Source organism: Juglans microcarpa x Juglans regia, chromosome 4S (assembly GCF_004785595.1).
Source record: "Juglans microcarpa x Juglans regia isolate MS1-56 chromosome 4S, Jm3101_v1.0, whole genome shotgun sequence".
Classification (NCBI taxonomy): domain Eukaryota; kingdom Viridiplantae; phylum Streptophyta; class Magnoliopsida; order Fagales; family Juglandaceae; genus Juglans; species Juglans microcarpa x Juglans regia.
In genome coordinates this window covers 12,580,458-12,652,546 of record NC_054601.1, presented here as the reverse complement: position 1 = coordinate 12,652,546, position 72,089 = coordinate 12,580,458, and the positions used below count along the sequence as shown (strand labels likewise).

Sequence of the window (72,089 nt, the reverse complement as noted above, 5' to 3'; positions counted from 1 at the left end):
GAGGATCTCCCCCATCATATCTGATTCTGACAATGTTCCCATTCCCCCCGGGGGTCCGTCTATAATGGCACTCGTTATTCATCCTGAACCAACGACGCCCAAGAAGATGGCGACGATACTGAATCTTCCCCGCATCGTTTCACCGGTTCAAGGTGTTGTTGCCGAAGCCGCTCCCATGGTCTATGTTGTCTCCTCCGACGACGTCGAAGTGGCGGGGACTGTTGTTTTGGCCGGAGAGGTGACAACACCTGGGGTTCCTGACAAGGGAAAGGCAAGGAGGTCATTGATGAGGTTCCTGTGGACCTTTGGATGATGGCTTCGACGGGCCACACCGACCGCATCAGCGAGATGGAGAGTAGGCTCAAGAGGCTATTCACAGGGGTAAAAATATTTACTTGCACACTCATCAGTTTCTTTGTTTGTTTCCTTTCTTGATCTTGATTCGGACTTGTGTGGTAGGGGTTGGAGCGTCTGGTGGACTTCATCGTGGATGGCCAAAAAGAGCTGATGAGCGAGAACCCGTCACTTCGCTCACTTGCGCAGTTGGCCTTAGATTGTGCGGCGAAGGAGAGGAAGCAAAAGGAAGTTTGCGCTCTTCGCATTGAGGCCTCACTTGCTTCCTAGGCAAATGAGCTATTGCAATAATCTCTCGACAATTGTCAGCTAGAGCTTGAGCAGCTGCAAGCCGAAAATCGAGAGCTGCGCCAGCGGCATGAATCTGACAGCCGAACAAACAAGTGGTTGACGAAGTGGTTCTAGGGTGCCAACGAGTCTCTAACAGAGAAGAGGGAAGCCCTAGAGGGGGAAAGGAAGCGAATAAGAGACTTAGAGGCCGACCAGAGTGAGGCCAGATGGGTCTTAGAAACTTGTGAAGCCACCATCCGTAGTCTGCAATAAGAGTTGTCATATGCCTGTGGTGTTCTCGATGACGCATGGTGCTTCGGCTATATTGACAGCTTAGAGTGGATGAAGACTCACATTCTTCAGAACCCTCGGTGCGACCTCAGGGTTCTATGTGTGGGTGATCTTCCTCCGCATAAGGAGTCTCTAGATCGGGGTGCTCTTCTCAGGAAGGATTTGATTCCAAGTGCCCTCGGTGGTAGCCTTGCTAGGAACAATCCCGCCGGCTGAAGGTGGACTTTCCTCAGTTGCAAGCCGCACGGCTCTTTTTGAGCATATTTTCTTACTCTTCTCTGTTGTTGTGGCCCAAAACCTCATCTTCTGCTTCTCATTCTCTCCCTTTTGCTTATCGAGTTCTCCTCGTTCTCGCTCTTTTGCTTATTGAGCTCGTCTTCAAGTCCGTTCATATCCACCATCTTCACCTCCTCCAATAGTTTTCTATACCTCTTCTTAACTGGCATGTGGTTTTCAGTGGCTTTTAGGCGGTCCCTATCACCATAAGACTCAATTAGTTGCCTCATTACATCCCTGTTGATTTTTTAGAGGTAACCTTGGGCGTTATCGACACATTGTAGTGACAAAGATCTCTGTCTACCTCTTCCACGGAATATGATCTAATCAGGCTTGATTGTGATGAGTCGTCTTACGTTGTATCAGGCTCCTGGTTGCTCTACGGCTTTATGTTGTCACTTGTTCTTTGTAACTCTGCAGCTTTATGTTGTAACTTGCCCTTTGTAAGTCTGCGGCTTTATGTTGTGACTTGCTCTTTCTAACTCCGTGGCTTTATGTTGTAACTTATTTTGATTAATGATATCGCCTTACATGTTCCTACACCCGGCCATTCGTCTGGGGGATTTGCCGCAGGGAATTACAGGATTTCTAACTACCCCACCAGTCGTCCATTCATTCATCCGTGTTATGTCTGTTTGCCCTTGTCGGGTAGTCGTCCTCTCGGGACTTCCATGCGATTTTACTTGACGATGCCTTGCCAACTTTCTGTCGTATGTGTTGGCTTTAGTCGCATTCCATTGCCGTTAGTCATTTTATGTTGCACCTGGCTTTCCATACCTCTGCGGCCATGTTTTGCGACTGTCGATGATTAATAATATTACATTTTGTTGACCATACCCTGCTATGTCTCTTCATGCATTCTTCTTCTGCTGTTTCATTCTTCTTTCTTTGGTGGCCGGCCTGGGGGGTTTGGCCACGAGGATTTTCCATACAAGGCTTTACGGTCCACCCTGCCAATGTCCAGCTTACGCTTGATGACCCAGCTGGCCGACAGCTTTCCCGTTTGTGCCGCTTTCGCCAACCTTTATTCTATAGTCGTTCTTCGGGGGCCTTAGCGACTTTGTTTAATGAGGCCGATGTTCTCTGCATTCTCCTTTACCCCACCTGATTGTTTTATTCTTCCACTTTACCCTGCCTTTATTAGGTAGTCTTCTAGTTGGGCTGATCTCGCTCTTCGCCGCAAGGAGACAAGGCGACCTTGAGCCTGGCTTGCCTCCCTTGGTCCGTGAGGATGTAAGTTGTCCGAGCAATTTAGAACTGTATCCATCTTCCTCTATTAGTATGAATTTATTCTTCAGGTAGCCATGAGACTGATCCTGCTCTCCAGCCGCGGGGAGACAAGATGGCCTGAGGCTCAGCTTGCCTCCTTGGTCCACGGGGAGAAAAGTTGTCTAGGTAGTTTGGAATTGTACCCATCTTCTTCCGTTAGCATGAATTTATTCTTCGGGTAGCCGTGGGACTAGTCCCGCTCTCTGCTGCAGGGAGACAAGACTGCCTCGGGCTTGGCTTGCCTCCTTGGTCTGCGGAGAGGTAAGCTGTCTGGACAGTTTGGAACTATATCTGTCTTCCTCCATTAGCATTATGTATTTGATTCCTGGTCGGAAGATAAGGATATTATCATTATTTTGCTTTTAAGGGTAGGAGTTAATTTCTCAAACCTACGCCCCCTGGCATATGTTGTATTGTGCTTGTCATTTTTTGCCATGTCACTACTGTCCGTGTTGCTGGTGTTCATGCTTTTCACTCCATTATTTGGGTGATCTATAGACTCGGCCCATTCTCCGACGAGGAGAGGTCAGAATGCCTCATGCCAAACTGTCTCTTTGTCCCCTAGGGAGGTAATTCAGACAGCAATGTGGCTGGTTCACTCTTTCACTACGGTGGGGGTCGGGGTAAGTTTTCGGACAACCTCGGGATTGAACCTGCTTTCATTTGAGGGAGGGACAAGGCGACCTTTAGCTCATCCTGTCTCATTATTCCCCGCAAGAGATAGGTTGTTTGGGCAGTCTGTATCTGAACCTACTCCCGCCCATTGACATTACAGGAAAGGGTAAGTTTGGGTCAGAATGGCGCTAATCTCACACTTCGTTATAGCAGGGGCCAAGGTAAGTTATTCGGGTAACCATGAGGTTGATCCCGCTCTCCAGTGCGGGAGGGATAAGGCAACCTTTAGGCCTACCTTTCCTATGGTATCCCACAGGGAGGTAAGTCGTTCAGACAATCTGTTGCTAAACCCGCTCCCGCTCGTTGATGCTCTTACGAGGAAGGTAAAACTTTTCTTCAAGCAACTGAAGACTGACCCGCACTCCACCGCAGGAGGGATAAGGCAACCTTTAGGCCTACCTTTCCCTCTGGTGCCCTACGAGAGAGATAATTTGGACAGCGAAGTGGCTGGTCTGCTCCTTCACCATGATGGGGGTCTGGGTAAGTTATTCAAGCCACTAGGAGGGCTAGTCTCACTCTCCAAAACGAGGAGGTTGAACCGCTTGCTCACCTATCATCCTTCGTGGGGAGGTAAGTTGTTCAGGCAATTTGGGACTGGACTCGCTCTCGCTCGTTGATATCGCAAAGAAGGGTAAGTTTGAGTTAGGCTGATGCTGATCTCACATTTCATCAAAGCGGAGGTCAGGATAATTCGTTTGGGTAACCGTGGGGCAGATTCCGCTCTCCACTGCAGGAGGGACAAGGCAACCTTTAGGCCTATATTTCCCTATGTTATCCAGCATAAAGGTAAGTCGTTCGGGCAATCTGTCACTGGACTTGCTCTCTCCTGTTGGCCAAGGGCCAAAGGCGACCAGCACGCCTCAACGTGGGGAGGTAAGTTGTTAATGGAGACTTTGTTAGTTTTGCATATGTAGACCTCAATGATGGAGTTGACTTCGTTGGTGGAGACTAAGTCAATTTTGTTAGTGGAAAGTTCATTGGTGGGTTACGTTATGTTCCTAAAATTTGCCATTGAAATACAACAGTTCTTTCATTAGGGTCTGTAATGTGTGCATGGAAATATATAAATTTACGATAATGAATTAGCTTAGCAATAGAATTTTCGTAGATGTTCGGTGTTCCAGGGATGTGGCAACTCGTTCCCTTGAGATTCTCCAAGACAGTAGAAACTCTGGCAGTTTGCGGCGATGACCAGGTAGGGGCCATCCCATTGAGGGCCTAACTTTCCTTCGTCTCGTGGCGTTGTTCCTGTCTCTTTGAGTACGAGATCCTCGACCTTAAACATTCTTGGGCGCACACACTTATTTAAGCATCTCTCGGCCATTCTTTTGTTGGTCTCGGTTCTTATTTCTGCTTGTAGTCTAACTTCTTTCAACAAATCAAACTATTCCTCTAGCCGCCTATCGTTGGATTCTTGTTCGAAGTGCTAAACTCTGTAGGTGGGAATTTCGATCTCTATTGGTGGTCATCGCCTCATGGCCATAAGTGAGGGTAAAAGGAGTTTCCCCAGTCGATGTTTTCACTATGACCCGGTAGGCCCAAAGGATGGCGGGGAGTTCTTCTGTCCATGCCCCTTTTCGGTCGTCGAGTTGCTTCTTGAGCATTCCTATCAGTGTATTGTTAGTCGCCTCAACTTGCCCGTTAGATTGGGGGTGTCCTAGGGATGAGTATCGGAACTCGATCTCCAATTCTCGACACTAATTGCAGTAGTGATCGGAATCGAATTGCCTCCCGTTATCTGATATGATGGTACACGGGGTGCCACACCTGCAAACTACCGTCCTCCATAGGAACCATGTGATGTTGTTTGCCATGATAGTTGCTAAGGCCTCGGCCTTGACCCACTTGGTGAAGTAGTCCACAGCTACCACTACAAACTTTACTCCTCCTTTGCCCGGGGGGAGCGGGTCGACCAAGTCAATTACCCATTAGGCGATGTGATAGACATTAGTTCTTCCAGTGGGCAATGGGACATCCTGGCGTATTCTTGGCACTTCTGATATTTCCACGCATATTCCTTGGTGTCCCGTAGGGCCCGAGACCAGTAATACCCCTCCCTCATTACCTTTCCAGCAAGTGTCTTTCCCCTTGAGTGATTCTCACAAATCCCTTCATATATTTCTACCAACACGTATTGCACTTCTTTCAGAGAGATGCACCTCAAGAGAGGCACCGAGTGGCCCTTTTGATATAGAATTCCCTCGATTAGAGTGTAGAGCGCTGCTCTATTTCTAATCTTATTGGCCTCATGTCTGTCCTCTAGCACCTCATTGGTTTCCTAATACCTAAATATGTCCTCAGCACAATCTGGGGCTCCGGATAGTATTTTCATTTCCTCAATCCCTACAACAGGTACTTCCGTGGTTCAGATCACTGTCTATTCTGGCAGGGGGAGTCATCTTGTCCAAATGTCGCGCATTCCAGCTTGTCCGCTTTCTGATTTTTCTGCGCTCAGCACTTGCTGAATCTAGAAATACTTAAAATGGGGGTGCTCGACCTCTACTAGTGCTAAGTATTTTTTCAAGTTTTCGCTTTTTACAGCAAACTCCCATCGCACTTGATTGACCACTACTTGAGACTCTGCCCGTACTTCGATTTTGATGGCACCTAAAGACTTGGCCCCTATTAGCCATGAAAGAAGCGCTTCATATTCTGTCTCGTTGTTCGTCGTTTTAAATGCCAATTTGATGGCGTAATCGTACTCATCTCCCTCAGATGTGACGATGTGCACTCCCACCCCCTCCAGCCTGACAAGATGAGCCATCAACGAATACTTGTCAGGGCTTCATAGGAGGTGCATCATCGTTCTTTGCCGAGAAACTCAGCGATAAAGTCTGCTAGCACTTGTCCTTTGATGGTGCTCCACTGTGCATAGTCGATGTCAAATTTGCTCAACTCCGCTGCGTAGTTCATGAGCCTGCCTGAGGCGTTCGGTCATTGGAGTACCTTTTACAGGGGGTTTTCGTGAAGACCCTTACCGAGTGAGCTTGAAAGTACGGGCGCAGATTGCGCGTGGTTACTACCAGTGCAAAGGCCAACTGTTCTATGCAAGGGTATCTAGCTTCGGCCCCCCGATATGCTCGGCTAGTGTAGTAGAACGGCCTCTAACCGGCCTCTGTACCCCATTCACCTTGCGGACCAACGCTGAGGAGGCAACTTGGGGGAGAACTGCCAGGTATAGGGTCAGCGTTTCCCCACATCGGGGTTGGCTGAGGAGCAGTGGGCTTGTGAGGTACTTCTTGAGGGCTTCAAATGCCAGGTCACACTCGCCATCCCATGCATGTGCTTTCTGTAGGACCTTGAAGAAAGGCAGGTATTTGTTGGTGGATCTTGACATGAACCTGTTGAGAGCTTCCACCCGCCTAGCCAGCCTTTGTCCCTCATTTATGTTTCGAGGTGGGGCCACGTTGAGGATGGTCTCCACCTTCTTGGGGTTGGCTTCAATTCCACCCTCGGATACCATGAATCCTAAGAACTTTCCTAATCCGACACCTGCCGGGTTCAACTTCATTTGGTATTGTCGTAGTATTGTGAAAGTTTCCCTTCAATCGTTCTGGTGTTGCTCCGTGGTTCCACTCTTAACCAGCAGGTCGTTGTTCACATAAAAATATATCTACAAGTGCACAGAATCGTAACAAGTAGTAAAGTGTTTAAAAAAACGGATATCGAACTCATAGGGAATAATTATGCTATTGAATATTGAAATTGACTAAATAAATTACTATTTGGAAAATCGAAATTTGAAGAATGGATTATCTAAATTAAATTGAAGACAAAAAACATTAAAATTAAGATTTTAAAAATAATAAGAATAGATCTAGAACGTTTGACTTTACCTAGCAAATCTCATACAGTTTATTCTTCCTTGTTATAAAATCTCAATTATTCCAAGTTGATGATAAAAATCCTTTAACTATTCAATATTTTCTCTCGAATAATATCAAAAATATCTCTAACTAATAACTTCATATCTCTATGTGAATTTAACTAATTGGAGACTCATAAAGTTCTTTAGATTTTTCTTGAAAATCACACTAGTCGCGGTAAAGCATCACTGCTTTCACTTAACTAATGGTGTTTAACCCCAAAGTTTTAATCACAAATCACCTCTAGGTCTCATTGCAATCCAAACGATCGAACAATGGTTAGCTAGAAAATTGTGAGCATTAAGAACAAGAAATAAACACTCAATCATGGAAATATTGAAAATAAAATAACTTGTATTATAAATTGTGTTTCAATGTTAGGCTACATGAAAACTCTAGAAAATATATTAGTTCATAATGAAATTAAAAAGAAAAAGAATAAAATTAGTGTTTTTCATTGAAGTCAGTTGATGAGGCATGCGGCTCTTGCCTCTGCCCTTTAGTTCCATCTTCTCGAAAGAAAACTTTATGAATAAATTCTGGAACTCTAAACTCAAACTCAGGCTCTAAAACATAAAAACTCTCGACTCCGATTCAGAACTCTCTAACTCAGACAAGACAAAAACTAAGATTAAGAACTAAGACTCTCTATTCATCCCACAAGAGGAGATTAAATAGATGTCAAAAATCAAATGCGGAAACAAAATAAATGTGGCTACAATCTAGCCTAAAATCTAGAAAATAGTTTCTAAAGATAGATGTTAACATAAAAGGAATTATAGTAAGAATAACATAATTATCTAAAATGGAAGATTCAGTGATTTGCGACTTGAATTGCGAGATTCGGGAGGATTTGGTCGTCAATAGATTGATTGCAGAACTCAAAAGGGTACCACCAGGTAGATGCCGTATGCGCTGAATATAACTGGCGGGAAAGTCACAAATGAACAGGCGTGGAGGTCACAAAGGCCACACGTCCCTCTCCTCGCCTACTGAGTGAAAAGACTCCTGACCGGGATGAAAGACTCATCTCATCTTTTCTAATTGTTGCCCATGATGTTGTTTAAGTTGGTCGTTTAGACTAGTCGTCCAATCTAACCACCTAGAGTCTTGTCGCCAAATCTTCACGCCTTCTGGTCGCGCCTACTGTTCGCAAGTCTCCTTGCCTACCGAGAGGTAAGTCTTCTCTTTAATGCCCACGGGACAAGGCTCCTTGCCCAAATTTCATCGGCTCTCTTCAGATCTCGCTGCCTCTCATTGGTCTGAATCCATAGTGTTTTCTTTTATACCAAAATGTTCTCATTCCTTCAAATCCAAAGAAAATAAATAGAAATATGTAAAAATAAGATAAAATCAATAATATTAAAGGGAAAATGAAACTTTTTACAAATAAAAGAGTGATAAAAATCACATAAAAATAACACTTATCAGTCGTCCATGTAGACCTCCATGTTCCTTCCTATCTGATTTTTGAACATAAGATTGACCAGTCGCTGGTATGTGGCACCCGCGTTCTTAAGCCCAAAAGGCATCATCGTGTAACAATAAAGGCCTCAGTCAGTGATGAACGAAGTCTTCTGTTCGTTCTCAAGGTTCATATAGATTTGGTTATACCCAAAGTAGGCGTCCATGAAGCTGAGCATACAATGACCCGCCATGGAGTCGACAATCAGATCGATGCGAGGAAGTGGGAAGCTGTCTTTCAGGCAGGCTTTGCTGAGGTCAGTGAAGCCGACGCACATTCTCCATTTTTTGTTCGACTTCTTTTCGAGCACCACGTTGGACAGCCACTCCAGGTAGTGGGCTTCTCAAATGAATCTAGCGTTCATCAGGTGGTCCACTTCCTCAGCTATGGCAACGTTCTTTTCTGTACTAACGCTTCAACGCTTTCACCTCACTCCTTTAGCCTTTGGGTCTACGCTAAGGCTGTGTTGTATGACTTCGGGCACTATTCTGGGCAAATACATCCCAGTGCTTGGCGAGAAGTTGTTGCATGGAACTCCAATCTTCAGACGTCATTTCGATGCTAATCCTTGCCACGACTTCTAGTCGATCTAGGTTGAGTGGGAAGATTTCCAACAGCTCGCTTGGTTTACCTTTTTGAACCTCTGCTCATCTCAGACCTCGCTTTCGACATGCATGCAGTCAAGAGGTGGTGGCAAGGTGCAATCACCAACCGCAAGACACGCATTGCCTACCCCGCCATTCACAGGCATCTCTTCGCGGGTTGTGCCCAACTTTTTTCCACCGCGCCCTTTTCAATCCCAAGAACTTGGTTCTTTCACTGGTCAACTTCCATGTCACCGATAATATTGGCGAGCTTCTGAATTGTCTGGAACAGGTTGCCTCAAGCATACGAAGTACACGGGCGCCACTGTTAACGTCGTGTTTCTCAAGCCTTTGGGCCAGGTTCTGACAACTCAGGTCTTGAGATTTAAGCCTGCAAAAGATATGGGAGAAGGCAACTAAGAGAGGGTGGCCTTGAAGCTGGGAGTCTCCAATGCCAAAATTAGTAATTTCTCTTGGAAGTTTGTAAATAAATGAAAAAGTCTAGGGATCAAAGAGTTTTCTCGTACCTAAGGCTTGCTATTTATACCATGGGTCCGGGAAGGTGCAAATCATGTTTCTCTCCATGGAGTTCATGCATGCCCTTCCTACTATTACTGTTGTCATAGTCCTTTGATGCAGTGTGGTTCTGCGACGGCGCCATCAATGTGGCGTGTAGCTCGGTAGTGGTGCCATTAATGCGATGTGGTTTCTAGGCCTTGCTTTCGTCCCTTACGAGCCGTAGATATTCTCATGTCAGTGGATTGAGGGTCCTTCGCATTTCGCGCTGCGTTCCATGCAAGTTTCCAGGTTCAAAACGTGGTCGAGCGATGTCAGGCTGATCTGTTCTGTCAGTCACTTGACTCATTTCCCTGGTTGATACCTTGCTTCATGTATGGTCCTGGTGACCCTAAGGTCGGGTATTGGGCTGAGGCTCAATGGGCTTTGTGAAGTGGGAAAAATCCCCTTACATAACTAATGAGTCAGAAGGTCTTTGGCAAGCTTTGTAGTCCAATCAGCTTAATATTCTTGTTCAATTTTCTTACTAGAGATGTTTTTTTTTCTTTTATTTTTTCTTTTTGTGTTAGCAAAACTCTTGTACTCACTATCAATCAATTAAAATAATTATTTAGAATATTGTCCCACTTCTTTCCCCTCTAAGTGGATAAGTTCCTAAAAGAGTAGAATGCCATTTCTTGACGTCATTCGAGAAGCATACATGAGTCATGATAGCACAAACCCTTCACAAGCACAATTCCAAATAGCCTAGATGGGATTTGTTTTGTCTAGAGTGCTTTAAGCCACAATGATGGGCGGATCTAGTGATTGGTCTTTGATTGATACAATTAAGATTAGGGCTGGGCAACAAGTGCAGGCAACTCCCCAAGTATCAACTCGACCCGTCAGAGGAAAGGGCTGCTTTGTTTCCAACTCTCTTACCATTTCCAGTTTTAGATTGTCTTTTGACACACCAAACCTCACTTGCTTCATAGAGTATGATCTAACCTCTTTTTCAAACGAGCAACTTATTCCATCTTTCGATTTCTTAACAAGGTTCTTTTTCTCATTGTCTTCATCCTCCATTTGTGAGAAGTTTTGAGTCCATCAATGCTATCAATCTTGAGAGTTTTTACAAGTTATACAATATTTACTGTTACAAAAATTAAAGTTGAGAAACAGAAAAATTTGAATATGTATTTGAGGTCCATAGTATGACACCTATTGTCCAAACAATCTAGAATCACATGTCAATTACAGGGCATGAAAATGAAGCTCAGTCATAGCATTGTGTGCAATATGAAAAAAAAAAAAAAGTGTTAGGACTATACAAAATTTTACACAAACAAGTTTACACGCTTACATAACTTTTTTTTTTTAGGAAATAGACTTCATTTCATTCAATGAAATCAGAGTTACAGTTTTGACTGATAAATACAAGAAAAAATCTAAATTACAAGCCAAACTACTCATCTATTTGGGGCTTTCTCGCACACAATTTTCTTTGTGACGGACATTGTCTTAACTTCTATAAGCTCTCTAATGACAAAACCTTCTGAGATATGAGACTCTGTAAGAATAGAGATTTCAATCACGATTTATGTGAGAATATAACACACTGTAAAAATATGATAACCAACCCACATCCTCCAAATGAGGAGAGGGAAAACCACCCCTCATCCTCCTTTGGAGGAGTGGGACAACTATCCCATCCTTCAAAGGAGGAGAGGGTTCTCCTACTATGGATAACAAGTCCAATAACTTATTTCTTTTTATTTTTATCTAACACAAGCAATAGAATTGAAAAACATAGTAAAAACTAAAAAAACAAAAATACAACAAACAAAAACTTGAAATACACTGAAAACTGAAAAAACACTGAGCAAGGAGTTTGTAATGGCTCATGAAGGACACGCGTCATGCTAGGAGTGTGCTAGACCGTCGATCTTGAAGCTACCGAGATCGCTAACCCCTGAAATGCCACGCGTGGTGGCAACAAAGCCCTCTGTGTGGTGGCTCGTGGAGCCCACACATGCACTTTGACCCGCGCTAGTGGACAACACACCGCTCTTTTTGGCAAAACCTTCAACAGTCTAAAAGATCGGCAGCTTAGGAACCTCGTGGTGGAGCGCATGGTGGTCGCTGGCCACTGAAAAAATCAAACATTGCTACTCCATGTTTTGACTAGAAAAAAACAAAATCAAAATGAAAACACGGACTGAAAAATTAAACACTTGGAGAAAACTGAATTTGAGAGGAGGGAAGGAGGGAGGAGTCGAGGCTCCCACCCCCCTCTGAGGTGGTTGGTTTGGGTTTCGATAGAGAAGGAAGAGCTTCTCTCTCAAGAAATATTTAGGGCTGGCCCGCGCATACTTGCTACCACGCTTACATAACTTAGATCTAAGTTACATTAAAAAGAGTTTTACACTGATGAAACATTTCTCTTTCCAAAATCATTACTTGTATTTTCTCATCTTTACAAATTGGGGTCTAGGTTTTCAATTTTTACAAAATTAATACATAAATTTCAAGAAATTCATAATTAAATACTTGCCTCACCTTCGATTGATGGCCAAAGTCATACTAGATTGATGTACTAATGTAGCATGATTAGTACCAATTCACCACCCTAGAGACATTGGCGCAATGACTACTTATTCCGCTTAATATTTTCTTTAAAATAATAATGAGAAACGCTACAAATAAGCCTTATTTCATACAATCTCTTTTATCTTTATATATATATATATATAAATACAAGCTCTTTTATCTAATTAATATATGATTTGTCATTTTTATTCTTTTATTTAAATACACACATATTTAAGCATTAAGAGAAAATGAAAAAAATTGATAAATCACATGTTAATTAGATAAAAGTGAGTAGTATAAGGTTTTGATGTAGAATTTATCAATAATAATACATTTATAATTTTTTTTATAATTAATTAAAAAGGATAGTACCACTCATTTAAATTTTTTTAATTTTATATAGTAATCATAAGGGCCTGTTAGGATATAGAGGTGATATGAAACCATCTCATTTCATCTCATTTAGTTTTAATTAATAATTTTACTACTATTTATAAATTATTTTAATTCATCTCATATCACTATCCAAACTGCTTAAGAATGTGAAATGGGAAAATAATTTATACACAATATTTTTTATAATATATTTTATAATAATATGATAAATGAGAGATAATTTTATAAAATATTTTATAAAAGTAACTTATTTTATAAAAATATTCTTATTTTATAATATTATTATGAAATATATTTTGAAAATGTGTTGGAAATCCGTAAATACTCGATTGGTCGCTCTCTTGCTTTGAAAAGCCGGCCCCATGAGGATTGAGACATTATGTCCGACTCGTCCTTTCGCCCAAAAAACATATAAAAATAGGAAGTTGATAACTTTATTGTCGCATATTCATAACACCTAATTATTGTCTGCTGCTGTCTCCATCACTCGCACTCTACGCCAACAAATAAACGAATCAATAGAATTCTAACCGTCAATCCAAAATACCCAGACACATCCTACGTACAGGATTCGTTAACCACGCTAAACTCCACCGCATCTATGCATTCTCCCCAAGACAGCAAAACGAAGACGGCCACTACTTCTCTTTCACCGATCCTCTTGCGTTGTCTCGCTCCCCCTCGACCCAACTGTAAACCACCTGAACCTGAAGATGTTGTGGCTGAATGCGCTAACCCTTGCTAGGACGATGTTCTTCTCCAACGATATCGTTTTCGAGGGGGACGACATCCGGTTCGGGACGCCTTGGTGGTTCGTCTATGCTGGGGCCTCGTGTCTGCTCGTCCTTTTTGCCGGGATCATGTCGGGCCTCACGTTGGGTCTCATGTCGTTGGGCCTCGTGGAGCTCGAGATCCTCCAGCGCAGTGGCACTTCCACCGAGAAGAAACAAGCCGGTTCGTATAATCCTGGAAATCTCTTGTTTTTGGAAGGTGGAATTTTGTTTTTTGGGCTGGCGCTCAGTATTTGGTTTTGCTAATTTTCGTGTATTTGATTTTCTGATCTGTGCAGCCGTTATTTTACCGGTGGTGCAAAAGCAGCACCAATTGCTTGTTACTTTGCTTCTGTGTAATGCTTGCGCGATGGAGGTGATTCCACAAATTTGCTAAAGCTTAGCTATTGTTGGTTGGAAAAAGAGATGACCCATTGAAAAAAAATGGAAAGAATTTTGTATGATTAAAATAAAAATGGAACCAAGACGGATTTCAATCTGATCGATTGTTTCCGGTATTTTGCATGCCAAATAGCATTTCACAGGTTTGTGGCCGTACTTGGTTTTGCTTTTTGCAGGCCCTTCCCTTATACCTTGATAAGATTTTTCACCCCTTTGTTGCTGTTTTGCTGTCTGTGACTTTTGTTCTGGCTTTTGGAGAGGTACATTTTTATTTCTATGTTGATAAGGCTTCAAGTTGCAACCACAATAGGCTGAACCGAGAGTTACTTATTACTTACTATATTTGGGCCAGATTATACCACAAGCAATATGCTCAAGATATGGACTCTCTGTGGGTGCGAACTTCGTGTGGCTTGTGCGTATTCTGATGATCATCTGTTATCCGATTGCTTACCCTATTGGAAAGGTACCATTCAGAGTGGAAAACTGAATTTAAAATTTCCGACTTGAAACTTTTATGTCACAGGGTTATGGATCCCTGCTCAAAAAAAGTCAAGTAAAATGTATATCTTGTAAACATGGCAGGACACCATCTAACTCTATTTGCTGCATTTTATTTTATTTTATTTTTTGGTGCCCTAAGGAAGTTTTTGCATTAGAACGCCAAGAGTCTTTGTGTCAAATGACACTTCCAGTTCATGTGTAGTGGATGAGGTCTCAGGTTCAACTCCTGTGAAGTGTGCGAGTTACTCAGTTAAAAGAAAAAATCTATGCATATTGCATAAGGATAGGACCCTTTTCAAGTTATATAGCTGCAAAATATAAGATGTTTCCTACTTTGGATTCAACTTCTTCCAAAAAAAATGAAGCATGATAAGGAGAGAAATTCTAAGATGTTTCACTTTCAGATGTTACCACATTTTTAGTTGTCAAAATGTTGTACTTGGCTGGTCAAGTTCATTAACTTTGTTCTCATTACCTCAATTATTTATTGTTTATTTTTTATGTCGGGGAACCTCTCCAAGGTAGGGCCCTTCGGATCCACCCCTGCAGAGTAAACTCCAGTCCCGTGCACCGCACCCTCGGAAGTTCCCTACGTGGATCTGGTTAAATCGCTAGCTTTTTACCAGGAGGTGTGGCCCCAAAGGATTGTTTGCACCCATGAGGTGTTGAACCTTGGATCTTTAAGGGAGTGATATCCGAAGACCAAGGCCTTCACCTCAATTATAGTTAGTCATTCGTGAATAAGCTTGTACTTGGTTATTATCTTACGGTAGATGTTGGATACAAGAAAATGGAAGTTTGTGGTAGATTTCTGCTTTATGGACTGGAAGGGGATAGTGTGACCTTGATATGGTTTTCTCTATTTTTCCACGAGTTTTTTCTGAGCTGCCTGAAGTCAAGGAACTATAATGGTAATACTTTGTCAAGGGGAGGTAACAAAAGATGGGCTTCATTATGTCTCTCTTCTTTTGACTTTCAAAATGCTCTGAACTTAGGATAAGATGTTTAACAATATGGAAGCTGCTCAGATGCACAAGTTATTTAGACAGGGTCTGTAGCTCAAAACATAATAATTGCTCATTTCTCCCTCCTGTTCATTTGCAAAATTTGTTCCCTTTTGTAAAAGGAAAATTGACTGGGAGTTCCACAAAGACGGTTAAATTTAGAGGTTCAGGTTACCTGGTATTAACTACATTCCATCGTAGTATTTGGACTATTTAGTTTTGCGGTCCAACCCGTTGGACTGTCCCCCCCCCCCCCCCCCCCCCCCCCCCCAAGGGGAAAAAAAAATGCACTTTCACAGACACCTTTGTACGTTAGTAGATTAGTATTTACCAGCACATTGGACACTATAATGTTTGCACACTTTTGCAAGTAGGTGATCGTTCACATTGGCTAGCTGAATAATTGACTTAAACTTCTATATTTTATTAAGGTAGGCACTGCATTTTGAGCATAAAATTTAACGCATTTGCAGGTTCTGGATGCTGTTCTTGGACATCATGATGCTCTGTTTAGACGAGCTCAGTTAAAAGCCCTTGTCTCTATCCACAGCCAGGAGGTAATTCGATATTGAACTCTGCATGATTTGCTACGACTTTATCCGCCCTTATTTATTGGTAAAGATATTCATTAAACTAAAAAATATACATGATTAAACCAGCTTGCCTGAAAAAAATGATGCGCCTAGGATTCCAATTCTCTTGGTTTTTTTTGTTTTTTATTTTTTAATGTTAGCTGCTAATTTTGAATTTTAGGCTGGTAAGGGGGGTGAACTCACACATGATGAGACAACAATTATCAGCGGAGCACTAGATTTGACTGGAAAGGTAGCTATTGATATCAAGGAATTGTTCAAAAGGCTTCAAATGTTTTCTGTACTTGCATATTTGTCATAGTAAAAGATTCGAATATTCGGCCATCTTATTTTTCTGAAGTGAAAGATTATGGCCTCTGCCTTGGATACCCTTTTTCTTTAAAGGTGATACTTTATGTTGGTTCCTTACTCTTATATCATCAGCCATAACAGTTTCTGTCTTCTTAGTTTTACTTGCTTAGCAGTTGGTATTTCTTCAAAACTTCTTCTGATTCTCCTTTTGCTCCAAAATATTTTAGTTTTACTCTAATTTTCAGCCTTGTGTCCATTTTTTATAACTTTTAAATCTTTCTTCGTTTATTAGGTTTGCCATTGTTTTATAAAATGATCATAATATATTGAATTTAATACACAGACTGCAGAGGAGGCTATGACACCTATTGAATCAACATTTTCTTTGGATGTCAATTCAAAATTGGATTGGTCAGTTTTGCTTCAGCTTGATCTTTCTTAAAACTTGCTCTTCAATTTGGTTGTGGTATAGTGGTGACAGAAGCTCTTAACTTTTGTATGTTTTAATTATTTCGCATCTGAATGGAATATCTATTTGTTAGGAGCTATTGTTGGCCATGGCAGAATCAAATGAAAAATTAATTATCATAGCATATTGGAGTGCCTTCTTTTGTTCTTATGAAAGAATAAGGGTTCATCTGGTTTCTAAATTAATAGCATTGCTCGAGATGGGAAAGCATTTATGACAATGGATACTGCCATGGACGATGTACAAGAACAATTGATGGGAACTGCAGCAAGACCTAAGGACATTTTCCTAGTCTCCTGGGCAAATTCCTTGATGCCTATTTTTGTCTCTGCTGCCCTTGTGAACAAAATGCAATGGGAAACAAGATGGATTTCTTAGGACCACCTGGCAGTATTATTCTGTTTTGTTCCCTGTTTTCTGGGGATGGTTCTGTGTCTTTACTTTCTCATATATATTTATATATCAGAAGGGAGCTCATAAAAAAGATTAAAGTCTTTCAAATCTACTTATAAATCCAAAGTGAACTGATAAAAGATGTTTACCACTTTTATTAAGCAGGGAAGCAATTGGGAAAATTCTTGCACGAGGTCATAGCCGTGTCCCCGTCTATTCTGGAAATCAGAAAAACATTATTGGTCTCCTACTGGTGTGTTTCAAACCAATGCTTATTATTATTATTTTGTTTTAAAAATATATTTTACTCCCCAACTGTCAATTTTGAGACAGTTATCGTCAAACTATCATTTTTGAGGCATTGCATCTTCAAACTATCGCTTATCATCCGTCACCCAACACCCTCCATCCAACTCTGGCATGTAAATAAGATTGAAAAATGCCCATATGGCTGGGACATGCCTTATTTGGTGGTAAAATTAGAAAAATAAACTTATACTTTATTTTTATTAAAAAAAAAAACAAAACAAAAAAAAGAAGGTGAAATCTGAAGGGGAAAAAAGAGATAGAGAGAGGGGTGCAGCCTCCCTGCAGGGTTGGATTCCTCCTCTAACATGGTCACATGAACCACCCCACAGGCTGGCACGGGAGGGTTCACTCCCTCCCAGTGCCAGGAGGGCTGCAACCTTCTATCACCCTTTTAAGTTTTCACTTTTAGCTTTTGTTTCCATTTTTTAACAAATAGATTACTAGGTTATTTGCCATTTCAATCCAAATAGGTACATGCTAGTCACATGTGCCATTTCTTTTTCACACTTAATGTTAAAGTCAAACAATGGGCGGATCTTGATTATAAATCGTAGTTTGAGAATGCAATGTCCCTAAAGTGATAGTTGGGGTATTACATTCCAAAAGGGACTACATTTGATGGGTACAAAGTGTATTTCCTTTTTTTTTTTTCTTACTTCCACATGTGAAGAATCGATTTGCTGCTACTGTTAGCCAGCTGATTATGAAGTTTGTTCTTCCTTTTTTTTTTCCGTAAAAAATATTTCTTTGTTTGAAATTTAGGTGAAAAGTCTCCTCACAGTACGAGCAGAAACAGAAACCCCAGTCAGTGCCGTTTCCATTCGGAGAATTCCTAGGTGTGCCCTTTTCTACTCAGCATCTCGTTTTAACCTTTTCTGTATGCAAAACATATAAATTCGCATGCATTCATGTCTCAGGGTTCCATCAGATATGCCTTTGTATGATATCCTCAATGAGTTCCAAAAGGGAAGCAGTCATATGGCAGCTGTAGTGAAGGTTAAAGGAAAGAGCAAGAACCCTCAATCTACTGCTGAAGGGGAGAAATTCAAGGAAGGCAAAGTTGCCAATGGGAATTCTCAACTGACTACTCCCTTGCTAACTGACCATGATGAGAAATCGGGGAGAGTTATCATTGACATTGAGAAACATCCAAGGCCTATCACAAACGAACACAATGTTCGACCAAATGGGACTGCTGCCACAAACAACTTGTGCCATTTATCTGAGGATATTGAAGATGGGGAAGTAATTGGTATCATTACCCTGGAGGATGTTTTTGAAGAACTTCTACAAGTAAGCTCCACTCCCACCACTACTTGGATTTGAATTCTCTTTTAAATTGCCAGACCTTTGGCTGAGTAGCTGCCCAGACCCATAGAAAAAGTACCTTTCGGGTGCATCACCCGATCTAATCTTCTAATTAAATCCAGTGAAAATTCTCAAGTGGTTTTGTCACAAATTAATTTATATGTTTCAAAACTAATTGCACGTATTATTTCAGTTTGCACCTATATATGCATAGTTAGGATTTTTTTTTTCTTTCTAATCCCCCTTCCTAAATGCAGGAGGAAATTGTAGATGAGACGGATGTTTATGTTGATGTACATAAAAGGTAGGATGCCATCTGAGTTTGCTTGGTTTATTATTTGCAGTCAGTTATGGTATATAAAGGAATGTGAAATATGTAATGATTCGCAGGATACGTGTGGCAGCAGCTGCAGCTGCAGTTTATTCATCTGTAATGCGCTCTCCTTCAAATAGAAAATTGATTGGTCAAAAACCTGCTGTGAGTGAACAATATTCTATTAATTGTGCATTTTCATGATGCATGTGGTTTGATCATCATCAGGGGAACATAACTAGAACCACAAAGTTTAGGGTAGATTTTGACATTACATGCAAGCATAACTGGAGAAGTGAACCTCTCCCTGTTTCTTTTGAAAACGAGCATCAAATTTCCATTTCGTGCTTGTATTTGAACAGATCTTTTCAAAATCAAAACCCATGGCTCCAACTTCTTTTGTAGCTTTTGATGTGCCTGGCGCATGTGGCTTTACTCAAACTATCTGTCTTTGTGGGTAGTATGAAAAACTAATTCAGAGAAGTTGGCTAAAATAACTTTGTTGGCTCATTGGTTTCTAACTTACATGCTTGCTTTGTTTGATTATATATTGGTTATCAATCAGGGAGGTCAAATTAGGCAAGGGCAATCCCCAAAGTAGCCTGTGGAGGATGATTCACTTGGAAGGAAGTTTTCAGGGAATCCAGGATAAGCGGCTTTCAGTCTTTTGAGCTTGGAGAGAGAGAGTTTGAAGTTGGAGGCTTTTATTTCCACATTACACCAGCATGAATAGTTTGCAAATATGTATAACTTGTTAGGGTTTTACTCTTTTTGTGTCGTATATATTTATACCGAAACACTCTCAATCCATCTCATCCAATCTCATCTCATCATTATAACTTTTCTAAATTTATATACAAAATATAATAAACAATTCAACTTTTTCAAATCTTAAAACAATAATAATATGAAAAAATAATATTCTAATAATATTTTATTCAACTCATCTAAAATTATCTGATCTGATTTGATCTCACTATCCAAACAAGTCCGGTACGGTTGTATACGAATATTTGGAGAGAGATGATCGTTACCATTAGCAGTTATCGGACCAGATCAAGGCATGCTTCACACGTTTTGGTTTTTGTGGGGAGGGGAGGAAGTTTGGATCTAAGCGATATTGAATTTCTGCACTCTTTTATTTATTTATTTAGGATAAATTGTGAAATCAGTATATGAGTTTTCATGTTTTCAATTTGAATTTCAAAATTGATATCTGAATTTTAAAAAACTTGCAACTGGTATCTTCATCAATTTTCTATAAGAAACCTAATGGAAGGCTACATGTCAACTTTTTATCGGTTGGCATGTGGCATCATATTATCATCAACTAATTGAAGGTTGATACGTGGCATATTGTGTCAATCTTACCGTTAATGTTTTAAATGCTAATTAATGGAGGTATCTAATTACAATAGTTTTTTTTTATAAGTTTATCAATTTTTCAAAAGTTAAAAATTGAGGCATCGAATTGCAAAATCATGACAATCCTAGATATTAATTTTGCAATTAGCCATTTAAGAATGTTGGTCTTTTTCTCTTAGAACAAGTGTGGGAATTCTCTCCTCCCTTTCTCCCTCTCATTTTCATGGTGATTTCTCTAGATTTTTTTTTTTTTTTTTTTTTTTAATAAACATGACAATTCATTCATAATCTGAAAAATAATTACATAACTGCATGATCAAACCACATAGCATGACCAACAAACTCAGGGACATTACCCCACCACATCTGAATATCCAACACATTCCATGCATATCTAGCCAAAGTATGAGCCACTCCATTACCCTCTCGATTTACATGCTCAATTCTCACTTCCTAGAAAAGGCTCAATAGACCCTTCACTTCCATAATCAAATTGCCATTAGCTGAAGAAGACTCATGTGCATCTTGCAGTTCTTGAACCACCAGCAAACAATCAGATTCTACTATAAGTTTAGGAATACCCAATGGAAGACACAGTTGCAGTCCCCTAAAAACGGCAAGTAACTTAATAGTAGTCGGGTCATTCACTACATTTTCAGAGACAGTAGCTACCATCACCACATTTCCATGGCTATCACGTAAAACCATCCCAATACCAACCTTTCTAAGGTCTGAGAAAACTGCCCCATCAACATTAAGCTTCAAAATATCAGTAGGAGGGAAATTCCTTCTGCACACCTTCTTCACCTCTTCAGCATTCAAGGCCTTTAAGTCTAAGAAAGATTTATACAAAGAAATCGTCATATTAGCAGCTGCACAAGGGGTGATATGCTCATTTTCCATCTTTAGTTTATTCCTTCGATACCACATGCCCCAACACAGTACAAACAAAAGAGTGAAGTCTGCTTCACTGCCAACACTCAGCACATATTTCACATTATCCATAAAGCTTTTATCTGGTTGTAGCCTCAACCCTATTGGACCCAACCTCTATCATATGCCTATTAACTAAGAACAAAATAATGAGTCATGACCAACGTCTTCTTCCCTATCATCACAGAAACAGCAACCACCGTCCACTTCAACATTCCTGTGTCTCAGATGTGTAAGTGTAGGCAAAATGTTCCTACAAGCTTTCCATGCAAAAGTTTTTATTTTCCTTGGCACATTCTGTAACGTCCGTCCTTGTGGTGGGTCTTTTTATAAAATATTTTGAGAAAGGATGACGGGAATTACCGTCCGATTTAAAAACTTTTTGCTTCTTCCCAGGGTGCAAGACTCTACGTTTATAAAATAAAAATGTGCTTTTACAATAAAAGAGTTTTACAGCGGAAAACATCAATTTTAATAATAAAAGGCCTCTCTTACATTTAAGCCTCATGCCTAGACTTCCGTGCTCTTCCTCATGGGTCGTGTCCGTCCCGTCCTTCATTTCCTTCCCTGTGGGGGAGGGACATGCATAAAAATTAAAATGAGTCGAAGACTCGTAAGCATTACTTCATACAGTTAAAATATAATAACGTAGGTTTTCATTCATGCATTCATCATTCGTACATACTATACTTACATGCATGCGTGCATACGTGCGTTCATTTGAAAATGTCACTGGATGGGATTTTCCTTTCTTTTCGTGAAAAGTGTCACCCGTCAATGCCTTCATTTCTTAAAGTGCGTTCGTGCATGCGTATATACGTACATACGTACATACATACATTCTTTCTTTTCACTTTCATAGGCCGGTACACACTGTTACGCCCCGTGTGTTAGGGTTTGCTGCCCTTTAACCTGGATTCCGCCCGTGGCCACAGGTTGGGAATCCCTTTCATAGGGGCAGCACTGGGTGCACTACCAGTACTACTTACCCGGCATTGCAATCTGCCCATTCATTGGTACCCTTTCATTCATTCATGTGGCCGTTACGTATCTTCATACATTTCATATTTTCATTCATTATTTCATTCGTTCGTTCATGCCAACTCTGAAGAGCTGGAGCTTCATTCATTCATGCCAGCTCTGAAAAGCTGGAGCTTTCATTTAGTTCTTTCTTTCATTTAACATGAGAAAATATTTCTTTTCATGAGAAAACATCGTTTCGTGAGCATGGGCTCGAACGTCCTCTTTCATGACATCCACGAGCATCACCTCGCGGCATTCACAAAAGTGTCAGTTCACACCATCCATAAAACATAAAGCACATGCTCAAACTTCACCTTTCGCGGCATCTGTAAGCATCACCTTAAACGTCGGCCTTCGCGGCGTTCGCGAGCATCACCTCGTGGCGCTCTCGACGACGTCGGTCCGTAGGATCCACGAAGGCGTCGGCTCAAGCTCGTCTTTCGTGCATTTTCATCAATTCGTTTCTTTGAAAATACGTACAATAGATACATCTTATAGTCATCCATTCGCATGCGTACAATTAATAACTTTTTGTGCGTAAAAATGGGCTTTCATGGAAGGGCCTTACGTACATATACGTTTGAAAGCATGGCATCTTCTTTCGTAAACACTTAAAGAGAAGAGCTTTTCCTTTTCGTTTCGTAATTCCTAGAAAACTCCAGAAGGGCATGAACGTAACACTTACCTGGACTCCATGCTACTTTCATACCATACAGTCCATTCATGCGTGTGTCAGCTGGCAACCTACATGCATACATAACCTTAACGTCATTCTCTATCTAGTGCATAAGTAACTTAAACTAGAAACAGAACTACACTATACTTAGAATACTCTCATTCTATCTCATGCACTTACGTGCCTTTTACTACGTTAAAACCTTCGGGGACCTATTGCGGTCACCGCATCTTCCAACTCAACGTCTTGCCTCGAGTGCTCATTCACTAAAGTGAACCCATGATTCACCTTAGGATTAAGACACTAAAACATTCATCTTATCCTCCTTATTGAACTCATCTTGATGCATGACTCAGACCAACTTAGTCACGCATCCCAATCCTAGACAATACACCCGTCACTACCTCCATACATCTTAGCCCATACTAATCCTTATTCCCATCCATACAAGCCACACGGCTCTAAGCCAACTCTGAGGCTTAAGCACCATGTAACTATATTTAGGACAAATTACCCATTACATATGGTGAATCCGTCTGGTACACGTGTCTCACCAGATTACACATGTACCTTACTCCTTTATCACCTAAGATCAACATATAACATGTTGATCACCTGCCCATAGGGATGAGGGCCATATTCTGATACCAACATTCTCTTAACCTGGCCAACATGACTCTTCATGCTAGCCGTCCCTTCTTACAGTTCATCCCAACACTTAACATGACAAGGCTCCATTCACCATTATGCCTTATGTCACATCATATAGCTCAAGACTACTCTCAAGTTACACCGTGACCTTGTCACGTCACCTGACATCCCGCTATATCATTTCTTACATCAACCATTAACTCATCACGAGTACGGTTCCTCACGTACTCTCGTAACATCATAACATCTCGTCACGTTCCTGTTACGCCATTTCCACACTAACTCTTCACCCATAATAAACACGACTGTCAGTAACCGCGTCACTTCTTGACATTGCCCAATCATGCTTCCGCTGCGCACTCTTACACTTATTTTGCTACTACACCCATACTTTCGGCCATAAGTCAATTACAGTAACACTTGTCACCTCTGACTACAGGCTACGCCATAACTACTTCGGGATATTGTTCCACAATTCCCGACACTATTCATCACGTTCTACGCCCATCAACTGCACAACCATCCTTATCTCTGTGACTCGCCACACGGAGTGTCGCTGCCTCGTGGAATACACTCTACGTATACTCCTTTTCCACACGTTACAACCTATCATCAATATGGCATACCCGCCATACGATGCATCATTCCACCACATGAAGTACACTCCGCGTATACTCCATACACGTTACGCCACATCACCATTACGGCATACCCACCGTATGGTGCATCGCTCCACCATACAGAGTACATTCTACATGTACTTCCTTCATACACACCACGCCACATCACCATTATGGCGTACCCGCCATATGGTGCGTCACTTCACCACATGGAGTACAACTCCCTTCACATACTCCATTTACATGCACTACGCCATATCACCCTTATGACATACTTGCCATATGGTGCATCAATCCACCACATGGAGTACACTCCACGTGTACTCATCCCGTTCCACAATACGCCAGGAGGATATATTTTACATATACTCTCCTTATCTCACACTAAGCCACAAACAGAGTACACTCAGCGTGTACTATTCTCACTCCACATACCATGACACCAATACAGCACATGCCCCATAACTACACTGCACAGCACAACCACGCCATCATTACAACACAAACTCCACAATCACCGCACACTTCACAACACAGAATGCCCAACACTTCACAGCGCACTACACAATAAGCCCAACACTTCACATACACAGCACATCACATCACCACACTACACAGATATGCCAAACACTTCACTACATAGAATGCCCAACACTTCACAACACAACACAGCGCATCTCAATACAACCCAGTCATTCCCCTAATACTAACAACACAGTCCACAACCTAATCCACTAATCAATATAACATAATAAAAAGGGGATAGAGTTATACCATCGACGGGATAACCTGTGCGTTGCTCGCTAATCGTCACAGCCGATGACATTGGAGAGGTCATACATGGCGGCTAACCCACGTACATTGACTGTTTGAGCATTTGGATAGCTACGTGTGGTCTTGGAAGGGCTCATGAAGGCCTCGTGATGGTGGCTATAAAGGGCAGTACACAGCGTACCTAACCATGTACAGTGGCGGTCAGTCACACGCAGTGACTGTCCATCACGTGCAGTGATTACCCACCACGTAAAGTGGTGGTTTGACCCTAGGGCTCGGCTAAGGGAGGTGCGGTGGAACTCGTGGTGGCGCCACGGCGGCTCACGGCGGCGGATTTGGCTGCACAGTGGAGGAGAAGCAGTGGGAGAGTGAGAGAGAGTGTGCATGCATGGGTGGTAGATCGGGGTCATGGGAGGTTGGGTTGGCTTGGTGGTGGCTTGAGGAGGCTGATGATGGTGGTTACCCATCCTAGGTGGCTATGCATGGCAGTGCACGGCGTGCAGCCCATGAGTTAAAGAGAAAGGGAGGCCGTGCAATGGAGGATGGCTACTGGCCTCGGGTCACATGGAGGAGGAAGGGGGAGGTAAGGGGAGGTCCATGGTGGTGCCTGGTGGCCGTGGGAGTCGCGCATGGCGGCACTAGCAGTGTCGGTAACCTGAAGCCATGCGAAACCCATAAATTGGTTTCGTGCGTGCGTGCGACGGAGGAGGAAGGGGGACTTCCCGTGGCTTGGGTTCCATGGGAGGGGTTCACCGGTGAGAGGGGAGGTCGTTGGTGGCGGTGGTGGCGCCGGTAGGTGGCGCACGGCGGTGGAATGGGCATCATGCCCATTCGGGCATTACACTTCTAAAAGGGAGAGCGTGAGGGAGAGAGGTTGCCGTGGATGGACTCGCCAGAGGGAGACGAGTGCAACAGTGCCAGCGATGAGAGCTGTCGACGCACGGCGGTGCCAGGCTGAGTGATGGAAGCTACGGCGTGGGGGGGGGGGGGGAAGCTGCGTGCTGCGCATGCCGAAGGAGAAAGGGAGGAGAGAGAAAGGGCTGGGGAAAAAGTGAGGGAAAGAGAGAGGGGGTCTGGGTTTATAATCCAGTCCCTTCGTCTTGGGATCCTCAAAACGATCTAACGATGAGATATTAAAACACTGATTTGAAAATGCGTAAACGTTAACTTAATTAAAAGCACTTAGAGGAATTAAGGTAAATATTATTTTAAACTAATTTTAGTTTATAAAATAATATTTCTTCATCATTAATAAAATGATGAAGTCTTATTTAATATATTTAAGAGAATAAAACCATTTAATTTAATTAAATCTTTCAACATAATTTAAATCACTTAATATTTTAAATAACTGGAATCATTTTAATAATTAATATTAAAATGATCTACGACAATTATAATTTTTGGAGCTCTTCAAAATATTATAATTGTCTTATTTAAAAACAAGTGTAACTCAACGATACTGGAAATACCTCATATAAATATTTCCAGTACATTTAAAAACACTGGGCATGCCTTAGAAGTCACCTAATATCTCGAGAGGCACGTCGTCATGGTTCGGCACACATGACGATGCTCGCAATCACCAGAAAGAATGGCAGACTGTTGCATAATTCCGTCATCGAAATTTGCTTACGTCGGAAAGGAGGAACCTTACGTAAGAAAGAGAGAAGCTTACGTAAGAAGAAAGGAACAGGGGTTACACATTCATCTTCCACAACTTCTTCTATAGTTGCTTATCACGCACCCAGCTTGAGGACTCAGCCATGACCTTCAAAGTTGAATCTTGAATCAGTTTATAGGCACTTTTTACAGTAAAACATCCACTAGCTTCCTCTGTCCAGATCCATTTGTCTCTGTAAGGCATAAAAGGTAATTGAATCTTTAGGATCTCCTTAGCTACTATTGGATTAAACAGAGCTCTAACATTATCAATCTTTCATGTTCGTGTGTCTTGACAGATAAGACTATCAACAGTTGCATCCTCTTGAGAAGCAGGAATTCCATGTTCATGTCTCCACCTTAAGCATTTATGGCCTGGAACCCAATAATTATTCCATATAAAGATTGATGTGCCAGTCCCTACCCTCCATCGACAGCCTGCTAGTAACCACTTTCTTGCTTCAATGATCCCCCTCCAAGCATAAGATGGATGCAAACTCATCTTTGCTTGAAAGAAGGTTCTATCAGGGAAATATTTAGTTTTATAAATCCTTTGCAACAAAGACCCTTCATTTTGCAAGATTTTTCATCCTTGCTTAGCCAGTAATGCCATATTAAAAGAGTATAGACTCTTAAACCCCATCCCAGCTCTGAGTTTGGAAACACATAACTCTTTCCAGCTTAACCAATGCATTTTTTGCTCACTGTCCCTCTGCCACCACCAAAACCTAGACATCATCCCTTCCAATTCTCCACATAAGACCGGAGGTAACTTGAAACATGACATAGCATATGTGGGAATAGATAAAGCGACCGCCTTAATACGAACTTCTGTCCCTCCTTGTGATAACAGTTTCTCCTTCCAGCTTTGTAATTTATTTCAAACTCTCCTTTTTATGTCAGCAAAAGCAAGAGATTTGGACCTTCCAACCATAATAGGCAGCCCAAGGTATTTATCATATTGTTGGAAAGTCCTAACACCCCATAAATTCAGCAACTCCCTATGTTTCCCAGCATCCACATTTTTTGAAAAGACCACAACAGTTTTTTCCCTTTTAACTTTTTGTCCCGATGCCTCTTCATACTTCTCAAGCACCCCCTAGATATGTCTTATAGTTTGAACATCAGCTTTACAAAAGATAAGACTATCATCTGCAAACAACAAGTGACTCACCACAAGTGCCCCTTGGCATACCTTAACTCCCCTCACTACCTGTCTATTCTCTGCATCCTTTAACAAAGTAGGGAGACCTTCCGTGCAAAAAAGGAAAAGGCAAGGGGAGAGAGGGTCCCCTTGCCTAATCCCCCTAGAAGGTATAATAGGCCTATGAGTTTTGCCATTGATTAAAACAGAGAAGGAAACAGTTGTCACACATTGCTTTACCAACTGCACAAAACCTTGAGCAAATCCAAGTTTGAGCATTATTTTTTCTAAAAAACTCCACTCCACAAGGTCGTAAGCCTTGTTCATATCCAGTTTAAGGGACATATAACCTTTTTCCCCATACCTTTTATGCCTTAGATAATTGACCTATTCATATGTCACTTGCACATTATCCGAAATCAGCCTACCCCCAATAAAAGCACATTGAGATTTTGAAATAACAGCAGGTATGTGAATTTAGAGCCTATTAACAATGACCTTAGAGACCAACTTATATACCACATTACAAAAACTGATTGGACGAAAATCAGAAACTAATTCACAATTTTTCTTCTTTGGAATGAGGCTTATAAACGTATGATTAAGGTCTCTTGGAAAGTAACCAGAATTCAAAGTGTGCAAGACAGCAGAAGTCACAGAACTACCTACAATGTGCCAGTATTTTTGGAAAAAAAATGGGGGACATACCATTAGGGCCTGGTGCCTTGGTAGGATGCATTTGCTGAAGAGCTACCTTTTCTTCATCTGCAGTATAAGGTTTGAAAAAATCTGAATTAATCTCTACTGACACCCTTTGGGACACACATGCCATATCTTCCTCTTGATGCCTCTGTGAAGTAGAAGAAAACAACTCTGAAAAAAAAATCAACAATTAACGTATCCCGTAAAGCTCCTTCCCTTACACCCCTTCATCCTTCAAACCTTTGATTAAATTCCTTTTTCTTCGATCATTAGCTTGAGCATGAAAAAATCGAGTATTTTGATCTCCTTCTTGAAGCCACTGGACCCGAGATCGTTGCCTCCACATCACTTCCTCTCTCTCTCAAGCCATAACTGCACCTCTTGTCTAGCTTTAGCCACCCCCAAGCCATCAAGTTGCAAGGAGTCTCTATCTTGAGCTTGCTATAAACTCCTTCTAGCTACATCCAGCTTTCTATTCCCAAATGAGTTTTTGTTCCACTCAAACAAATCATCCCCCCACCTTTTCAACAATCCCATCACACCTTCCATGCTACCCCTACCCTCACCATGACTCCACACGCAATCAATAATCTAAGAACAGTGCTATTCACCTACCCACATTGCCTTAAACCGAAACTGTTTTGGCTTCCTTCCCCTAGCCACCTCTTCTTCAGTATCAAACCACATAGGTAAGTGGTCTGAATGAGCAGCAACACCATGTCTGGCCACAAACTGAGGAAACAAAGTATACAACTGATTATTCCCTAAGTATCTATCCAATCTCTCAGAAATAGATCTAGTACCCTCTCTACCATTTCACTATGTAAATTTTGGACCTTTGAATCCCAAATCTCGCAAAGAAAAATCTAGAAGGACATTCTTAAAGGCATCCATTTGAGGTTCAAAGCGAAGTCTTGCCCCTCTTTTTTCATTGAAATGCAATATTTTATTAAAATCACCCCTACAAACCAAGGACAATCAACACCAGAATTAATCCGTCTAATTAAATTCCAAGTCACATTTCTGTTAGCCACTTCCGGGTTTCCATAAACACCTGTGAACTTCCATTCTGACCTATCCCTTTCCTTAATGAAAGCATCAATATATTTTTTTTTTTCTATGAACAGTAGTGAAGAAATATTTTGCTTTTGGAGGTGGGTTGTCAATGGCAATATTTCTCGGTGGTGATTAGCATGTAGTCCAGTTTGATTTGTAGTCCAATTTGGTGATTATTTAGTTGGTGTTTTTTGTTGGCTTCAATGGGAATGTGCATAGATGTATTCATTGAATAGAAGTTATTTGCATTTAGGAAGGAGAATGATAGGTGGTGGAGTATCACTGAGAGTAGTCATCGTGTGGTGAAATATATCTCCTTGGATCATGAAGCTTTGGGGTGGTTGGGCTTTACAGTGAGGGAATGTGCTCCGTCTTTGGGTTTTCCTGAGTTTCTAAGATCACGTAGAAAAAGAAATTGCGTGTTAATGGTGCAGGGGGAATGCAACCACAAGAGTAGTTTCTTCTCCCTTTCAGAGTTTGGGCATGATAAGAGGAGGGGTATGATAGTGATACCGAAAGGGAGGAAGGGTGAGGAGTGGAAAAAATTTGGAGACACTATTAAGGAGCTTACTTCTTCCTTCTCTATCTTGAGTGGGAGAAACAGGGGGGGCTTGTCTTCTGTGGTCTCATTAGGCAGGCAAGCCGAAAGGGCATAAGGGAGATGGTGGTGCTCCATCGTCGACGGTTGATGGTTCATTGTCGTACTATGAGGTGGTGCAGAAGCTATTGCCTCGCGTGAGTGTAGTAGTGCCAGAAGAGTCCATCTCAGAGATCGTGCGTAGAAATGAGGGAGATGGCAATGTGTTGTTGGGGCTAAATGAGGATAATTTGTTACGGGCGTTGGCTGATATGGAGGAAAAAGTTGGGGTTCTATTGGAAGATATACTCTGCCTTAAACATTGCGTTAAAGGGAAAGAAGTAATGCAAATGAGCTTGGGCCATGATTCTGGGTTTAATGAAGAGAGGGTGATGAGCTCAAGGGTGGGGAGGGCTCACTCTGTGCAGGCTGGGTTGGTAAAGGGCCCTGGGCCGGGCCAAGGGCAAGGCCCAAAGAAGGCACAGAAACTCGCTAGACCCCATACCGGCACAGAAACTCCTGCCGATCGATGTCGACCATCACGGTGAGTCTGCACAGTCACTACACACCTGTATAGAGGATGGCAAGTTGGTAGAGGTGTCGGTAGAAGATGGGTTTTTGTGTGTTGATCTCCCGTCGCCCTCGCATGGGCTGTCGATTGCATAGACCCAGTTGCGCGTGGTGGTGGGAGGCCCAGATGCGTTGTCGATGCAATCAGACATGTCGAAGTGTGGATTGTCATTACATGGATCTCTGTTAGGCTTTTTACCACTAGAGATGGAGTATGTTGATGGGAATAAGTTTGGGGAAGTAAAGAAACTGGCTTTATTATGTGATGTACTAGTGGTGAACCAATTAAATTTGGTCGAATCCAGTGGCGAACCAGACTTAGTTTGTAGCTCGGAACTAGCCTTATTTGCCCCTGATAGTCCTGGTGAGGAGGGGGCATTTCTAACTCCTCTATGTACACTTCCTTCCAGCTCTAAGTATGGGAGTTGTTCGTGAAATTGGGTTTTTAATAAGGTAGAGGAGATTCAAGCTATTATTGGGGTTTCTTTTGGAGGTTATGAAGAACAATTCAAGGCCCTTCTTGTAGCACTTGAAGCTAGCCACTCGAAATCAGCTTCAAAACAGGATAGGGAACTTAGACGGCTAACTTGTTCCATTAATTATGATGTGAAGGAAGGGAGTGGATGAAGGGATAGATTGAAAGGGAGGGGCACTCTAGGTTTTTATGAAGCCTAAGATTTTATCATGGAATGTACGAGGGCTCAATGATCGCAATAAACGACTTCGTATCAAATCTTTGTTGTGGATGTGGAAGGGTGATGTGGTTTGTTTTCAAGAAACAAAGTTGCAATTCATAGATAAAAGAATTGTGCGAAGTTTATAGGAGTGCTCGTATGTGGGTTGGGCCTATTTGGCTTCTTGAGCTTCAGGTGAAGTATTACTAATGTGGGATAAAAGAATGGTAGTGACGATTGAGGAGTGTATTGGAGATTTCTAGGTTGCAACTTTGTTAAAAAATGTGGTTGATGGATGGGAATGGGCATTTGGAGGTTCCTATGGTCTTAACGTAGACAGGGATAGGAGAAGGTTGTGGGAGGAGTTAGCGGGCCTATACTCACTATGGGAAGTGCCGTGTTTGGGGGGTGATTTTAACATTACTCACTTTCCTAGCGAACGATTAAGGCATTATCGAAATTCTGTGGCTATGGAGGAATTTTCTGAGTTTATCTTTGATTTGGATCTCCCTCTGGTAGGGGGAGAGTACACTTGGTCAAACGGGAGGGTTTGGTCGAGATTGGATAGATTTCTTGTCTCTCCTTCGTGGGAAGCCCAATATCCGGAAGTAAGCCAGAAACGATTAGCTCAAGTCAGCTCAGATCACTTCCCTATTCTTTTAGATTGTGGGGGTATTCACAAGGGTCACCAGTATTTCAAGTTTGAAAACATGTGGCTATCAGCGGATGAGTTTGTAGAGATGGTGAGTGCTTGGCGGTCATCATATCAGTTCATTAGTACTCCAAGTTTCATTCTTGCAGGCAAGTTAAAGGTGTTGAAACAGGACCTGAAGAAGATAAACTTGAAAGTTTTTTGTCACATTGACAATCAGAAGTCTACACTGTTGGAGGAATTGCAAGAGCTAGAGGGCAAAGAATTATTGAGAGATATCTCGGAGGAGATGGTTTTGAGGATGGGCATGGTTGTAGCAAACTTGGAAAGAGTCATGTTGTCAGTGGAGACTTCATGGCGTCAAAAATCTAGGGCCCTTTGGTTGAAAAAATGAGATAGGTGCACTAAGTTTTTTCACAAAGTGGCTAATTCACATCGGCGTAACAATGCTATTGAGTCACATCAGGTGATTTCTTCTCCTCCCAAGCTAGAAAACCATATAGTACACTATTATGAGAACCTTCTCACAGAATCGGCTTCTTGGAGGCCAAAGCTTGACTCGCAGAGTGTGAGTGTTCTGGAGAGACCTTTTACTAAAAAAGAGATTTACAAGGTCATCTCTAGTATGACGAAGGATAAAGCGCCGGGTCCGAATGGTTTCTCAATGGGTTTCTTTCAAACTTGTTGGAACATTGTGAAATGTGATGTAATGCAGGTTTTTAGTGAATTTCACTCTTTCCAAAAGTTTGAAAAATCCCTTAATGCGACCTTTATTGCTCCCATTCCTAAGAAACACGGGGCTTCGACTATTGAAGACTTTCGTCCAATAAGCCTGGTTAGTAGCATGTATAAGATTATTGCGAAGTTCTTTGCCAACCAGCTTAGCCTGGTGTTGGAGCAGATTATTTCCAAGTCTTTGAACGCATTTATTCGGGAGAAACAATTCTTGATTCAGTACTTATTGCAAATGAGTGCTTGGACCACAGACTTCGGGAGAGAGGCTCAGAGGTCCTTTGCAAGCTTGACATGGAGAATGCGTATGATTACGTGAACTAGGAATTCCTCTTATACTTGCTGGAGAGGCGTGGCTTTGGGGTTAGGTGGATTTCATGGATGTATCATTATATTTCAACGGCCTGGTTCTCAATTCTAGTCAACGGCACTCCTGATGGTTTTTTTTTATAGTTCACGGGGATTGCGATAGGGAGATCCTCTATCTCCACTGTTATTTGTTATAGTTATGGAGGCTCTAAGTAGGATGGTGCAGGCTGATTTTGGGGGAGGGGTTTTAGCTGGTTTTCAGGTGGGCAATGGCTCTGGGGACCTTACTATCATCTCACATCTTTTTTTTTTTTTTTTTTTTGTAGATGATACTTTAGTCTTTTGTGGAGCGGATAAGAGCCAAATCCAAACTCTACGAGATTTGTTATTTTGCTTTGAAGCAGTGTCAGGGCTCAAGCTGAATCTTGGCAAGTCTGAGATGGTTCCTGTGGGTACGATCTCTAATATCCTCAGTTTAGCAAACCTTCTGGAATGTAAGGTGTCGTCTTTTCCAATGAAATATCTGGGCCTTCCGTTGAGAGCAACTTTTAAGAATAGAGCTATTTGGGATGGGGTGGTAGAGAAGATAGATAAAAGGATGGCTGGTTGGAAACATGTGTATTTATCAAAAGGGGGTTGTCTCATTCTTATTAAGAGTACTCTCACTAACCTCCCCACATACTTTTTATCCTTGTTTTCTATGCCTGTAGGAGTGGCGAACAGGATGGAGAAACTATTTAGGGCGTTCTTATGGGGAGGCATGGGGGAGGAGAAGAAATTTCATCTGGTTAGCTAGAAAACAGTTTGTGCCTCAATTGTGAATAGGGGGTTGAGAGTGTGTAACTTGAGAACTTTTAATAAAGATTTATTGGGAAAATGGCTTTGGAGATATCACTTGGAGGAGGGATCATTGTGGAAGGAAATTATTGATGCTAGATATAGTGTCACTAGGGCAGTTGGTATTCCAACGAGGTGAAAGGGGGGTATGGTGTGGGTTTATGGAAGTTTATAAGGAATGGGTGGCCATGCTTTGCAAATCAAATCAGTTTTGTAGTTGGTGAGGGTGATCAAATAAGTTTTTGGCGAGACATGTGGTGTGGAGATCAAGCTTTGGAAAGTGCTATTTTGGCCCTATACCGTATTGCAGTTAACAGGGAGGCGTCAGTGGCGAATGTATGGTTATTTTCTTATGGCTCGTATTAGTGGAACATTCTCTTTAGTAGGGATTTTCATGACTGAGAATTATCTATTGTTGCAAAATTTTTCAGCTCACTATATTCTATGGGGACCCCTATAGCACAGCGAGATAGATTGAAGTGGAGGTCTAATAATCACAAGGTATGCACAGTTAAGGCGTATTATAATATTTTGACAACACAAGATCATTATTCATTTCCTTAGAAGATTATTTGGAGGTCTCGTGTGCCTTCTAAAGTAGCCTTTTTTGTCTGAAATGCCGCCATTGGGAAATCTTGACCATGGACAACTTGAGTAAGAGAGGATGTGACATCCACTTCCCACAATAAAGCCAATCCCCCACTTCTTCCAACACAATCAACCATAAAACATTGAGTAAATTGCAATTTATACTTACAAATTTCCATTGCACGCGCCTTTAGCTTAGTCTCTTGAAGAAAGACCAAACTGGGATCTACTTTCGTGATCAAGTCATGTACAGCTTGAATTCCCTATGGGTTCCCAAGCTCACGGGAATTCCAACATAGCGTTTTCATGGCTGACAGCAGGGCTGGACTCCAACCTCTGCCGATACCTCAATCTGGACCTCATGGAGCTGCTCACCTCCATCCTGCAAGAGAACCGCATGCTTCTGCCTTTTCCCCCTTAGAGAACCAGCTTATGATGCTTCACTGCACAAATATCACCCGAGACAGAGCTACCCTTCTCTGAAAGGCCAACGACCTTAGTCTTCCTTTTCCACTTATAGGTTTCCTTGGTCAACTGTTTTAATGGATCAAGCTCCCCCATTAAGCCATCCGTTTTAATAGGTTGTCTAAGCCCGAGCCTTTCATAACAAGGCCCACATCCTCTCCGTTTCTAGCACGGTCCACACGATTGTCCTCCAAAGCCCAGCCCACGAGATCGTCACTCACCCCATCCAACGATTCCACCACATTCTCAGGGATAGCCCTTCGATGTCGTCTTTCCTCATCACCATTAATATCCAGCCGTTTCTCTAGGATTTCCGCAACACAATCCCGAATATTCCTCTCATCCAAATCACTCACCTTGATGGATTTTTTTAAATTAACCGAAGCATCAGCGACTAAAGGTTTCGTAACCACTATTTCCGTAACTGCCTCATCAACATTACGTGATCTACGAAGCTTAGATGCCCACAAATCCTCCGCCGTAGATGGTGATTCACACCTGAAACCCTCCGTGGTTTTTCCCCCATGACCAATGCCACGCAACCATTGGCCATAAGTAAAAGGACCCTGTTGCTGGTCGTAGCTTCCCATTTGATCACAGTCTTGATGAGAGTGGCCAATTCTCTCACAAACATAACAGCAATCAGGCAAATGCTTATATGAAATCTCACCCAATAAGGCACACTAGCTCCAATGCACAATTTCTTGCCCCTTAAGAAAGGCTTCATAATTTCCAACCATACCCGAATCCATAAATATTCTCCTCATGCAACCTCCCCCGCAACCAGATCAACTTCCTCTACAATACCCAAACGCTTCCAACCAATTTACCCACATTCTCATTGCGGGCCATCAAAGGCAAATTGTGAACTCGTACACAAAACGAAGCCTTAGTGAGATGCAACATTTGAGTTTGTTGAGCACCATTGAAGTCTTTCACTAAAACCAATTGTTTATCAAACGTCCAGGGGCCATCCCTGACCACCCTCTCTTTATCCTTAACATTGTCAAATTCTGCAATCAGAAATTTGGAGTCCAGATTTTGAATGCGAGTCATCTTCACAGGACGCCAAACCCTCAGCATCTGTTTCAATGCCTCCTTATTATAATGTTTTAATGTCAGCAACTGGATTATCAAACATCATTCCCCCCGACGAACAATATCACATACCACCTCCTCATCCACAAAAACTACTTCTTCCTCAGACTCCATCAAAGACAACCTACCATACATACCATCCAATTCCTTAGTCGTACTCCTCACCAATCACAAACAGGAGAGGGCTACACGTGAAAAAGAAAAGAGACAAACAAAACCTCGTAGTGGGTGAGAGAAAAAACCTCTATTCACAGTGGGTGAGAGAGGAAGATTGACTACATTTTTAGATACCCTTTCTCTAGATCCTGAATAGCTTAAAGCCATCCAACATTCCAACGTATTGAAGTGTGTAATGTTTACGAGAAGAGCCATATAAAATAGATGTCTTGAGTTCAAAAGCTTGCATTTACATTCTTGGTATCATTGGATTAGGAGAGTTTTTCTTTAATTTACTTAAGATGTACTTATGGAAAACTTCTTGTCAAGAGCATGTGCATCTTTAAGATTAATCGTGAGTTTTATCTCATACAACCAGTACCAATAAAATAAGTATAATATTGTAGACTATGTATGCTACGCTATGAGTACAAGCTTGAAGATCAAATGAAAGTATGAGTACAAGAAGGAACATTTCTTCTTTACAATGCTTCACATGACAATAACTTGAAGCACCATCACTAACAAGGTAAAGGATAAAGGAAAATATATGAAAGTGAAGAAGAGTGTAGATTATGAGAAGTGGTAACATTTTTTTTTTTTTATACAAGGGGGTGGGGTTTCGAACTCATATTTTTCATTAAAAGAATCAGGTCATATGCTATCATGCTCTTGGCGAGAAGTTGTAACATGTTGAAATAGTTTCTTGGACACCAAACTCCACGGATATGCACTCTCACAACATAACACATTGTTTAAAATTTGTAAGAATAGTTAAATTTATTAGATTAAAATATTATATACAATTATACACAATATGTAAATTATTTTAAAAAATTTCTAATATTATTACATCGATTTTCTAATTTTTGGTGAAGTCAAAACCATATAGTCCCATGAACCAAGTACAACATGTTTTCCTTAAATCATAGCAAAATAAGGAAAAGTATGAACCATTCAGAGCAATTCTAATACATAGCTCAAATAAATAAATATAAAGTTTAAGGTGACTTAGATAATAAGATAAGATGAGATGATCTGTGAATAATAGTAAAATAATTTATAAATAGTAATGAAATAACTTGATTTAAGATTTTATGAAGTTTTGAAAAATGAGAGAGAAAATTGAATAAAAATATTATAAAGTTAAAATATTGTTAAAATATTATTTTTATTTTAAAATTTAAAAAAATTAAATTGTTTAGATGTTTGAGAAAGTTGTAATTATTAGATAAAAAATTAAAAATTAAAAATGTTTATATTTATAGTATTTAAATATTGAAATAAAATAAAATGAGATGAGATAGGATAGATGAAAATATGTTGATACGCAAACCAGGCACACAGCATCGTAGAATATTATGTTTATAAAGAAAATCATAAAAAACTATTTCATAAATTAATTATTGTATATTTATCATTTATTGTTTTTTTGAAATGTCGTTATCGCCTGTCGTCTCGCCGTCTGCCATGGAAATTGTTTTTGCATAGCGAAAACGCCCTCGTAGAAAAGCTAAAATGACGCCCATATCCTGATGATTTCTTCGTTCAATGAACGCTACAGGTACTTTTACGAATCCTTTTCTGTCACTGTCACTCTGGAAAGGTCAGTGCTTTTCTCTCCCTTTGTCTCTATGTTTTGTTTCTGAGAACGGAAAGGAAGTTGAAACGAAGGAGAAAGTAGTAAAGTTCTCAACCTTTGTGTGCGTATATTTTTTCCTCTTTCGCCTGACTGTAGTTCCTTCGTCTGCTTCTCGGCCTCCCGCTTTACTGACAACCCTAATGTCAAATTCTTTCTTTTCCTTTATTTTCTTTTCATTTTTTTATAATTTTTTTCCCTTTCTCTCTACGCATTTGGGCAGAGCATTATGGTTTCGTAGCTTGACCTACTGTTGTTGATAAATTCTGTGTTCACATGAGTGTCATTGTTTTTATCTTTCCTTTTAGATTCATTCTTCCCACCCCCCAAATTTAGTTAAATGGAAACCGTACATAGGATTTGAGTTTTTGAATGTCCTTATGTTAGTCTGAAAGAATACACTGGTGTTAACTTGATTGCTCTCTTCCCGCGTTTTTCATTTACCTTTTCATGATTATTAGTAATTTAGTGTTTAGGGAATAGGTTTGCAAATTTGACGGTTTTGTTTCCTCCTGTGCAGAATAGAGGTTCTTGGAGATGGGCTTCAACTCTGTTTATCGATGCTTGCAGGAAATATTTCCAATGGTATTAATCTCATTTCATTGAATAATTGGTATCATAATGAAAGATCAATTTAATTTCATTTTACTCTTCTTTTTTTTTTTTTTTTTATAATAATTTTCCGCTTTATTTGGTTGTCTTTATTTGTTCCCAGTTTCAAATCTCATGGTAATTTATTTGTTACCAATTCAAAGAAAAATCGTGGTATTTGAAGTTTTGATTAATCTGGATGATAAATTGTGCTTTAGTTTCATTGTCTATGAGTGAAAAGGAGTGTCTTGTAGTTTATTTGAGCAGCGTTTTCTCCTTGGTATCCAAATATCCTGACACTCTTCAAATGGAATTTAATGCGAATAAGGTTTTCTTTTAATTTTCTTAACCAAATGTTTTGTAATTGCTCAAGAGTCACCACACTCCTATATTCAATTCAGGGTATTACAATTTTCCTCTTAAATCCTGGACATCCCTTTCAAGCCATTCCTTTTATGAGTGGCATGTCTCACATTCCATACTTTTGGCTGGAGGCTAGCTATGATACCATTTGTAAAGACCCAAGGAAAGCTCAAGCCACATTTGAACTTATACTCCAAAATGATTAGTCAATATGACAATTGAAGTCCCTCGAAATCATAATAAACAACTAGAACCTCCAGCTAGGCAATATAGGATTCTATTCATAACCCTCCCATAGTCAATCTTGGATATTACAGCTTGGCCTAAGCATTTTACCCCCATAGCTTGTCTTGTTTATGTGTTTACTTTTCTTTCCTGCCTATGTTAATTTGTCTGCATTTTCTTCTCTTATATCTTACTTATAAAAAAAAAAAAAAAAAAAATCTTTTCTTCTATCTGATTGAAGATATATTTTGCATCTCATTTTGAATAGGTTGATTCTCGCTTGCTGAGGGCTGTTGCTATTGAAAATTCCAAGGATGCTGACCAAGCTGCGCTTGCTGTTCTTAGTGAGATTATCCCTTATTTTTCCCTTCATTCCATTGGTCCTTCTAATCCTCCTGAGAATGATAATGGTATATTTTATTTGAAAACCTTTCCTCTTCATAATTTCCAGGATTATGATTTGGTTGATTGTTGTAATTACTTTATGTCCATTGTACATGGTTCATTATATGTTGCATCAGCCCTGGATTGTGCCTGGGTTTTCCTTTTTACTTCTGTTTATTTTTTTTCTTATTTTCTTATGCATGCAGTTGAATTGCCATTAGATTGGGCGAGTGATTTGATTGACTTATTTATTATACATTACACGATGAATGTGCTGTAGGAATTAAGAAGCAGATGGACTTGTTGAGCCAGCAGCAAGTAATTGTCACAGCAGATGTGGGGCCCTCTTTAGAACCATGTCCAATAGCTTGTGATGATGCCAAGGAGACTGACCATAGCTCTGGTGTTCTTCATGCTGATGCAAAACCTATAGTTGAGGCGCTGAATGAATCTACAGTTTCAGATATTTATGATGCAAATAAAGTTAAAAATCAGCCATGTGGATGTACTGAAAATGATGAAGTGATTTTATTGGAAAATGCTCAAGTCAACAGTGTCAAAGTGGGGTTGAAGGAGATTGTCCATGCCACATCAAATGCAATGTTGCATGGAGGAAAGAATTATCAGAAACAATTTTGTGGCTATACTAAGGATGAGGATCTGATTTCTCGGGGAAATGGTATCAAAATTGGGTTAGGGATGAACCCCCCTGACATGACCACAGCTTTGATAAATGAAAAGGGTGCTGTCAAGGTCATTGCAAATGATCTGGATCTTGATAGGAAAGACTTTGACTTTCCAATGGATGATGACTCTAATATGGTTGTCCATGGAGAATGCCAGAAAGAGGAATTGTGCTTAGTTAGCTCTGAGGTGAGAAAATCTGTGCCTATGCCGGTTCCAACATCTATCAAAGAACATACTCTGTTTGCCAGTGGTTCCTCAGATCTCACTTTCAGGCAAGACTATTTTGACAGTGAAATGAATGGTGTTGAGGATGAGCCAAAACCGGACACCATAGTTACCCATTCTGACCAAGAATGTAAAATTCATCTTGTTGAAGAGATCATTGTACATGCCAAAAATAACAAGGTACTCTTAAATTTAGTTTTTATAAGCTTGTGAATAATGCCTTCGACAAGTAGAATCCCATCTGTTCTGTTCCTCATGAATGTCATGTCAAATAGAATTCTAGTTCAACTTGATTCACTTAATAGTAGCCAGTAAATGTTTGATCTCTAATACATTTGTTCAGGCTTAGAGCATCCTCATTGGATTAGGCAAATATTTGCCAAATATTGCATAAAAAAAAAAAAAAAAACACCTGCATTGGATTAGGCAAGTCGAAATAAAATTGGCTTTGGGCTACACTAAATCGCACCTTGGGGTCTTATTCGGCGAGTTACTGTAGTTAACCAAATGTGTATTTTGAGTGGGCATATTTTTCTGTGTAATTTTTTTAAAATGGTGGTAAGTGTTTAAAATTTATGCTCTGAATTCTTTTCTGTACAAAAATACTTCCAAAAGAAAGACAAAAAAAGAACCAAGTTATGATGAGCATTTTTGTCTTTGCGCTTGACGCCAAATTGGAACTTCTGGATTCGGATGGTTTCTTTTACCGCATGTTCTTGGGATTTAACAGGTCTTTGGATAATTTTTTTGAAAAAGCGTGGTCTGCAGCAAATATCTTGTGCATTTCTTCTTTTTTATTAGAGAATTAAGATTTTGTTGTCTAAACCACGGGGTGGAAGTTTGAATTCTTGTGGAATTAAGCGCCATGGGCTGGGTGCAACTTTGATGACTTATTTGTTTATCTGCTTAATTTTAGTGCTCGTTTTCAAAATCTAGATTAAAGCATGCTTACTCTGTTGGAACAGAAAGAATTAAATGGTAAACAGATGAAACTATCTGGATCCCGAGATGAGAATGAGGGTTCAAGAGCTGAAGTGGAAGCTAGTTCAACGCCTGGCAACAAGTCAGCTGAAGAAAGCACTAAACCTTCCGAGCCACCCAAGCAAGACTATATTCATGTGAGAGCGAGAAAGGACCAAGCTACTGTTAGCCATAGTCTAGCAGAGAGGGTAATTCCCTTCTGTCTCCTTGAAGTTGTCATTTCCAATCATGTAGTTTCATTTCCAATCATGTAGTTATTCCAGAAAATAAATAACTCGACTTTGATGATATTTTAAGCACAATTATTTGGAAAAAAAAATGTTACTTAGCTGACCCATATTGACAGGTAAGGAGGGAGAGTGAGAGGATGAAAATTCTCCAAGATTTGGTCCCTGGATGTAACAAGGTATATAACTTTTCTTGTTGGTTGTTTGATATAGGTACTATTAGTGATTACGCTGATTAGTTCTATACAATCTAGCATATAAAAAATGATGGATTTTGTGTCTTTAATAAGTCATGTTCTCTTTTCTTACATCATAAGTAGATTAGTCTTAATAATATCTACGCAAAAATCTGAAAGCATGATTTCGGCTTCAACTCTGCTTGACTGACTGTGTCCTTACCCTCTGAACAGGTTACTGGAAAAGTTGTTGTCCTTGATGAAACGATTAATTACATCCAGTCGCTGCAACGCCAGGTTGAGGTGTGTGTCTCTGTTGCCACTTCACCTCATGATAATTTCCTTTAGACTGCAGAACTTGAACTTTTGCTGTATTTATTGGATCTTGCAGTTCCTCTCGATGAAGCTTGGAGCAGTTAATTCAAGGATGGGTATGAACCCCGCTATTGAGGGCTTTCCTCCGAAAGATGTAAGCTTGCGTGCACTGATTCATAATCCAACATATTGTGTTGTTTGTGCTGGAAGGAGTTATGGACAGGTTTTATTTGTGTTTATATTGTCATTTTGTTTGCACTTATATGGTGGATTGTGATTGTGAGAATATGGTTGTGAGAGGATATGGACAGTCTGAAAGGGTTCTTGTTTTTTTGCTGCTCTCTTTAATTGATGCAAGATGTTAATTAATACACTTGGTGCAAAAGAAACTATCACAACCCATTAGCTGCAGGGGCTGTTGGAAACGTCCTCTACAAATACTGATCCGTAGTACATTCAATTCATTGTCATCAAATCACCATTGAAAATATGATTTGGCTGGTAATTAAGACATTCATATGGAATTTTAGATGAGTTTGATCAAAGATTTTTTAGATATTAGCGTTAAATGACCATTGAAAATATGATTGTTTAAACAATAATTAAATTAGAATATGATTATTAATTAACATATGATTGGTAGAACTGAAAAATGTGACAAAAATAAATTAGGTTAAAAAAAATAATTAATAATATTTTAGTATTATATAGAGAGTGCCATGGATAATCCAATGTGGGAATAGGTTTTGAATGGAATAGGCGAAAGGCAAAGTATGTGATATTAGCCAAAATTTGACTTTTGGGATTGCTAATCCAATGAGGATGCTCTTAGCATATATGTTTTCACTTTGAAGCTTGCTGATTAATCTTTTTCAGTTCCTTGTGGCTTTTCACTACTTTCAATGCCAGTGCTATCAATACAAAATCCTCTGCATTTCTTTATAAACACTTGAAGAGTTCTGTAAATTTCTTGCTCCCAGTTGTTATGGTCTGCATATGGCTATATTCCAATTGGTTTTCATGCCTAGTTAAATTCAAATTCTTTGAAATGCTTGTTTGTATCTCTAATTTAAATTTAAATTCTTTCATGGCAAGCTGTTTGTGTTTTATTACTTATAAAAAAATGATGAAGATGCTTGAGAATCTACTAAGATCTTTAGTTCTAGATTAGAGATACAAACACAGGGTCAGACAATTAACAGATAGATAAAAGGATAGAGAGAGACATTTCTATGCAAAGTTATTATGTCTGTAATTTCTCCTGTATTCACTGAATAATTTTTTGAGATTTTAGAGAAAAATAAATTATAATTTGAAGTGTCCTTGCTCCCAGCTGGCCAGTCAGTCGTTATGCTCTGCATATTGGCATATTCCAATCAGTTTTTTGCTTAGTTAAATTCAAATTCCTTGAGGCGATGAAGATACTGTTTTTCCCTAAAGCAAGACGATGAAGATACTTGATGTTGTAGAACCTTTCTGTAGAGGTGGTTATAGTCAAACCTTTTTCAATGCAAATCATAAACTGGATTGTAGTTTATGTAATCTTCGAGAGTTTATGAAGATCTACTTCCTAGATAGAGAAGCACACGCTTCCAGTTAATACAGCATAGAAAAGGACACAGAGGAAGGCACAGGGATATAATTTTTAATATGCATATTTATTATGTCTGTAATTTCTCCCATACTTACTCATTCAAGTGCAACCTATTGGTCCAAGGTTGGGCTTTGGATGAGCTGTAGACACATCTTGGGTTTGGTTTTTGCACTACGAGTTCCCATAAATTACTTAATACACAATTCTGGTGAATGGTATTGTATTCCCGGGTTTACTGCTTGCCTTGGTGAGGTTCCAAGTCAATGAAGAATAAAAAAATATTCTTCTGTACTCCAACTTCAGGGTGATAATGCTGAGTTTTTAGATAACAATAATTATGAGCTTGAGGCTTCTTTGAGTCCTTTATCTCCTTTGCCAATCTCTTTACAACAAAAGGAGGGAAGTTATGTTCATTTGGGAGGCTCTTTGAAATTTCATGAAAACTCAAATATGATCATGTATTATATTTAGGTGGTTAAATTAGGCAAAATGGTATTGCAATGTGACTTTGATATTTTGAATAGGGCATGATGCATGATGTAATTGGTAACTTTGAAATTTTGAACAGGGAGGGTTTCAGATGTTTCGTTGTTGTTGAGGTAGACTTAACCCATACCTAATGTTAGCTCTATTTCATGCATGCAGATATGTCGAGTAAACTATAATTTATAAATATTTGTTGCCATCTGACTCCTTCATGCTATGGATCATTTTAATTGAAAGTCACTGATCACTAACCAATGGTGCAGAAAACCTTGCTTTCAGCCATGGAGAGAGTGATCGACATGATGAGAGAAATGGACTTCCAGGAGAAAGCTGCAGAGCAAGCTAAAGCGGAAGCTTGTCAGGGAGGGCTGGATATTCTGGTCAGGGTGGAAGAAATGAAACAAATGTTGGCACATGCAAAGGAAGCAAATAACATGGTTGTAAAATAATAATTGAATACATAGTATTTAGAACTGCTGATTTTTGGATTGATATGTTCTTCAGTTAATAATGATAAAAACTGAGCCTATAGCTCTACCTTTGCAGCATGCTGGAGAAGTGTATGGAGAGAAGACAATTTTAGCAACTGAAGTGAGGGAGCTTCAATCTCGGCTGCTCAGCATGTCTGATGAAAGGGATGGATCCCTTGCAATACTTGACGAGGTATTTAAAATTTTGTTACGCCTCATCACAGAACACCATGCCATTTGACCACCAGTTGATTGTCATTATTGTAGCGGTGTTGGCTTATCTAATTATTTGTTTACCATGCCTTCTGCATGAGGGTGGGAAAGGGGGAGAAGATAAGCATTGAGATAGAAAACTCTAAGTAAGCCTTTTCCGATTTTCCCTCAAAAGGAGTTGGAGCTTAATAGAAGATTATCTCTTGCCCTTTCCTGTACTTTTGTAATAAAAGGAAAATACCCAGACTTATATTTTCTCTGTATTTACTCTTTCCCCTATATCTTATGCATAAGAAGTTTATTTTAACTAAACACATTATCATAATTAATACAGTTCAGACGATCAGACGAGAAATGAGACCATAGGGCAGGTTTGGGGGGTGAGTTGAGAATTGTGTTTTGTTTGAAAGTTTAAAATATTATATTTTAATATTATTATTGTTTTAGGATTTGAAAAAGTTGAATTGTTTATTATTTTTTGTATGGGGATTTGAAAAATGTGTAATGATGAGATTAGAATTTTGTGTTTTGTCTTGTGCCCCAAAGAGGGGGCTGGATTGACTAACCTAACCCTTAAGGGGGCCTTGTCATAGTTGGGTGCTCTGCTTTAGTGTGATTGATGAAGGCTAGGCTAGGTTTGGTAATACCAAAACAAATGAGAAGAGATCGGGGTCGAAAATTGGTTTTGGTTTGAGATCTCCAAAAAAAGGTTTGAATCGTGTCTTCTTTGCACAGCAATCACATAATCTTTCTCACCTGTGCAAAGAAGGGTTTGGCTAGCCCAACTAAGTTGATTTAAAAAGATCGAAATGATTTCGACAATATTATCCATGAATAATGATAGTTCTATGTCCATTTGTATGAAGGGTATGACAAGATGTGACCAACTTATCAAAAAAAAAAGATGTGACCAAATTGGAAGATTTGTTACTTTTGGGTTTTCTTGTTTCCCTTCCAGATGCACCTAACTCTAGAGGCACGAGTAGCCACAGCAGAAGAGTTGAGGAAAGCAGCTGAGCAGGAAAGGATAGAAAAAGAAGAGTCCGCTCAAAATGCTCTTGCCGTACAAGAAGCGATCATGGAGAAGGTTGTTCAGGAGTCAAAGATGCTAGAAGATGAGGCAGAGGAGAATTCCAGGGTAGTTACTTTGTTGACTCATTGTGGCCCTCTTCTTCAAGTAAAAAGAAATGACAATGATTTATGATGTAATCAAATTATGCTTTCTTGCAGTTACGGGAGTTTCTGATGGACCGAGGTCGAATTGTCGATACGCTGCAGTAAGTTTAATTCTGTCTCTTTCAAATGAAGTTTGTACCCGCACTTCATTGTACAGACAATCATTAGTAGGCTTCTGCATACTCTCTTGCTCCCTCGGTGTGCTGGAGGAGTGAGAGGGTGTGTGCACGTGCACGCGTGTGTGCGCGTGCGCAGGTGTGTGTAGCCATTCATTGTTCTTGGAAATGTTTGGTCAAATGAACCATATTTTAAATTTGATACGTCTCATTTGTTGTGTCACATGTTATAATCAGTGCCCTGAATATGGAGTCAGTTTGGTGGGTGTATGGAGCACAAAATTTATTTCCAACATATTTTTATATTTTCTCTGGTCATGAATCTTTTTTCCTCCACCTTTTTTTTAACTTAATTTTAAAACTAGCATCAACCAAGTTGAAACCTGAATGTAGAACATTTTATTGTCCCAGTTTTTTATTCCCTTTTTATTTCAATTGAAACATTTGTTTGGGCAAGAATTTAGTGAAAACATTTGTCTCATATCCAAATTATTCTTGTTTAGTAAAACCACATACTTGTTTTGTTGGTATCAGTTTCTTTTTGGTCCATATCTATGCATGTATGTATTAAAATTTACGAGTGCTGCTCCTGAACTTGGTATGATATTTGAAAAATGTAAACTGTCATGTTACCTTTCCTGGTGCAGAGGAGAGCTTTCCGTCATATGTCAGGATGTGAGGCTGCTGAAAGAGAAGTTTGATAACCATGTTCCATTAAGCCAATCCTTTTCCTCTAGCCAGACTAGTTGCATCTTAGCTACTACTGAAAGAGAAGTTTATGTGAAAAACGAGGCATCTGATCTGGTTCCTGAGCAAAGGTTAGCTTCCTCAGGCTCTTCCCTCAAAAGCGCGGCGGCGGTTCCTAAGACAATTAGCCCAACAACCTCCGTTGACAGCCTATCAGTGGACAGCAGAATTGAAAAGGAAAGAGCTAGAGCTGAACACCAAGCTCTTTTGGATGAAGGGTGGGATTTCTTGGACACAGATGCAGAATTGCAGAGCTAAGTTGCAGATATTGTGAATACTACGGTATATATCTAATAGAAGTTATTTACAAGATACGTACCTGCAAGTGGTCTTTCAAAACCTTTTTTTTTTTTTTTTTGTTTGCATTTCCATTCACTGATTATGATTTTATTATGGCCCTGAGGGGATTGTGTACTATTTTCGTATCCAGTGAATTGGTAGCAATTTGCTTCCTTCGGGTTATGTTTGTACAGTGCAAATGTAAGACATGGAGAGTTTATTGGAGTGTTAATAATAATTTTATTAGAGTCAACTGAGATTGCCAGCAGAGACCATGCCTAATTTTCTATGACTCTGCAGGAAGCCTTAAATTAGGATGTAAAAGGTTTCCTGAAGAGTAATAGAAAATTAATTCAAGACATGGTGTTGAATACTCTGCAGGAAGCCTTTTACTGAGATTGCATACCGGTGTTTTGTGCAAGAATACTATAAGATAATTAATTCAAGATAATATATAATTTTTAAAATATTTTTAAGATGTATAAATAATTTATATCTATTTTATATATAAAAATCAAGAAAAGGGTTAAGGAATCCATCCATATAGACCCATTTTTTTAATGCAATATCATAAAAAAATGAGGCTAGTCATGTTTCTCTATACTTTTCCTAAACTTCATTTTGTTCTTTAAAAAAGAAACGTGTTCCAAAAACTAAAAGACTATTAATTTTAAATTATAGTGAGTAACTTGGTTAGATATATTATTTTTATTTAATAAGTTTAGTTTTAAACAAGGTTATAGTTTCTTTTTCTTTTTTTTTTTTTTTTTAAAGAAGAAGAAAACTCTTCATTGATCAAAGTACCTCAAATGAGGGAAACAATACAAGAGGGACAACTCTCTAACTCAACTATATCTTCATAAATGCTTAATGCACTTTTTGCTAGTGCATCTGCTAAATGTTTGACCCCCTTCTTATATGAACCACTTCCCAATAATCTAACTGAGCAAGAACATTTTTGATATCCCGAATAATGGCCCCGAGTAATGGCAAGAATCCTCTCTGTTTTATGTAGTTAACAACATTTAAAGCATCACCCTCGAGGATTATCTTCCTAATACCAATCTTCAATCCAAACTGTATACTTGATAAGCCCCCAATGATTCAGCTGTATGAGAGTTTTGAGCATAACTCACCTTCATCATCTTTGTAGCAATGACATGACCTTCATGATCTCTCACAATAATCCCAGTGCCAACCTTGCTGCTTCTCTTGCTCAAAGATGCATCCCAATTCACTTTGTAAAGCCCCTGGGAAGGTGGAGTCCAGTTGACAGTATTTGCATTCAGTTCTGCACCAGTTCTGCTTGCCTTCTTGTTTGCATCATTAAATTCAGTTGTTGCCTTAATTGCTGATACCATGACTTCTGTTGGATGAGTAAATATGCCTTTGAACATAAAGTTGTTTCTTCTCTGCCATATCTTCTTAGCTGTACTACTATTTCCTCCACTTGTTCTTGTTCAAACAATTCAATAATAGCTGCAAACCACTTCAGAAACCAACCTGTTGGAAAACCAACCTCCTGCAATTTTTTAAATCCCATACACCAAACATCCCTCGCAGTTGGACATTCCCATATCACACGTATACTTGATTATTCCTCTTACTGACGCAGTGAACACAGTGGTGAATCCAAAACTCTCCTCTTAAAAAGATTCGAGTTTGTTTGTAGAGACTCTAAACAAGCTCTTCATATGAAAATCTTTACTGCAGTAGGCACATTTAACTTCCATAAAAAAGACCAAAGTTTTTTATCTACATTACGATTTAAACCTAGCCCTTTCTCTCTATCATTCAACTCCTTCTGCAGATAATATGCACTTCTTACTGTAAACATACCATTCTGGCTACATCTCCAAACAAGCTTGTCTGGGCGGTTTGAGCAACTTAGGGGCATTTTTAGAATCAATTCCTCTTCCTTACTTGAGAACCACTCCAGAATCAAAGTGACATTCCAACTTTTGGTATCTAGATCTATGATAGCACTCACCCTTGTATTTAAGTCCAAACCTACAGGCATAGTTTGAATCTTAAAAGAGTTAGGATGTTGAATCCATCGATCTTGCCATATCCTTACCTAATTCCCTATCCCAATCCTCCATAATAAGCCCTCTTCCACCAGCTTCTTGGCTGCAAATAGACTTCTCCATATAAAGGATGGGTTAGCACCAATTTTAGCTTCTAGAAAAGTAGTTGGAAAATATTTAAGTTTGAAAACTTTAGTTGCCAAAGACTCTGGATTCTGCAGAAACCTCCAACCTTGTTTTGCAAGTAGAGCCAAATTGAAACTTTCCAAATCCCTAAAACCCAGACCTCCATTAGACTTGGTTTTCCCCATTTGAAACCATAACACCCAATGAGCCTTTCTCTCATTCTCCTATTGGCTCCACCAAAACTGACTCATAATCTAATTAATTTTAAGGAGAAGAGATCTAGGTAATTCAAAAACCCCCATGCAGTAGGTAGGTAGTGCTTGGATCAGTAGTGCTTGGATCACTACCTTCAATAGTATCTCTTTACCTGTTGTAGATAACAACTTTGTTTTCCAATAGCTCAATCTACTTTTGACTCTATCCGATATTCCAGAGAAAGCCTTAAAATGAGATCTACCTATAAGAGCAGGTAGTCTCAAATATTTCTCATAAGAGGAAGAAGATCTTACTCGTGCTATGTTCAGAATAAACTCTTTGGCTTCACTCCTTGCGTTTTTGCTGAAATGAATTGAAGTCTTCTCGTTATTAAGTCTTTGTCCTGATGCTTTTTTCATAATTGTCGAACAAGCTAATCATATAGCTCCATTCCAATGAGTTAGCTTAGCAAAATAACAAATTGTCATCTGCAAAAAATAAATAGTTAATACAGATCTATCGTCGAGCAAGTGGAAAACCAATGATAGCTATTGTCATCTCAACTTGATTCAGCATAGCACTCAAAGCTTCAGAGCAAAGAATGAAGAGGTATGGTAATAATGAATCACCCTGCCTCAGTCCTCTAGAAGCTTTAATTTTAATTGGAGGAGAGCCATTTATCAAAATAGAGTATGTAACTAAACTTAGATAGCTTACAATCAAATCAATCAATTTTTTATTGAACCGTAGCTTGGCCATAACTACTTTAAGAAACTCTCACTCCACCCTGTCATAAGCCTTACTCATATCTAGCTTCAAAGCCATGTAACCTGTCTTCCCCTTCATCCTTGAGTTCATTGAATGCATGGTTTCATAAGCCACCATAACATTGTCAAGAATTAATCTTCCTGTATAAATGCACTCTGAGTAGGGATATAATCTTAGGCAATATTTTTTCAGTCTATTTGCCAAAACTTTAGAGATTATTTTGTAAATAACATTACACAGAGAGATAGGTCTATAATCTGATACCTTCTTTGAAATCTTCTTTTGGAATCAACACTATGTAAGCGTCCTTGATTAGGCTCAAATCTCCTTCTATATTGTTTAGAAAACCAAGAACTGCTCTACTAACCTCTTGCCCCACTATGTGCCTTTGAGTCTGGTAAAAACCAGCATTAAAGCAATCTGGCCCAGGTGAACTCATGGCATTCATCTGAAAAATAGCTGCTACCTCTTCTGCCACGAAATCCTTAGTAAGCTTTGCATTCATATCTTCTATTACTTTGAGCTTTAAAGCATTGAGGCATTCTGAAATGCTAGTGGGATAGGAAGACCAGAAAAGGTCTTGGTAGAAATTTTGGAATAAAACTGAAATCTCTGCAGTTGAAGTAGCCATTTTCCTTCTCTCTCATTTTTATAATAGTTCCATATTCTCCCTCGTTAACCTCTTGCAGCCTTGAGATCTCTTTCAACTTTTCTAAAACTGAACCTCTACCCAAATAAGGTTATAGCTTTAATTTGATATATTATTGTTCGTTCAATAAAGTCTAACTTAATTACATATATCATTTAATAATAATAATAATAATAGTACAATTGAAGACTAGTAGTAGATTTAGTAATTTAAATGGTAATGCTATTTTTCGGCATAATTTAGTAATATATATTATTATAACAATTGAGAACTAATGATTATCATTTTGTAATGATAAAAGTGACATAATTGATGATTTAGTTTTATATAATTAAAGCTTATACTCTGAAAATTAAAGCTTCAGAGTATACTCTCAAACAAAAAAATTTTCTATTTCAAATTTTCATCTAATCATTACTTAAATATAAAAATTAATACAACTTTCGCAAACTCTAAAATAAAAAATAATCTTAAAAAATTATATTCTAACATATATTTTACTTTATCTGTCTACTTTCACAAAATCCAATACAATACTTATTTTAAATATAAAAATATTCAAAGAAATTTCTCTCATTTTCAGAAACCTAATCTCAAACAAATTCTCAAAATCATCATATATTTCCAAATATTTTTTATAATCAAACTAAGAAGCAAAAAGAGTGTTTTTCAATAAAAACTTCATCAATTCCAATCATTTAGAGTAAAGAAAGCCCACCAATGCACCATTCTTCATTCCAACTAACCAAATAAATCGGTGACTTAATATGGACCATTAATCCTACCTAAATAAATTATGATTTATTTAAAAAAAAATTATGATTCAAATACCCAAATAAAAATTGGGCATATTATGGAAATCATGGGTCCTATCTAAATAAATTGAGAGCTATCGTTCCTTTTCAGGGACAGTTAGCTGAATGAATATATAATAGGCTCGAACTCTCCTCTTTATGAATCTGAGACAGTTGTAAGTATTAACACATTAATTGATTATTTTTTTCCCTACAATTCAACGGTTTAAAAGTACTGTTTTAATAAATAGTACTCTACAATCAACATCGAAATTTGAAAATATAATTCGTTGTTACCGTTGGGATCGATATAATTAGTTGTTTGTAGAATATTTTTAGTTTCCAATAATTTTTATTTGGAGAACCAGCCTAAGCCATCAAATCTCATCAAAACATATATATATATATATATATATAAGTTCGTATTTAAAAAAGAAAATTAAGAGGAATGAGTTCCCAAACATAACTGGTTTTTTGGGACGACAATTTTTGTCCCAAAAAATTGAGACTTCGTCCCAAAATCATGTTCGTATCGACATTTTGTATTTTTTCGGCACGCATGAATTTCATCCCAAAATCATGTTCGAACAATACAAAATTGACATTAGAACGTATTGTATGTTCGAACACATCCTTCATGAGTGGTCAATCGATGCCAATCTGTTCGAACAAATAGGTATGAGGAAACGTTCGAATAAACAATTTGATGGTCGAACAGTAAATTATGTTTGAACGGATTGAGTAGGACGTTCGGACAGATCATGATAGGATCGAATGATTTCATATTAGTAGACGTTTGAATGTTTAGTTCACGTTTGATGATTCATTCGAACGGTTTCACATATTGTTCGAACTTTTAATTTCGATTACATTCGAATATTCTGTATCAATGTTCGAATGGTTTTACTCATCTTATTCGAATGGTTTTTTCTCGTTAGAACGGTAACTATTTTATTTTACTCAATAATTAAAAACCAAATAGACATACATAATATTTAAGATAATACATTACAATTTGTTCAATACCCATAAAACTAATCAAATAAATATGAACTAAATAAATAAAACAGTACTAGTACTAGTGTCCTTCGTACATAAATTGATCACAAAATATGTACATATAATGTAAATCAATTACTTTGAGGCTTGAACTGTTGCATAAACATTTGCATTTAGAGTTGCACATCTCTCCTAAACTCTTCTTATTGTTGTTCTTGTTGTTTCATATGCATCTTCATGTCTGCTTGTTTCACCAACTGAGCATCAAACTCATGCTGTCTTGCAGTCAATTCTTCGATTTCAAAAATTTGCTTTGTCTAACGCTATAAAGGTGTTATAGGCAAACCCAGATGATGAAGAAGAGCTAGAAGGCTTTACACAGTGACCCAAACCCCTCAAATATCCTTAACATTGATCCAAAATTTGTGTAAAAAATTCAACATCACTTGTTAAGGAATTTTGATATGATGCAAATTCAACATGTAGGGCAACTATTTTATCCTACACACAAGAGAAAGAATTAATATCGTCACAAATATTCAAATATGTTTAATTAAAGCATATTATAATACTTACATAATTTTTACGAGTATCGAGATGGAGCCACTCTCCATTACAATCAGTATGTGATACAACATATAATTTTGTCAGATCATAATTGGTATCTGACTCTTGTTATAAGAGACATTTGTTAAGATATAAAGTCAATAAAATACTTTCAAATAAAAACTATATACAATAAAAATAAATAAATAGCATTACCAATTTCTTAAAGAGGCAATGGAAAGATCTTAAACCTGTATGATGATGAATCTTCAACTTCAATCTATTTGTTTTGTTTATAGAATTTCACTCCTGCATAGAAGTTGTAAATACTAGGAAGCGAAAATTATAAATAGGAAAAATAAAAAAAATTCATTTAACTTGCCTTATATGACAGATCCTCAAACATGTTACAAAATTTTTTCCAATCGGAAGGTTGGACATCTTGAAAAGGATGCTGACGGGCATCTTCCTTATTATTGAACTTATTGTAATGCTCATGACACTTTTTCTTATATTTGCAGAATGCATTACACATAAGCACATCGACAGTCTTACACTCCTCTCTCTGACCAAAATTTAGTTTGAAGTCATCCTTGAAAAAATATATACACAAAGATATTATCACCAAGCATATTCTAAATCTTGCATATATATTAAATAATATAATATAAATGAATTATTTAAACATTACCAAACAATGCTTCTTGATGAATTCTTTCACATCTTTAGAGACTTTCTGCCATGAACTCGTAGCCAAAGGTGCATAAATTCATGTAAAAGCACCCACATGCGATGCAAGCCAAGCTGCTTGTTGTCCTTTGCCTCCGGTATGTTTGTCGGGATTGTTAACCTAAATCTTACCCACCTAACGATATTTTTCCAACGTCACACCTCTAGTAGTACTTTGACTTTGACAAGATTGTATTGTTAATTCTATAAAATATTTAATTCATTGTAGAAACAAAGTAAATGATGGTTAGAAACAATGTAATATGTATGAATGACCTTAATTGAAACAAAATAACTATTAGATTTTTACCTTATTCTATAGAGTCAATCTCAAATGGTGAGTCAGACTGAGAGCTAAGAACAAGTGGAGATGGAATGAGAACTTCCTTTATTTTTGGTGGCATAATTTCGAAACACTGATACATTCACTACATAAAAGATTTGTCTTAATGTGTCAATGTGAACATAAAACCGGTTAATCATCTGTATGAGTTTCATTTGTAGATTCTCCCTCATCATCTGTAGATATTTCAGATGACTCAACATATGGCAGAGAAGAAGTTTTTTCTTCTCTGCCATATGTTCTGAGCTGTAACCACTATTTCCTCCACTTGTTCTTGTTTAAACAATTCAATAATAGCTGCAAACCACTTCAGAAACCAACCTGCTGGAAAACCAGCCTCCTACAATTTTTTAAATCCCATACACCAAACATCCCTCGCATTTGGACATTCTCATATCACATGTATACTTGATTCTTCCTCTAACTGACGCAGTGAACACAGTGGTGAATCCAAAACTCTCCTCTTAAAAAGATTTGAGTTCGTTGGTAGAGACTCTAAACAAGCTCTCCATATGAAAATCTTTACTGCAGTAGGCACATTTAACTTCCATAAAAAAGACCAAAGTTTTTTATCTACATTACGATTTAAACCTAGCCCTTTCTCTCTGTCATTCAACTCCTTCTGCAGATAATATGCACTTCTCACTGTAAACATACCATTCTAGCTACATCTCCAAACAAGGTTGTCTATGAGTTTGAGCAACTTAGTAGCAGTTTTAGAATCAATTCCCCTTCCTTACTTGAGAAACACTCTTGAATCTAAGTGACATTCCAACTTTTGGTATCTGGATCTATGATAGCACTCACCCTTGTATTTAACTCCAAACCTGCAAGCATAGTTTGAATCTTAAAAGAGTTAGGCTGTTGAATCCATCAATCTTGCCATGTCCTTACCTGATTCCCTATCCCAATCCTCCATAATAAGCCCTCTTCCACCAGCTTCTTGGCTGCAAATAGACTTCTCCATATAAAGGATGGGTTAGCACCAATTTTAGCTTCTAGAAAAGAAGTAGTTGGAAAATATTTAAGTTTGAAAACTTTAGTTGCCAAAGACTCTGGATTTTGGAGAAACCTCCAACATTGTTTTGCAAGTAGAGCCAAATTGAAACCTTCCAAATCCCTGAAACCCAGACCTCCATTAGACTTGATTTTCCCCATTTGAAACCATAACACCCAATGAGACTTTCTCTCATTCTCCAGTTGGCTCCACCAAAACTGACTCATAATCTGGTTAATTTTAAGGAGAAGAGATCTAGGTAATTTAAAAACCCCCATGCAGTAGGTAGGTAATGCTTGGATCACCGCCTTCAATAGTATCTCTTTACCTGCTTTAGACAACAACTTTGTTTTCCAACAGCTCACTCTACTTTTGACTCTATCCGATATTCCAGAGAAAGTCTTAAAACGAGATCTACCTATAAGAGCAGGTAGTCCCAAATATTTCTCATAAGAGGAAGAAGATCTTACTCCTGCTATGTTCAGAATAAACTCTTTGGCTTCACTCCTTGCATTTCTACTAAAATGAATTGAAGTCTTCTCGTTATTGAGTCTTTGTCCTGATGTTTTTTTCATAATTTTCCAACAAGCTAATCATATAGCTCCATTCCAATGAGTTAGCTTTACAAAATAACAAACTGTCAGCTGCAAAAAATAAATGGTTAATACAAATCTGTCCTCGAGCAAGTGGAAAACCAGTGATAGTTATTGTCATCTCAACTTGATTAAGGAAAGCACTCAAAGCTTCAGAGCAAAGAATGAAGAGGTATGGTAATAATGGATCACCCTGCCTCAATCCTCTAGAAGCTTTAATTTTAATCTGAGGAGAGCCATTTATCAAAATAGAGTATGTAACTGAACTTACACAGCTTATATTCAAATCAATCCATTTTTTATTGAACCGTAGCTTGGCCATAATTGGTGCTTTAAGAAACTCGTACTCCACCCTGTCATAAGCCTTACTCATATCTAGCTTCAAAGCCATGTAACCTGTCTTCCCCTTTATCCTTAAGTTCATTGAATGCATAGTTTCATAAGCCATCATAACATTGTCAAGAATTAATCTTCCTGGTATAAATACACTCTGAGTAGGGGATATAATCTCAGGCAATATTTTTCCAGTCTACTTGCCAAAACTTTAGAGATTATTTTGTAAATAACATTACACAGAGAGATAGGTCTATAATCTGATACCTTCTTTGAAATCTTCTTCTTTGGAATTAACACTATGGAAGTGTCATTGATTAGGCTCAAATCTCCTTCTGTATTGTTTAGAAAACCAAGAACTACTCTACTAACCTCCTGCCCCACTATGTGCCATTGAGTCTGGTAAAAACCAGCATTAAAGCCATCTGGTTCAGGTGAACTCATGGGAGTCATCTGGAAAAATAGCTGCTCTAACCTCTTCTGCCACGAAATCCTTAGTAAGCTTTGCATTCATATCTTCTGTTACTTTGAACTTTAAAGCATTGAGGCATTCTAAAATGCTAGTGGGATTGGAAGAGCAGAAAAGGTTTTAGTAGAAATTTTGGAACAAAACTGAAATCTCTGCAATTGAAGTAGCCATTTTCCTTCTATCTCATTTTTATAATAGTTCCATATTCTCCCTCGTTAACCTCTTGCAGCCTTGAGATCTCTTTCAACTTTTCTAAAACTGAACCTCTACCCAAATAAGATTATAGCTTTAATTTGATATATTATTGTTCGTTCAATAAAGTCTAACTTAATTACCTATATCATTTATTAATAATAACAATAACAACAATAATAAAAATAATAATAATAGTAGTAGTTGTAGTAGTAGTAGTAGTAGAATTGAAGACTAGTGCATGATGTGATGTCAAAAGAGCAAAGTTCCTTGCTTTGAACTTTGAAGTTTGAGTGGGGCTACAATGCCGCCCCACTCTTACCGTTAGGGAAACTTCTTTTTTTTTTCCTTTTTTTTCACATATTTTAAATAAATTTAAATATTTTTAAAAAAATAAAGAAAATACACCAATACACTTAAAATGACTTCCTTAATCACTAAGTAAAAAAAAAGATTGCCAAGTGGTCAAATAGAGCGTTACAAATGGGAGGGCAAAGTAGTGTTTGTCTTGAAGTTTATATGATATATACATATAAATCTAAGTAAGATTAGTAATTTAAATGGTAATAATATTTTTCGGCATAATTTAGTAGTGTATATTATTATAACAATTGAGAACTAATGATTATCATTTCGTAATGATCAAAGTGAGATAATTGATGATTTAGTTTTATATAATTAAAGCTTATACTCTGAAAACTAAAGCTTCATAGTGTAACACCCGAACCTTGTCAAATAACTTTACAAAATTTTTGGAACAAGTGTATTTTTTTTTTAGGCTAAAGAGCCCAACCCGTGAGAACGAGTCCGGACTTCACGTCGCACGGTGTCAAGCCATTTCTATTTTCATGCACGTCCATCCCTTCCTTTTAATTAGGTTTATTTTGTTTTCTACTTATAGCTTATATATATATATTAAGTTTTTCTCAAACCTAGAATGAGTGCCGCTACCTCTTTTCACGCCCTCAGCATACACGAAAACATTGCCACACAGTCAGCCCTCACCCTTCCGTAGAGCACCAAACCGCAAGCCTCGGCTGCGTTCGGCAGCCCCGCCACCCCCCACAACCAAGCCAACAAGTCACTACTCCCCCGAACCCAGTCCATGCAGAACCTCAGTCACACGAAGCCGCCGCCCAACGCCTCTGTAGACTCCTTTGCAAGCCACGGAAATCCTCTGTTTTAGACACCCGAAACAGAGCCACCACGCCTTCAGCCACCCCAACTCCTCGGTGCCACCTGCCACAGCTCACCCACGCCCAACGTTGCGCCATAACACCTCTGCTTAGCCGCTGCTCAGCCACATGAAACCGAGAGCCACCCCCACCTCACGGAAAAGCCTTTGCTTCCTACACCAAAAACAAAGCATTCACTAATCTCCACCGTAAGCCACTGCAAAACCACCACCTTTTTGCACCGAAAAGCACCATAAAAACAACAGAAACCACCGGTCATGACATCCCCGTCACCTTGTGCAGATCGGTGAGCCCAGACTCTCCTCCGTAGTCGTTCCCTCTCGGTTGCTCTCTTTCTCTCATCTCGCACTCTCTGTGCTCTCTCTACCTGTCTCGCTTTCGCCGCCCAGCGTAGGTGGCCTCGCCACTGCACGCCCTCCTCGGCGCCCAACAACACAACCATAGTTCCTCCAGCCCAGCCGTCGTGCCTTGCCCCTCCACGTACAGCTCGATTTTAGTCGTAAGTCCATGCCGCACTCCACTTCCTTTTATTTTTTATATGTTGCTGACTTAAAAGGGTAGTGTATATATATATATATATATTTGTGGGTAAGTCTGTAACCTAATAGAATAGATGTTATTACCGTTATACCCTTTGATCATGTTTTCAAATGATGAAGTATTACAGAAGCTATTGCATAGTCAGTCTAATAAATAAAAAGTTTCCTTGTTACCTTTGAATTACAAGTTACATTATTGTGTTTTAAACTTTGATATGTATTTGTAAATTCTAAATTTTCCATGTTTACAGAAATGATCTTGGTAAGTTAAATTTATTTTAAGTAAACCCTCTTTCAAAAGTAAGTGATAATGTTGTAATTTTATTATGATATAGCTTGTTAAATAATTTTTATGTATAACTTAAAAAAAAAAAATTTGGCATAATTATGTTATGTAGTATTAAATTCGATAGTTTGATTTTTCATAAGTAAATAAGTTAGAGTTAATACTTTAGTCAGAGATTTAGTTAGAATTTGAGAAGTGTTAACATTTTTAGGAATTTGTGAATTTAAGTTTTCGAGGAATTAAAATAAGTTATTTTAACATCTTAGGCTTAAATATTGAAATACATGTTCGATTGAAAATTTATGAAAATTACGTGATTATGTTATAGGTGAATATTAATATTTGTTCGGCATGTTTTAGGAAATTTTCAAAAAGCCAAGAAGTCCAGGTAAGCGGGGTTCCTATGATAGACTTTGCATAATAAAATAAAATGGACTAAGATTGATTTTGAAAAAATATGCATGTTTTGTTATGAAAATAAATTTGAAACGACCTCAGTTATTTGTTTTGTATGACTAATGAAATTCTTTATAAGAAGGAAATATTTTCTGACATGACTAGTGTAGACATGAGCTTATTTTGACTTTTTGTTTCCGAACTGTGCAAAAAAGAGCGAATATGAAATTTGTGCATAAATTATAATTTTGTGATCTGATTTTGTTCTATTCTGAAAATGTTCTGTAATCTGATATGATAAGATGTGATTTTTGAAACCTCTGGCATGACATTCTGTTTCTATTCTGACCTTACCACGGGTATAAAATTGTGGCATCTGTTTAGGTTGGTACCAACTTTTCTGTTTCTGGTGCACCCACTTTGGAAACAAAGTGATTTTATGAGTGGTCTTTCCTATGTACACACTCGGGGCTCCGAGAATGATAAGGAGAAGATTCACATTCTGTTTCTGCTCGGTTGACCGCTGGGATTTGCACAACCCTACCACGGGGGTTAAACATGGAATTCTGTTCTGATATGATGTTTCAATTATGTTGTACCAAGGAAAGTTTGAATAAGAATATTTTTTAACTTTCGCTCTGATATTTTTGATAACATGTTCTGACTCTGCATTCTGAAATCTGTAAATGCTCATGTTTGCATACTAGTATATGTTCTCTGCTTACTGAATTGTTGATAACTCACCCCTATCTCTATAATATGTTTCAGATAATTTTAATGTATCAGCTGGGAGTCAGGAATAGAGAGTACTTGCAAGTTTTGTTGATAGTAGCTTTGTTTGGATCTTCAACTACTCTCAATTCATCTCAACTCATCATTACAACTTTTTCAAATTCCAACACAAAATATAATAAACAATTCAACTTTTTCAAATCCTAAAATAATAATAATATTAAAAAATAATATTCCAACAATATTTTATCATCTCAACTCAACTCAACTCAACTAACTTCAACATCCAAACACACATGCCTTAGGGTACAAGGACGTTTTGGAGAGTCTTTTTGGTAGTGTTGATATTTTATGTGGCTATGGTATTTTGAGTAATGGATATTCCTAATTTTTGTAGAAATGTTTATGTATGTTATCGAGACACTTCTAATGTACCCTTCTGATGTGCCCTTATGTAGGAACATGAATATTTGTGTTGAACAAATAGGTTAATATGTTATGGAGACTCTGGTTTATTTTAAAAGTATTATTAGAGATGATTTTTAATGGCATGAGTTAACTCTCCAGACCTTCAGGGACGGGGCGTTACACAGAGTATACTCTCAAACACAAAATTTTTCTATTTCAAATTTTCATCTAATCATTACTTAAATATAAAAATTAATACAACTTTTACAAACTCTAAAATAAAAAATAATCTTAAAAAATTATATTCTAACATATTTTTGACTTTATCTGTCTACTTTCACAAACTCCAATACAATACTTATTTTAAGTATAAAATTATTCAAAAAAATTTCTCTCATTTTCAAAAACATAATCTCAAACAAATTCCCAAAATCGTCGTATATTTCCAAATATTTTTTATAATCAAACTAAGAAGCAAAAAGAGCGTTTTTCAATAAAAACTTCATCAATTCCAATCATTTAGAGTATAGAAAGCCCTCCAATGCATCATTCTTCATTCCAACTAACCAAATAAATCGGTGACTTAATATGGACCATTAATCCTACCTAAAAAAATTATGATTTATTTAAAAAAAAATTATGATTCAAATACCCAAATAAAATTTGGGCATATTATGGAAATCATGGGTCCTATCTAAATAAATTGAGAGCAATCGTTCCTTTTAATGGACAGTTAGCTGAACGAATATATAATAGGCTTGAACTCTCCCCTTTATGAATCTGAGACAGTTGTAAGTATTAACACATTAATTTATTATTTTTTTCCATACAATTCAACTGTTTAAAAGTACTGTTTTCATAAATAGTACTCTACAATCAACATCGAAATTTTGAAAATATAATTCGTTGTTACAGTTGGGATCGATATAATTAGTTGTTTGTAGAATATTTTTAATTTCCAATAATTTTAAGTTTGTATTTAAAAAAGAAAATTAAGAGGAATGAGTTCCCAAACATAACTGGTTTTTTGGGATGACAATTTTTGTCCCAAAAAATTGAGATTTTGTCCCAAAATACATCTTGGGGCGGGGAAAAAAAAACGCTTCAAGGTCGTTCCAATAATAGTGTCCCAAAAGGTATTTTGAGACGAAATTATCAACTTCGTCCCTAAAAATATCTTTTGGGACAAAATTGAGCAGAACGTTCCATCACGTTCGAATAGAATACTTTTTTCGAGACGCTTGAATTTCGTCCCAAAATCACGTTCGAACGGTACAAAATTGACATTAGAACGTATTGTATGTTCGAACATATCCTTCATGAGTGGTCGATCGATACCAATATGTTCGACCAAATAGGTATGAGGAAATGTTCGAACAAACAATTTAATAGTCGAACAGTAAATTATGATTGAACGGATTGAGTAGGACGTTCGAACGGTTTGATTATTCATTCGAACGGTTTCACATATTGTTCGAACTTTTAATTTCGATTACATTCGAATATTCTATATCAATGTTTGAATGGTTTTACTCATCTTGTTCGAACGGTTTTTTCTCGTTAGAATGGTAACTATTTTATTTTACTCAATAATTAAAAACCAAATAGATATACATAATATTTAAGAGAATACATTACAATTTGTTCAATACCCATAAAACTAATCTAATAAATGTGAACTAAATAAATAAAACAGTAGTAGTACTAGTGTTCTTTGTACGAAATAGATCACAAAATATGTACATATAATGTAAATCAATTACTTTGAGGCTTAAACTGTTGCATAAACATCTGCATTTAGAGTTGCACATCTCTCCTAAACTCTTCTTGTTGTTGTTCTTGTTGCTTCATATACATCTTCATGTCTGCTTGTTTCACCAATTGAGCATCAAACTCATGCTGTCTTACAGTCAATTCTTCGATTTCAAAAATTCGCTTTGTCTAACGCTATAAAGGTGTTATAGGAAAACCCGGATGATGAGGAAGAGCTATAAGACTTTACACAGTGACCCAAACCCTCAAATATCTTGAATATTGATCCAAAATTTGTGTAAAAAATTCAACATCACTTGTTAAGGAATTTTGATCTGATGCAGATTCAACACGTAGGGCAACCATTTTATCCTACACACAAGATAAAGAATTAATATCGTCACAAATATTCAAATATGTTTAATTGAAACATATTATAATACTTACATAATTTTCACGAGTATCGGGATGGAGCCACTCTCCATTACGATCAGTATGTGATACAACATATAATTTTGTCAGATCATAATTGGTATCTGACTCTTGTTATAAGAGACATTTGTTGAGATATAAAGTCAATATAATACTTTCAAATAAAAACTATATACAATAAAAATAAATAAAATAGCATTACCAATTTCTTAAAGAGGCTTGTATGATGATGAATCTTCAACTTCAAACTATTTGTTTTGTTTATAGAATTTCGCTCCTGTATAGAAGTTGTAAATATTAGGAAGCGAAAATTATAAATAGGAAACATAAAAAAATTCATTTAACTCACCTTATATAACAGATCCTGAAACATGTCACAAAAGTTTTTCCAATCGGAAGGTTGGACATCCTGAAAAGGATGCTGACGGGCATCTTCCTTATTATTGAACTTATTGTAATGCTCATGACACTTCATCTTATATTTACGGAATGCATTACACATAAGCACATCGACAATCTTACACTCCTCTCTCTGACGAAAATTTAGTTCGAAGTCATCCTTGAAAAAATATATATACAAAGATATTATCACCAAGCATATTCTAAATCTTGCATATATATTAAATAATATAATATAAATGAATTATTTAAACATTAACAAACAACGCTTCTTGATGAACTCTTTCACATCTTTAGAGACTTTCTGCAATGAACTCGTAGCCAAAGGTACATAAATTCATGTAAAAGCACTCACATGCGATGCAAGCCAAGCTGTTTGTTGTCCTTCGCCCCCGGTATGTTTGTCGGGATTGTTAACCTTAATCTTACCCACTTAACGATATTTTTCCAACATCACACCTCTAGTAGTACTTTGACTTTGACAAGATTGTATTGTTAATTCTATAAAATATTTAATTCATTGTAGAAACAAAGTAAATGATGGTTAGAAACAATGTAATATGTATGAATGATCTTAATTGAAACAAAATGACTATTAGATTTTTACCTTATTCTATAGAGTCAATCTCAAGTGGTGAGTCAGACAGAGAGCTAGGAACAAGTGGAGATGGGATGAGAACTTCCTTTATTCTTGGTGGCATAATTTCGAAACACTGATACATTCATTACATAAAAGATTTGTCATAATGTGTCAATGTGAACATAAAACTAGTTAATCATCTGTATGAGTTTCATTTGCAGATTCTCCCTCATCATCTGTAGATATTTCATATGACTCAACATTTTGCTCAGCTGTCGTATCAATAATTACAGCCTCAATATCTTTCCTATATAATTGAATCATCTCATACTGGCTCAAATCCACAAATAAGTTAAAGAAGGGTTTACTCTCTTGGTAAGCTTCTTAAGTGGAGGGATCATCTTCTTCTTGATCTTGTCCCCCCGCCTCAGTGATAACATCATATATATTTCTTAGAGAAAATATTTGTACTACTCACCATTGATTTCCTAACTTAGGATCATCTAAATAGAATACTTGAGATGCTTGGAAAACTAGAATAAAATGATTATTTTCATACCATTTTGTTTTGTTGTATTAATACTAAAAAAATATTCACTATCGCATTTTTCCCTTTGAGGATTGCTTAAATCCCACCAATCACAGTTAAACAAATACACCACAAGCTCCCCAAAATATCTCATTCCAATTACATCGACAATAACCCCATAGAAATCAATATTTTATCCGTCATGACTTCATTTGACTACGACACCACTATTTTGTATTTTCCTATAGCATTCTCAATTCATTGTGTGATACCGCTTCCTCGAAAAATACATGTAGAATATCGAGCAGTGCATCTCGAAGGGCCACACGCCAATGCATATAGTTCGCCCGATATATCGTTTGGATTACTTGAATGCATTTATACCAGTTACATATTGAATAAAACATAAACATACAAAAATAAACAATCAATATATTTTTTTGCTAATTTAAACTCACATTTATAATGTCATTACCTGTTGTTCAAACCATTTCGGAAACTCCTCTTCATATTTTTGGTCTATATCATTAACTCTTAGTTCTTTGAGCACATTTATATGATCACTGAAATTAAAAATTACCAAATAATTTATCTTCATGTAATTTTTTAAGTAAATTACAATATTAATTAACAAATAATGACAGCTTACTTCAAGTGGCTCTCTATCTCAAGACAATTGTTTAGCACATACCACTGAACTTTCTCGAACTCTCTTCCACACAAATCATAACCACGCGCTAATAATATATACTATATTATAATTAGCATATGCTAATATATATAGCACTATATGATAATATACGATATTATAATTAGCATATACTAATACTATATATTATAGTATTTATATATGAAATCACTATATGGTATATCATACATATAATATCATATAGTATATAATATATAGTAATATATATTACTATATAGTTTAGTAATATGTAGTATAGTATACTATAGTATCATATATATAGTATAGTGTACTATAGTATTATATATAACAAGTTATATAGTGTATAGTATTATATACAAGCATATACTATATATCATATAGTGATATCTACTACATAACATGCAGTGATATACTATATATATATATATATATATATATATATATAGTATACTATACTATACTTTATAATACTATAATATATATAGTACCATATTATAGTACTATATTGATATATATGATATATACTACAGTGATATATGATCTATATACTATACTGATATATACTACATATCATCATATTGTGATATACTATACATAAATATAATATACTATGGTGTGTGTATATATATATATATGTATTGATAAAATCTTCCTTCATTGATACCATTTCATGTTACATGGTTTGAGAAAAGGTTGGAGTTTCCTCCAATTCCACAATACAGTCAGATACATGTAATGCATTTTTTCCTAGACCATGAGTTACAGAATTACACTCATGGTGAACATGACAAATTGTGCATGCTTCAAAATTGCTCATTTTGTCTCTAGTATCAGAAATAATCTTCCCAAAATAAGATCCTTTCTGCTTGTTCAATTTGAGAACATCAACAACTATCTTTGAGTCCCTTCTAGGATCACTTTTCTTATACCCAGTTTGAGTCTAAAATTGACTGCTGTGTAGGTTGCAATTGCCTCTGCTAATAGAGGGTCAGGTATTGATGTCAATTTTTTCCTCAAGATTGCCAAAAAGTTACCTTCTTCATCTCTCATAGCAACACCTATTTCTATTATACATTGTTTTTTATTAACTGCTACATCCCAGTTGGTTTTACAAAAGCCTTGAGGAGGAGACTGCCAAGTTACTGACCTTCTATTGTCTGCTACATTGTTCTGATATTTTGTCATTTGTATAGAATATGTATCCAATCTCATCTGATTTACTCTGAGAAGCATTGACTTAGGGTCTATGACAATATTCTTGAACACAAACTCATTCATTCTCCACCATAGGTTCCAGAGAATTAATGAAAATTCCTGAGTTTCTTCCATTTCGAGTTTGTTGAACATGTCTTGCACCAGCTCCTTCACATTCTTGTAGCAGCACATGCTTTTCTAAATTTTTCTGGAACATTAGCTCAATATGTCATTGGCTGATATACATTTCCAAAGGATATATTTTATAGTTTCTAGCTCCTCGAGACACATAGGGCAATTGGGATCATCCAGGATCTTTCTTTTGTGCAAATTGAATTTGGTGGGCAAAATATTTTGCATGCTCTCCAAAGAAAATTCTTTGCTACTAGAGGTATGTTAAGTTTCCATATTTTGGTCCACCCTTCTTTGTGTTCATTGTTGTAGGAGTTGTGTCCTTTATCTCTGCCCTGCATCTCCCCTAATAAATGATATACACTTCTTACTGTGAAGTTCCCATCTGCATTACTTCTCCATATCATTATCTTGTTGATTGCTTTGACTGATTGGAACTTGTCTAATGAGCTCTGCTTCCTGCTTGAATTAAAGAAGTATTCCATTCCTTGGTTTCTGGCTGAATGAGTAACTCCACCTTGGTCTCAGTCCCCAATATATTTCTGCCAGTTTGAGGTTTGTAGGATGCAGGTTGAGCAACCATGAGTCTTGCCAAATTCTTACTTATTTCTCATTACCTATTCTCCAACTAATCCATTTTTTAAGTAAATCTCTAGCAGCTAGTATACTTCTCCATATGAATGATGGATTGCTTTCCCGTCTTTGCAGCTACGATTTCAAATCTAGGGAAGTATTTGAACTGTAAAACTCGAGAAGCAAGAGAGTTTGGGTATGTTAGAATCCTCTAGCCTTGCTTAGCTAGCAAAGCAATATTGAAGTTTTCAAATTATCTGAAGCCAAGCCCTCCTTTACCTTTGGATTTCCCCATTTGATCTCAGCTTAACCAATTCATTTTCTTTTCTTGGTTTGTTTGACTCCACCAATATCCTTTCATCATCTTGTTCATTTGTTTCAACAAAACTTTAGGAAGTCTAAACACTCCCATTGCATTCGAGGGAATGGCTTGAATAACAGCTTTCAACATAATTTCTCTCCCTGCTTGTGATAGAAATTTCTGTTTGCAGTTCCCCATGTTTGCACTAATTTTGTCAAGAATTTCTCTGAACTCTTTATTCCTTGATCTCCCTATCAATGCTGGAAGTCCAAAATATTTCTCACAAGAATATGTTGCTCTGACCCCTGCTATACTTGTTATGATGTCCCTCAATGATTAGTTGGTGTTTTGACTAAAAAATATAGCTTATTCGTCTTTGTTTAATTTCTGACCTGATGCTGCCTCATAATGACCTATAAGATCCATCATCCTCCTTCATTCCTTGTTTGTAGTTTGACAGAAATTAAGCAATCATCTGCAAAGAATAGATGACTGATGTGTATTTTCCTTCTGCTTATTGGAAGACTATTTAGCAGCTTTGTTCTTTCAGCTTTGTTGAGCATTTGAGTTAATGCCTTTGAGCATATGATGAATAGATAAGGTGATAGAGGATCATCTTGTCTAATTCTTCTCGATGGTATGAAAGCTGGTTATGGGTTCCATTGATTAACAATGAGCATGATACTATGGATACACATTTGATGATAAGCTTGATCCATCTTCTGTTGAAACCCATCTTTTCCATTGTACTTTTTATAAAAGACTCCGATCTATCATATGCTTTACTCATATCCATCTTTAGAGCCATATAACCTTTAGTCCCTTTCATTCTACATTTCATTGAGTGCAAGGCTTCAAATGCAACAATTACATTATCTGCTATAAGTCTTCCTTGTACAAAATCACTTTGATTTGGTGAGATGATGGTTGGCAATGTTTTTTTCTCTTTGTTAAAACCTTTGCCATCACCTTATACATTACATTGCACAGGGTTATTAGTCTAAATTCAAAAACTGTTGAGGGATTTTTTTACCTTTGGGATTAAGACTATGTGCGTTTCATTGATGGAGTTGTCCCAGCTATTGGTATTGAGAGCATTCATAACTGTTTCACATAAATCTTTGCCTAGAATTTCCCAATGTTGTTGAAAGAAGCCAGCTGAGAACCCATCTGGTCCTAAGGAACTCATAGGATGCATGCTCAAGACAGTCTCTTGTATTTCTAAGTATTCAAACTTTCTGATGAACTTATTATTCATTTCCTCTGTGACCAGATGTGGCATGGATTCAAGACAATGAGATTGTCCCACTAGATTAGAAGCAGCATACAAATCTATGAAGAACCTCTGAAAAGTTTGCTCTATCTCTTTTGGTGAGGTAAGAATATGACCTTCTTCATCACTAATTCTGTGAATTGTGTTGATCTTGTGCCTCTAATTAGCACATTTGTGAAAATAACTTGTGTTTCGATCCCCCTCTTTAAGCCATCTTTGCTTTGATCTTTGCTTCCATCTCACTTCCTCTTGTTCCATAGTAAAATTGATTTGCCATTGATAAGATGTTGATCTGAACCAAGGCTGATTGATAAGATGCTAATATGATCCTTGGTTCCTGTCTTGTACCTGTGATACTTGTTCCATCATTCTTGTAATTGCTTCATTTGTTTCTTTCTTTTGCTTCTTGTTCCAACTTAGTAACTGTGCTTTGCAGTCTTGTTTGTTAGAGAAACCAGCTACTGAAATATCATTTCTGTCCCAACCCTTCCATTTAACTAAAATCAATTCTTTACATTCATTGATTAGGCCCCAACTATATTCATATTTGAACAATCTTTCTCTTTTCCTTATAGGTTGCTGTTGATTACTCATTATAGCTAGGATAAGATTGTGATCTGGGGAGCATGTTGCCAGTACATTGACTGAAATATCTTGAAACATATTCATGCAATCTGTGTTAGCACAAACACTGTCTAATCTTTCATTGGTGAAATCTTGACCTTCTCTTCTATTAGACCAAGTATATTTAAGGCCACTATACCCCATATCACTCAAATTAGTATCATGTAGAACTTGTTTGAAGCCTTGCATTTGATTAAAAGGTCTTTGTGAACCTCCCAATTTTTCATTTAGTGGAGTATCTCGTTGAAATCTCCCAAACATAACCAAGGCCTATGATCTGAAGTTTATAAAATTCTGAGTAATTGCTAGCTACCCTCTCTTTTTGCTATAACTGGATTTCCATAATAACCTGTTAGAGTCCAAACCTTCCTAATTTTTCCATCAACCACTTTAACAAAGATGTGAAAATTAGTATAGGTTTCAAATTCTATGTCACTGTCTGATTTCCACATCATTGCCAACCCTCCACTACTCCCTTTGGCATTGACTGTAAAACTCCTATCATAACCAATTCCATTTCTGATTTTTTCAATCATCTCCCTTGAGCACTTTGTTTCCATGTGGAAGAGAATTTCTGGGCACTTTTGCTTCACTAAAAAATGAAGCTCTCGAACTGTTCGAGGGTTCCCAAGCCCTCGACAGTTCCATACTATGCATTTCATTGAGGTTGGTGGGGCTTCTCAGCAGCCTCCACCTTTGATTCCTGAGTTTTGCTCCTTGCAGGATTGAGCCCTTCTTTCATTGTTTTGTAAGATATTTTTTGTTTATCCCTCCCTATCAATTCCTTATCTCTTTTACTCCCTCCTGTTTCAACTCTATGGGTGATTTCTCCTTCTATGTCATCTGTCATTGGTGAATTTGTTATCTTGGCCCTTCTTTTCCATCCCTTTGGCTTCTGTATAACCTCCATAATCTACACTGGAAATGTATCTAATACCTCTTCCTCTATCTGCATATGAATTGTATTAGCTACCTTCTAAGTTTAATAGAGACCCAGGTTAGGATTACTAATTCTGAACTACTTCCCTTCCTGAGCCTCAATGTTCTAAATTTCCTCTATTGAAGATTTATCTATATGTTTTTCACTATAATCATCCCATTCAACTATTTGTTTTCCTTTATCAAAATCTCCTCCAGATAACTTATTATTACCAAGCTGCTACTTTTGACTATCTTCTGATAGATCCTTTTCTTGGTTTGCAAAGATACCCTGGATATTAAGTGATTCTATTTGCTAGGACCCTTCTCCTGGCCTTGATTACTTATCTAAGTCTTGGTCCCCCTCCCCCCTTGTTTCTTGTTTCCATTATTGAATAAGTTGAAAGGAGTGGCCATTAACCATTGGCCATATTGAGATTGTTCAATTCCTAAGTTGTAAACTTTTGATTTCCCCTCTCCACAGACTCTACCAACATGTTTGATAACCCCACAAGTAAAACAGAATAAAGGCAACCTTTCGTATTTGAATTCCACCCAACTCTGTTTGCCTTCAATATTAACTACTATTCCTCGGGGGATAGGTTTAGTGATATCCATGTTGACTCTAATCCTGAGAAATTTTCCCCATCCTATTCCTTCCCCATCCACATCTACAGTTAGTTCTTCTCCTATCTTGGATCCAATTTTCTCTCTTCCTTTATAGGTCATTTATGTTAAAGGTAACCCATATAATTGAATCCAAAATGGTTCTTGATAGAAATTCACCTCAGTAGGGGGAGTGCTTCAGTCAATTGTTTGGAGACAAATTAAGTGTTTATCAAATGTCCAAGGTCTTCCCTTCATCACATGTTCAATATCTATCCTTCTTTGAAATTCAACCAACAACCTATGATGTCCAACTTCTCTGGAGCTGATTGATACCTCAAGGTCCAAACTTTTGTCAGAGTTGCTTTAAAAACCACTTTGTTGAAGCTTTTATCCATAAAAAATAGTAGAAGCAAGCAATTCTGAACTCTAACATCTGCTTGTTCGGTTTCTTCTACATTGATTTCCACCTCTTCTTTCTCAATATTTGTGAATTTAAATCCTTCCCAAACCTTTGTTAATCCCTCTGCCATTCCTTCACCATGTGCAACACTCGTCACCTTCTCTGAGATTCTAGTAATCTTCCTCCATCGCCTCACCCTAAAAAGGAAAGGACTGCACCTTACCCAAATCGAAAAGGACTATACTATGGTATATATGATATACTATACATACATACATATGATATACTATGGTATATATTGTATGATATTATAATAATATATCATATAATATACTATATGATAATATAATATATTATAATTAGCATATACTAATACTATATATTATAGTATTTATATATGAAATCACTATATGATATATCATACATATAACATCATAGTATATAATATATTAAATATCAAAAATCAATTAATTTACTAAATTTGAAATGAACAAACTCGAACGGTAAATAATATTGTTCGAACGGTAAGTCAAAACTGTTCGAACATATAACTTATCGTTCGAACGGTTCTGTACATATAAGGTATTGGGGGAGACTTTTCAACGCCATCGTTGCCCCCATAACAACCATTCAAACTTGCATCGAACGGGCCCTGTAGACAGTCGAATGCTGTCGTCACCGCCACCATCAAAGACTCCTTCATTTCAAGTGGTACACCCCTTATATACCTCGTTTGGGTTATTCTAAGTAAGTTTTGTTAGATTATTTGTAAAAAGTAGGAAAAATTTATTTTTCGGTCGATAGCCACCATAGGTTGTTTACCCATCATTGTGTAGTTGTTATATGTGGAAGAAATGAAAGGAATCGGTGGATTCCTTTCATTTCCATGGCCGCTGAGTTGACTCGATCATGCCTGAGTTCGATCCAGATACCGTTCGAATGATGTTGTATTCATTCAAACGGTAGGAACTCAAACGTCGAATGTTTAATCGGTTCACCATACATTCAAACCGAATTTAATGTTTGTGTTAAAATGTATATAATTCACATTCAAACGAGGATGTAAAAATTTTAATATTTGAACGGGTATGGATTCAATCGAACGGTATAACAAAAAACAGTTTCTAATTGTTTAATTAGTATATAATTTTTTGAATATTTATGTATTATATTTTATAACTAATGTTGCATAGATATTTTATTTTTTAAATTTCAGGTTGATAATGTCTTATAGGAGACATAAGCGTGGCAAATTAGAACAACCTTCCATCGAAACAATTCGAGGGAGGACTCTCTTATTAGAGCGTCAGGTGAAGATTTCTGACTTTCTGACTCTTAT

At 38.0% G+C, this 72,089-nt stretch overlaps 3 protein-coding genes across 7 annotated transcripts; 2 read left to right on the top strand and 1 right to left on the bottom strand.

The window, feature by feature from the left end:
• Positions 1–13,151: 13,151 nt before the first annotated feature.
• Positions 13,152–19,699, top strand: LOC121263658 (putative DUF21 domain-containing protein At1g03270). The gene is made up of 13 exons (XM_041166688.1): positions 13,152–13,487; positions 13,603–13,679; positions 13,882–13,965; positions 14,058–14,171; positions 15,687–15,770; positions 15,967–16,038; positions 16,441–16,508; positions 17,125–17,212; positions 18,031–18,104; positions 18,186–18,561; positions 18,834–18,880; positions 18,967–19,054; positions 19,455–19,699. The coding sequence occupies exons 1-13, from the start codon at positions 13,247–13,249 to the stop codon at positions 19,488–19,490; spliced, it is 1,449 nt and encodes a 482-aa protein (XP_041022622.1). The 5' UTR covers positions 13,152–13,246; the 3' UTR covers positions 19,491–19,699.
• A 17,922-nt stretch (positions 19,700–37,621) lies between these two features.
• Positions 37,622–47,300, top strand: LOC121263657. 5 transcript variants are annotated; one of them, XM_041166687.1, is made up of 14 exons: positions 37,622–37,759; positions 38,313–38,377; positions 39,240–39,315; positions 39,636–39,893; positions 39,951–40,447; positions 41,233–41,436; positions 41,595–41,654; positions 41,886–41,954; positions 42,043–42,120; positions 44,310–44,483; positions 44,593–44,709; positions 45,688–45,867; positions 45,960–46,006; positions 46,669–47,300. In XM_041166687.1, exons 2-14 carry the CDS (start codon positions 38,330–38,332, stop codon positions 47,024–47,026), a joined length of 2,166 nt encoding a protein of 721 aa, XP_041022621.1. In that variant the 5' UTR covers positions 37,622–37,759; positions 38,313–38,329; the 3' UTR covers positions 47,027–47,300. The 5 variants fall into 5 exon arrangements, with proteins under 5 accessions (XP_041022621.1, XP_041022616.1, XP_041022619.1 ...); XM_041166682.1 differs by having other exon boundaries at positions 37,623–37,759; positions 39,240–39,381; XM_041166685.1 differs by having other exon boundaries at positions 37,654–37,754; positions 39,240–39,381.
• Positions 47,301–47,941: 641 nt separating this feature from the next.
• On the bottom strand, positions 47,942–48,408 carry LOC121262054. Its single transcript, XM_041164489.1, has 2 exons — positions 48,184–48,408; positions 47,942–48,124 (listed from the first exon to the last, which is right to left on the bottom strand). The coding sequence occupies exons 1-2, from the start codon at positions 48,406–48,408 to the stop codon at positions 47,942–47,944; spliced, it is 408 nt and encodes a 135-aa protein (XP_041020423.1).
• Positions 48,409–72,089: the final 23,681 nt, after the last annotated feature.

Bases quoted from the DNA above. Each gene is read 5' to 3' on its own strand.
- LOC121263658 (XM_041166688.1), top strand. From the start codon at position 13,247: ATGTTGTGGCTGAATGCGCTAACCCTTGCTAGGACGATGTTCTTCTCC. The intron at 13,680-13,881 runs GTGATTCCACAA...TGCTTTTTGCAG, and splicing joins GTAATGCTTGCGCGATGGAG to GCCCTTCCCTTATACCTTGA. The intron at 15,771-15,966 runs GTAATTCGATAT...TTTGAATTTTAG, and splicing joins TCTCTATCCACAGCCAGGAG to GCTGGTAAGGGGGGTGAACT.
- LOC121263657 (XM_041166682.1), top strand. From the start codon at position 38,330: ATGGGCTTCAACTCTGTTTATCGATGCTTGCAGGAAATATTTCCAATG. The intron at 41,955-42,042 runs GTGTGTGTCTCT...TGGATCTTGCAG, and splicing joins CGCTGCAACGCCAGGTTGAG to TTCCTCTCGATGAAGCTTGG. The intron at 46,007-46,668 runs GTAAGTTTAATT...TTCCTGGTGCAG, and splicing joins CGAATTGTCGATACGCTGCA to AGGAGAGCTTTCCGTCATAT.
- LOC121262054 (XM_041164489.1), bottom strand. From the start codon at position 48,408: ATGGTATCAGCAATTAAGGCAACAACTGAATTTAATGATGCAAACAAG. The intron at 48,125-48,183 runs GTGAGTTATGCT...TCAAGTATACAG, and splicing joins TTGCTACAAAGATGATGAAG to TTTGGATTGAAGATTGGTAT.